Below are 72,089 nucleotides of genomic sequence, written 5' to 3' on the forward strand. Positions count from 1 at the left end.
CTGTGACTTGCCTAGAGTCATATGCAATGACCGATCCTTAATCGACACAGACAGAGAAAAAGTGTAACCGGGCTATGCCCTGTTGGCCACAGGACACAACCCCTCACACCCACCAGTACCAAATCCACATCCCTATCCGATTACCATTTTCCTTTCCATTATTTCATCATGATATCATAGTTTAATCACCTATTTGCGAGTAACGGCAGGTTACTCACGCTACCGACATCCTGAGCATAGCAACTACTCGACCTGAACTAGTAGGACTCATGGGTAGATATACTTATGCATGTAGTTTCCATAAAATGCCTATAACGTAAATGCATATCATATAAATATATTCAGTGATCATTTAAAAATAGGGGTTATGCACCGGGGCTTGCCTTGGGCAGGTGCCGAGTCAGCAAGGTCAGTACCAATGGGCTCCTAGGCTCCCTCCTGTGCGAAGAGCTTCCTCCTTGTACTCCTCGATCACCTCGTCATACTCCGGCTCACAGACGGGTACGAAGTCTACCTGTTCGTGATCTACATGAAATGATGATGCAATGATTAACACTACGGCAACAGCGACTCTAAATTCAAAAGTGCATCTATTAAACTACTAAGTGAGATCTACCCACTAAAGGCTAAGCTACGTATTGTCACCACCAACAAGTATTAAACATGGCATCCATTCTTATAGCAATTACCAATGCTCCTATTCCGAACGCTAATTTACACTATATGCGATAAAGCAAAGGTAATAGCCACTCTATCCTAACAATTCGTTCTAAGGCTACAAAATTTACAGCAAGCACATAATATCCTAGTGAACATACTGTAAAATTTCTAAAGCTAAAACTATTACCGATTTGCCACAAGAATTCCTAAAAACATTCATCTACATAATGCTAAGTTTTCTAATTAGAATTTATGAGCCTATAATCATAACAGCTAACTGTGAACTAACTACACTAACAGCTAGATGGTATTTTTGTGAACCAAACAAAATTAGTTTCACTATTTTTGGACAACCACGCAATTTACTACGATTTATCGAAGTTGGATTCATAACAACAAATAAATAAGCATTTCTATCCTCTGGAAAAATAAGAAAACCGAATTCTCTACTTTGGCCCACATCACGCGGCTCGGCCCAGCGCGCCATCCCGCCCACGTGCGACAGCAGGCCACCGCGCGGCCCACGCGGAGGCGCGGCCCAGACGGCCAACGGCCCACGACGGGGGAGGGCCTGCGCGCATCGGCAATTATGCACGGGCACCCCCGAACTACCTGACATTTACCAAGAGCTCTATGGCACTATTTACCCAGTCTACGATTTTACGGCTACGTCCTCTCCTTCCTCCTTCTTTACCACGGCAGAGTCCCTAGCCCCAGGGCGCGCGCCAGTGCGACAACGTGGGCACAGGACAGCCACACTGGCGCCACCCGACCTCCCACTACTTAACTAAGAGGCTGATGATTACCTCGGAGACAACACATGGCGGTCGGAAGCGCTACGGTGGATAGGGATAGCCTTCCGAACTCCCTCCCTGGCAGTGGCCCTTGACCTGCAAAGGCAGGCGCGTTCCCGTAAGCAACAACGAAGGCAAGGCCAGCACACGAGCTAGCGAGCACCAGGGAGTGCTCGCGGATACCTTTGTGTTGATGGTTGAGTCGGAGGTGGTCTGAGCAGAGCTGGCCACGTGTGATCGTGGCGGTGCGGCGGTGCCCGACGGTGGCACATCCACGGTGGTGGGGGCTGGCCTGCTGCGAAGCTACGACTAAGGTGCGCGGGGTGCTCAGGAGGGTACAACGAAGCTATGGGTGCACTGAATCGTTACGAGGTGCACAGGGTGGCTGGCTTGCCGTCGGGGAGTGCTAGTGCGGTCTTATGGACCTAGTGGCGTGGGATTACAAAATTGTGGCCCTGTGCAACGGCATACACAGCAAGGTGGGGACGAGACACAGCCGGACACCTAATGAAGCCGAGCCTAAGACAAATTGGAGCCTACTGCTACAGTCATGGCGAATTGAGAAGAATCGTCTCGGTGGCCAAGGAGACAGCGGAGACAGGGGACCATGGAGCGGCTTGGCTCGGACCTACTGTGGATGTCAACGCAATTACCAGCGTGTACATCTATGGGGAAGTAGCAGGTCATGGCTCCATGTGCCAGTCAGCACGGCGCGGTAGCAAGCCGATGAGGCAACAGCACGGCGATGAAGCGGGCAGCGTCCGATAAGGAACACAATGCGATTGTGACGTCGAGGCGACGGCGGGGCAGGTGATCTATCCGTGCATGTGCAGCCAAGGAGGGTCAAAGGGAGCAGTAGCGGCATGGTGACGGTGGCGTGTAGCGCGGACTCGGCGTGCTCCCAGCCAAGGCAATGTAGAGCAGGGCATGGCGCGGCGGTGCACGGTCGGGGTACTGGCGCAGCGCGTTAGCCGATGAGGTGACCCGCGCGCTCGTGAGGACAGCAAGCATCCGAGGCCATAGCGCAGGGCCCGCTCGCATCGCGACATGGCGGCATGAGCAGCCACGGAGACCCTGGCCGGCGGTAGGGTAGCAGCGTGGCCGAGGCCGGCAGCAGAGGCAGACGGATCTGGCGCGCAATGCCAGAGCCATGCGCGTGCCCGGTGGGACAGTGGAATGCGGTGCGCACACAAACACGGCCAGCACGGCAGAGCGCTAGCAATGCCAGCAGCGTGCCAGGCCAGCGGTGACTGTGCCTAGTGTCAACTCCAGTGATGCGCACGCTTTTTAAAGCAAGCAGAAAACTTGTACACAATGCTCCAAAAGCCAAACTAACTATTTGATGCGCAAGAGGGTACGTTGGGCTATCTAACAGAGCCAATATATTGTACCACATCCTAAGCCGATCGCTTCACAACCATCACCCAAGGTGGCTTCGTCGACCCAGTTGTAAACCTACGCGAAACGATGTCGCTCCGAACGATTTCACGTGAATCCCCATTTCGGCCTATGAACACACTATCTAACTATCCTTGCCCACGACTAGCTAATCATCGTCGTTCACAAAACGTTCTTCAGCCTTTTGTTTCCAGAACCATTCGATTAGACGGTATTACATGAAACGTAACCACGGACTCATGTTTCGCTTGATTGTTTCAAGTGCCGAACATCGAATTATAATTCATGTCATACACATATGCACATAATTCAGATACTTATGAAATGTTTTAGCAAAACATTACAATGTAACACAGGGGTGTTACAAATCTACCCCCCTAAAACAAAATCTTGACCCGAGATTTCGATGTGCCTAGTGTGAGAAGAGGATAGGGAGTACATTTGGCGCAACAACTAACTATCCGACCCAGAGAGGAGATGGGGGTAATGCTTTAATATGTAGCTCTCTTGCTCCCAGGTGGCTTTGTCTTCTGAATGATTTTGCCATTGCACCTTGTAAAATTTTATCACACTGTTCCTGGTCACTCTCTCCTTCTCATCCAAGATTTTTATAGGATGCTCCACATAAGACAGATCAGGTTGGAGCGGAAGTCCTTCTATTTCCACCGATTCTTCAGGAACTCGTAGGCACTTCTTCAATTGCGAGACGTGAAATACATTGTGAACCGCTAAGAGAATTTCAGGGAGTTGGAGACGATAAGCAACGGGACCACACTGCTGCAACACCTTGTATAGGACCCACATACCGAGGGGCTAACTTGCCATGGACACCAAACTGATGTACCCCTCTCATAGGAGATACCTTGAGATACACATAATCCCCAGCTACAAATTCCAAAGGTCCTTCTTCGCTTGTCTACGTAAGCCTTCTGCCGGCTCTGAGCTGCCTTCAAGTGTTCACGAATTATATTTACTTTCTCTCGAGCCTCCTTTATGAAATTAGGCCTGAAGTACCCACGGTCTCCTACTTCAACCCAGTTTAGTGGCATCCTACACTTCTGCCCATATAAAGCTTCAAATGGTGCCATGCGGATACTCTCTTGGTAGCTGTTATTATATGAAAATTCTGCCAGCTTCAAACACTGATCCCACTTCTCAGGAAAAGAGATGGTGCAAGCCCGCAGCATATCCTCGAGCACCTGGTTCACCCTTTCAGTTTGACCATCAGTTTGTGGGTGGTACGCCGAGCTTCTGAGAAGACTGAGTACCCAGACATTCCTAGAGTTTCTCCTAGAAACGAGAGACAAAAACTGACCCTCTATCAGAGATGATGGTGAGAGGAACTCCATGTAGGGTCACAATCTGATCAAAGTATATCTCCACATACTTCTTGGCAGTGTATCTAGTATCCACCGGAAGGAAGTGGGCAGACTTGGTGAGACAGTCCACAATGACCCTAAATAGAATCAAAGCCCGTGGAGGTGTGGGGTAAACCCACAATGAAATCCAGGGAAATATCCTCCCATTTCCAAACAGGAATGGGCAAAGGCTGTAGATATCCAGGAGCACGCATATGATCTGCCTTGACTCTACCGCAAGTGTCACACTCTGCAACAAACTGGGTGATATCTTGCTTCATGTAGGACCACCAGTATGGTTGGCGTAGATCATGGTACATCTTGTTGCTACCAGGGTGGATAGATAGCTTTGAATGATGGGCTTCATTCAAAATCTTTCTTTTCAGCTCTTCATTGGATGGAACCACTAGTCTATCCTTGTATCTTATGACCCCTGCTCATCAATGCTAAAATGAGGTCCACGCCCTTTAGCTAGCAACTTCCTGATGTGAGGAATCTCTTCGGGGTCTTCTGCTCCCGAATAATTTGCTCCAGCAATTTTGAGGTCAATGCAATCTGAGCTAGCACCTCTGTGTGGTGGAGTGATAGGGGTATTTCCTCAACCTGATGCGACTTACGACTCAAAGCGTCAACTACCACATTGGCTTTTCCTGGATGATAATGGACTTCCAAATTGTAATCCTTGATCAACTCTAACCATCTCCTTTGCCTCATGTTCAACTCAGACTGAGTGAAAATATACTTAAGGCTCTTGTGGTCAGTAAAGATATGCACTTTGTTGCCCAACAGATAATGCCTCCAAATCTTCAGAGAGTGAACTACATCAACTAGCTCTAAATCATGGGTGGGGTAGTTCACCTCGTGTTTCTTCAGTTGGCACGAAGCATAAGCTATCACACGCCCATCCTGCATAAGCACACACCCCAATCCTATCTTCGAGGCATCGCAATAAATATTAAAGGGTCTATCAATATCCAGTTGAGCCAACACAGGAGCAGTGGTCAAAAAAGTTTTCAAAGACTGAAAAGCTTCTTCACAAGCTGGACTCCAATCAAACTTAGCTTCTTTCTAGAGTAGCTTGGTCATGGGTTGGGCTATCTTGGAGAAATCCAGGATGAAACGCCGATAGTATCCAGCTAGACCAAGGAACTAACGGATCTGGTGCACAGACCTGGGAGACTTCTAATCTAATACATCTTGCACCTTGCTAGGATCTACAGAAACGCCTTCAGGTGTCAACACATGCCCCAAAAACTGCACTCGATCTAACCAAAACTCGCACTTGCTGAATTTAGCATACAGCTGGTTCTCCCTTAGTCGAGTCAGTACTATCTGGAGGTGATGAGGCATGCTCTTCATCATTCTTAGAATAGATCAAGATGTCATCAATGAAAACCACCACAAACTTATCCAACTCCGGCATGAAAACTGAAGTTCATCAGGTACATGAAGAAGCCGGGGCATTGGTGAGACCGAAAGACATCACTAGGTACTCATACAACTCATACCTAGTAGAGAAAGCTGTCTTTGGTATATCCTATGGCCTGATCTTGATCTGATGATAGCCCGATCGGAGATCTATCTTCGAGAACACCTTGGCACCAGCTAACTGATCAAACAAAGTATCTATGTGGGGCAAAGGATACTTGTTCTTAACTATTACCAGCATTGAGGGGGCGGTAATCCACACACATCCATAGAGTACCATCCTTCTTCTTCACGAAAATAGCTGGGCAACCCCATGGTGAAGAACTTGGGCGGATGAAACCTTTGTCCATCAACTCTTCCAGTTGCTTCTTCATTTCTGCTAGTTCTCTTAGAGCCATGCGGTATGGACGTCTAGAGATAGGAGCAGTACCCGGCTCAAGTTCAATGGAGAATTCTACCTCACGGTCTGGTGGCAATCCAGGAAGATCTTCAGGGAAAACATTCGGGAACTCACACACTACCAGAATAAGGTAAGATCAGGAACGGCTTCAGCATGGGTAGCAACAGGTAAAACTGGTTCTGAGGGTATGATGAGAGACATCCTATCCTCAAAAGAAGGAAGCCATAACTCCACACTTCTTCTCTTCATATCCAATACTACCCCATACACCCGCAACCAGTTCATTCCAAGAATAGCATCAATACCTTGCCCAGGCATTATCATGAACTATAGACGGTAAGTGTGGGTGGCTAATACCAAACTTATTGTATCCGTGTGGGTATTGATGAACATCTGTGAACCCGCAGTACGGATCTTATAGGCATACGGTATAGCCAATAGTGATAAGTTGTGCTGCTCTACAAACCCCATGCTCATAAAGGAATGCGATGCACCAGAATCAAACAACACCAAAGCTAGATGGGATTCAATGGTAAACATACCAGCCATAACTGTCTCCTGCTGCACAACCTGCTGAGCATTCGTGAAGTGCACCTGACCAAATCTGCTGGGCACCTTCCTCTTGATGATAGTCCTCTTAATAAGCCTAGAATTTGTAGACGGCTGAGACAATTGAGTTGCCTGCTGCTGAGGACACTCCCTGGCATAGTGGCCATCCTTGCCACACTTGAAACAAGTACCAGGCTTGTTCCTGAACCCCTAACAAGGTGGGACCTGCTGTCCCTGAGTCTGCTGAGGCTGCACCTGCTGCGGAGGTGCTTTGTACTGAGTAGAGGAAGTCTGTGACGTCTACTGGGGTGACCGGAATGGAGGCCCGCCGGATGGTTGATAGGGCCCCCGCCTAACAATTTGTACCTTCTGTGTATGAGGGTGGCTGGAGGATCTAGTTGCCACCCGCTTCCTCTTCCAATCTGCCTGCGATGCCCGCTGAAAACCCTCAAGAGCAATAGCAGTGTTTATCAGAGCCCCAAAGTTCTGATAGTTCCCCAGATACAGCTTCTCCTGAAGGAAAGGAGTGAGACCATGAAAGAAGAGGTCCCGCTTCTTGTCATCCATATCCACCTAACTACCAGCATACTGAGCCAAGTGGTTAAACTAGATCACATACTCCATTACTGTCCTGCTCCCCTGGCACAGCTCTAGGAACTCGGTCACCTTCTGGTTGATAACACCAGCAGGGATGAAGAACTCACAGAAGGCGATGGAGAACTCCTACCACGTTGCCAGATGATCTAGCAGCTCTGTGGCCTAGAAAGTTTCCCACCAGGCACCTGCTGACCCCAAAAGCTGCTGGGATGCAAAGTGCACCTTCTGCTCGTTGGCCACTCCAAGCAGCTAAAACTTCTGCTCCAGCGTGCGAAGCCAGTGCTCCACCTCCAAAGGTCATCCGACGGCGTGAACGTGGGTGGGTGGGTCTTGAGGAAGTCCTGGTAAGAGGACTGTCCCTTAGGATGGCGAGCACCACCCCCATTCCCACCGTTGCCCCTGGGGCCTCCACGGGCCAGGCCCGCGATGGCCTATGCCATAATCTCCATGGCACGAGCTGTCTCCTGACGAGCAGCGGTTGACTCTCGACGAGTAGCCAACAACTCCACCATGATCTTCGTGGGGGACATCGGCGGAGGCGGTGGCGGCGGTGGGAAAGGATGAGGAACCAAAGGTGGAACCTCCTGAGCTCCCCCGTTGCCATGCTCAAAGGCCCGAGCACTGTCATCTTGGCCCTCATTGGCCACCCTCGAACTGGTGCTCCCGCGTCCGGACCTCAGATTCATCTGTAAGAGAGACAAACCATCCATTAGGACACCTTCCTGATCAGAATCTAGGGATTAAAGAGATGATAGCACATTTATTAAAGCATTCATTTAGTTAGTCCTACCAATTTACTAATTTCATTATACGTGAAGGGGATTTATAGTTCAAGTAAGATGCTACTATATGATGCATGCTTCGACCTATACGTTCACTCCAGCCGGAATATAGCGGCATTCGTAAAATTTTCGGCACATCGCACACTCACTTTCCGTCTACTAAGCGATTTCTTACGCAACGTAAGTTAGTGTACCTGTAGAAACAAATTAGATAAAACCAGTGCCGCTATCCTAGATATACCATATAGCTAGGGCTTATACTTATATAACTTAACTTAATCGCATCCTACTTTTCACAAAACTTTTGTTGGTCAAATTTTTAGTTTTTGTAAAAGAGTGAGGAAACTCGTGACCATTATTGGCTCTGGTACCAACTATGGCAGAACCACCCGAAATAGCATACTTACGGAGGCGCTCATCTTCCACCAGACACTAAGCACCCCAAAAGCAACTACAGCGAGCGGTGTCCGTCGGGCACACCCTGAGGGAGAACCCGAAAGATCCACATTTTCCCAAGGATCCAATAATGAGAACGAGTTACAACACAAGTCCATTTCATACATTAGAGTTTCTTAAAAAGTACATTATTACAATACCAAATACAGAGTGCGGAATGATAAACAACGGAATATTAAAAGATAACATCTAGCGATAAGATAACGAGGATTCCGTCTGAGCCCACCAGAAGGATCCTCCACACAAGGTACTCCTCAAGCATCACCTGCAACAGGGGTAAATAAACTCTGAGTACACAATGTACTCGCAAGACTTATCCGACTAGTGGGAATACTTTCCGACTCCAAGGGAATATGCTAGGCTTTATGGTTGCTGGTTCTCTTTAGCAGAAAGCAATACTAATAGTGAGTCCTTATTGATGCATTATTATTATCAGCCGTATTAAGTTTTCATCTAGTCAATCTATATAAGCACCTGTTCTACTTTCAAGCAAGAGTTGAGCAATCGATGTTGTTCCTTCTCCTTTTCCACTTCTAGTTCTTACTACGGTGCTAAACCACAGACATGCCGTACCGGATATCCCGGCAATTCGCGAATCAATGTGCCTAGCTGGGTGCCCCGAAGACACACGCCCCGCTTGTACCCCAGGCACAAGCAGGACTAACTCACCACTCTCCTATCCCGGGTGTCTAGGTCCTTATCCAAACTTGGACTCCAAGCCCCCACCCCTGAGTCCCAGACTCAGTGCGGTGCAAGGACCTCCTCCACCTCTTCCCATCAGTCAGTCTGGAAAGAGCCGGATCCATGACAAGAGAGCGGCAAGCCTTCCCTACGCCCATACCCAAGTATGCGCTCGAGACAATAATCTGTGACTTGCCTAGAGTCATATGCAACGACCGGTCCTTAATCGACACAAACAGGGAAAAAGTGTAACCAGGCTATGCCCTGTTGGCCACAGGACACAACACCTCACACCCACCAGTACCAAATCCACATCCCTGCCCGGTCACCATTCTCCTTTCCATTATTTCATCATGATATCATAATTTAATCACCTATTTGCGAGTAACGGCAGGTTACTCATGCTACCGACATCCTAAGCATAGCAACTACTTGACCTAAACTAGTAGGACTCATGGGTAGATATACTTATGCATGTAGTTTCCATAAAATGTCTGTAACGTAAATGCATATCATATAAATATATCTAGTGATCATTTAAAAATAGGGGTTATGCACTGGGGCTTGCCTTGGGCAGGTGCCAGGTCAGCAAGGTCAGTACCAACGGGCTCCTGGGCTCCCTCCTGTGCGAAGAGCTCCTTCTCATACTCCTCGATCACCTCATCGTACTCTAGCTCACAGACGGGTACGAAGTCTACCTGTTCGTGATCTACATGAAAAGATGATGCAATGATTAACACTACGACAACAACGACTCTAAATTCAAAAGTACATCTATTAAACTACTAAGTGAGATCTACCCACTAAAGGCTAAGCTACATATTGTCACCACCAACAAGTATTAAACATGGCATCCATTCTTATAGCAATTACCAATGCTCCTATTCCGAACGCTAATTTACACTATATGCGATAAAGCAAAGGTAATAGCCACTCTACCTAACAATTCGTTCTAAGGCTACAAAATTTACAGCAAGCACATAATATCCTAGTGAACATACTGTAAAATTTCTAAAGCTAAACTATTACCAATTTGCCACAAGAATTCCTACAAACATTAATCTACATAATGCTAAGTTTTCTAATTAGAATTTATGAGCCTATAATCATAACAGCTAACTATGAACTAACTACACTAACAGCTAGATGGTATTTTTGCAAACCTAACAAAATTAGTTTCACTATTTTTAGACAACCGCACAATTTACTACGATTTATCGAAGTTGGATTCATAACAACAAATAAATAAGCATTTCTATCCTCTGGAAAAATAAGAAAACCAAATTCTCTACTTTGGTCCACATCGCGCGGCTTGGCCCAGCGCGCCATCCCGCCCGCGCGCGATAGCAGGCCACCGCGCGGCCCACGCAAAGGCGCGGCCCAGACAGCCAACGGCCCACGACAGGGGAGGGCCTGCGCGCGTCGGCAATTATGCACGGGCACCCCCGAACTACCTGACATTTACCGAGAGTGCTACGACACTATTTACCTAGTGTATGATTTTACGGTTACGTCCTACCCTTCCTCCTTCTTTACCAAGGTGGAGTCCCTGGCCCCAGGGCGCGCACCGGTGCGACGGCGTGGGCACAGGACAGCCACATCGGCACCACCCGACCTCCCACTACTTAACTAAGAGGCCGATGATTACCTCAGAGACAACACACGGTGGCTAGTAGCACTACAGTGGACAAGGACGGCCTTACGAACTCCCTCCTCGGCGGTGGCCCTTGACCTACAAAGGTGGGCGCGTTCCCATAAGCAACAACGAAGGCAAGGCCAACACACGAGCTAGCGAGCACCAGGGAGTGCTCGTGGATACCTTCATGTTGACGGTTGAGTCGGAGGTGGTCTAAGCAGAGCTGGCCACGTGTGCTCACGACACTGTGGCGGTGCCCGACGGTGGCACGTCCATGGCGGTGGGGGTTGGCCTGCTATGAAGCTATGGCTAAGGTGCGCGTGGTGCTCAGGAGGGTACGACGAAGCTGTGGGTGCACTGAATTGCTACAAGGTCCACGGGGTGGCTGGCTTGCCATCGGGGAGTGCTAGTGCAGTCTTATGGACCCGATGGCGCGGGATTACAAAATTGTGGCCCTATGCAATGGCATACACACCTAATGAAGCTGAGCCTAAGCCAAATTGGAGCCTATTGCTACGGTCACGTCGAATTGAGAAGAATCGTCTCGACAGCCAAGGAGACAGCGGAGACAGGGGACCATGGAGCGGCTTGGCTCGGACCTACTATGGATGTCAATGCAATTATTAGCATGTACATCTAAGGGGAAGCAGCAGGTCGTGGCTCCATGCACCAGTCAGCACAATGCGGTGGCAAGCCGACGAGGCAACGGCACGGCGACGAAGCGGGCAGCGTCCGACAAGGAACACATCTCGATTGTGACGCCGAGGCGACGACGGGGCAGGTGATCTATCCGTGTGCATGTAGCCAAGGTGGGTCAAAGGGAGCAGTAGCTGCATGGCGATGGTGGCGTGTAGCACAGACCCAGAGCGCTCCTGGCCAAGGTAATGCAGAGCAGGGCATGGCGCGGCGGTGCACGGTCGGGGTACTGGCGCAGCGCGTTAGCCGATGAGGTGACCCATGCGCTCGCGAGGACAACAAGCATCCGAGGCTGTAGCGCAGGGCCCACTCGCGTCGCAACATGGTGGCATGAGCAGCCATGAGACCTTGGCTGGCGGTGGAGCAGCAGCGTGGCCGAGGCCGGTAGCGGAGGTAGACGGACCTGGCGTGCAATGCCAGAGCCGTGCGCGTGCCCGGTAGGATGGTGGAACGCAGTGCGCGCATGAACGCGGCCGGCACGGTAGAGCGCTAGCAATGCCAGCAGCGTGCCAGGCCAGCGGTGACCGCGCCCAGTGTCAACTCCAATGACGCGCACGCTTTTTAAAGCAAGCAGAAAACTTGTACACGATGCTCCAAAAGCCAAACTAACTATTTGATGCGCAAGAGGGTACGTTGGGCTATCTAACAGAGCCAATATATCGTACTACATCCTAAGCTGATCGCTCTACAACCATCGCCCAAGGTGGCTTCATCGACCCAGTTGTAAATCTTCACGAAACGACGTCGCTCTGAACGATTTCACGTCGAATCCCCATTTCGGCCTATGAATTGAACCCACTATCCAACTGTCCTTGCCCACGACTAGCTAATCATCGTCGTTCTCAAAACGCTCTATAGCACTTGGATTTCGACAAACATTCGATCAGAATACTAAATAGTATTATATGAAATGTAACGACGGACTCATGTTTCGCATGACTGTTTCAAGAACTGAACTTTGATTTATAATTCATGCTATACACACATGCACATACCTATGATGCTCGTGAAATGTTTTAGCAAAGCATTACAATGTAACACCAGGGTGTTACAGGACTCTTCCCTCTATTGTTGTGGCTGCTCTTCACCATGAAGCTAGTGCTTGGATTTTGAAGAATGGCTTGATCTTTTTGTTTTAAGGTTAGTAACAAAAATCGACTCCTTTGATTTTGTTGCTTAATTAGCTTCATTTTGATGGCTACATTGCATGATTCTCATTCTAGTTCTTTCTCTATTCTAGAGAGCACTTTTCTAATTGGACATTTATGCCAGGCTCAAATTGTGGAGAATCAATCATCCAAAAGGTTGGTGTCTATGAACACATTTAAATTCCTAGCTAATTATTCCATGGTGGTCAAGATCATCATTGTTCGTATGTGATGCTATAATTAGTTCTTAGAAGTAGAGAAGAATAGTTGTTCTTCAATATTGTGCAATAATTGTTTTTTACTACGATTTTCAATTTACAGGGCCGGGGCTATCAATTTTAATTTTCCAATAATTAGTGTACAATAATGTTTTCCAAAAATAGTACTTTCGAGCTACAATAGTTGTTCATGAAGCTCGATTTCTTATTAATTCTTTGTAATTACTGTCTCAGTATTTTTTTGTGCAGAGATGGATCGAGAGTGGATGCATCTGTTCTGAATGGACAAGCGGTACATGCATGGTGTCAGCCAGTTTATCACCGATGCCAAAGCCCATGATGGGAATGGGAACCCTATCTTCTGCCTATGCAAAGATTGCAAGAATTATAGGAACTTTTGTCAAATTGAGTCTATACGACCGCACTTGATTACCAGGGGTTCATGCCAAACTATACGATATGGACTATGCTTGACGAGGTTGGTGTGAATTTTCTATAGGAAAACAATGATGATGTGGACATGCCTGACGTAGCCATCCACGATGCTGACGAGGAACCCGGTGTCAACACGGAACCTATGGCCACAGTTAATAATGTGTTTAGGAACACGCTAGCTGACGACACCGAGGATAACGATGGTATTTCTCAGCTGCTACGTAATGTAGAGACCAGATGTCTTAGTGAAAGACAACTGAGAAAGCTAGAGAAAATGAGACAAGATGACAAAACACCATTGTATAGGAATTGTCCAATGAGTAAACTAGAAGCCGACATCATACTGTTAGAGTTCAAATCAACAAACGGATTGAACGATAAAGGTTTTGATCAGTTGTTAGGTATAATAAGGAAAATGCTCCAAAAAATGAGTTGCTAGAAAATACATACTTAGCCAAGCAAATGATCTGCCCCATCGGCCTCGAGGTTGAAAAAAATCCACGCGTGTTCTAATGATTGCATATTGTACCGTGGAGAATAATACAAAGACTTGGACAAGTGCCCCAAGTGTGAAGCTCCACGCTACAAGGAAGGGCCATCAGATGAGGGCACCAAGACCAGAGGAGGTCCTGTAAAGGTCATTTGGTATTTCCCTATAGATCTCCGGGTGCATAGGCTATTTGCATGTGCAAAGTCAGCCAAGCTGTTGTGCTGGCATGGCGAAGAGCGTAAGAAAGATACAATGATGAGGCACCCTGCCGATAGGCATGACTGGAGGACTGTCAATACTATGTTCTATAAGGACATCAGTGGAGAGATAAGGCAACTTTGGTTTGCTTTGAACACAGATGGGATGAATCCTTTCGACTAGGTTAGAAGCAATCATAGCACCTAGCCAGTGACGCTCTGTATATACAACCTTCCACCTTGGGTCTGTATGAAGCGATCGTACATCCAGATGCCACTACTGATCCAAGGACCAAGACAGCCTGTGAATGACATCGATGTGTTTCTGGAACCAGTGATCGATGAACTAGTGGAGATGTTTGAAAAGGGTGTACCAGATGTTTGGGACGAGTACAAAAAGGAACATGTCACGATCAAGGGAGTACTTATCGCTATGATCACCGACCTGCCAGGTCGAGGTTCATTGTCCGGAGAGAAGACAAAAGGCTATACTAGATGTGTCGAGTGCTTGGACTACACCGATGCGGTAAATCTACCAAATAACTCAAAGATAGTTTATATGGGACACCGTAGGTTCTTACCTAAGGATCACCCTTACCGCAGGAACAAAAAAGATTTCAACGGTTCTATTGAGAAACGCTTAGCTCCAAAATATCAAGACGGGCCTGCGATACTTCGAGAACTCAACAAACTGGAGGTTGTCCTTGGGAAGGGGGACAATGCAGTAGCAATGCCTAATGGGAGTATTTGGAAGAAAAAATCAGTTTTCTAGAAACTACCTTACTAGCCATTTCTGAGTGTACGCCACTGTCTTGATCCCATGCACATCACTAAAAATGTGTGCGCTAACACTCTTAACACCTTGATGGACACCGGGGGGACATCGAAGGATTCACTAGCCACACGCCTGGACATGCAACACTTGGGAATCAGGAAGAAGCTGCATCCCGTGGAGCTAGAGAATGGCCAGTTTGAACTTCCGGTTGCGTCATGGACATTGAAGAAGGAAGAAAAGCGTACGCTTATTTCTTTCTTCAATGAACTCAAAGTCCCGACAGGCTACTGTGCGAACCCGAAGAGGCTAGTGAACATGGGAGAACTCAAGTTCAACTATGGCCCTATGAAGGCCCATGACTGTCATGTCATTATGACTCAGCTACTCCCTGTTGCCCTGTGTGGTATCCTCCCCCAAAGGTCCGTGCCCCAATCATAAAGCTTTGCTCATTCTTCAACGCGATCTCAAAAAAGGTCATTGATGTGTCCACGCTAGAGTAGCTATAGCGGGACATAGCCGAAACTCTTGTTAGACTTGAGATGCATTTCCCGCCGACTTACTTTGATATCTCATTGCATCTGCTCATTCATCTTGTTGACCAAATTAGAGCCCTTGGCCCAATATACCTGCATCAGATGTTTCCTTTCAAAAGATTGATGAATGTTTTCAGGAGGTATGTTAGGAATAGATTCAGGCTAGAAGGGGGCATGGTTGAAGGATGGTCAACGGAGGAGGCCATTGAGTTCTGCACATATTATCTGGACATCAAAAGGGTCAGAGTTCTAGAATCTCATCATGAGGGAAGACTACGTGGCAAAGGAACGATCGGGGAGAAATCTGTTATAGTAGACGACCCTGTTTCTTTTAGACAGGCACAGTTCACTGTTCTCCAGCAAGCCAAGGGTGTGATGCCATACATGACGAGCATAGGCAATCGCTGCAAACTCTATATCCGAGCAGGTCATAGGCTTGGCTAGATAAAAAACATAAGGAGGAATTTGTCAGCTGGTTGCGACGTCGCTTGCTTGGAATAAAGTTAGGTAATCAACTGGATGCCTTAGCCAAGGGGCCTTCAAGTATATATCTTAAATACCAAGGGTATGAGATCAATGGATTCACATTTTATAGAAAGAATAAGGAGAATTCGCAGAAAGCGACGAATCCTCATCATCTCGGCTCTCGTGGCTACGCCAAAAAGATGCCAGAATTTGAAGCAGAACTTTAAAAGATGGATCACCTTGCTAAGGAAGGCGTTCAGGTTGAGACCGCCGATTGGGAGCCCAGATCGGTATTATACTATATGGGGAGAAATGTATGGCACGCCGAGGACAGGAGCTTTAGCTCCTCAAATCAACCCATAAGCGAACTCATTCAGAGGATCTCCTAGGTAACTGAGGATGTGAGGCAAGGGACTCGCACTTCTAATAGGGAGAAAGATGTGCTCACCCAAGCACTCAGAACCAAGGAGCACCCTGGTCGCACTAGAGGAACCGGTGTTGTTCCTTGGAAACTAGCATTCCCCTAAGAATCTAACACTTACCGGAGCCGCTTGAGGGGTAGAGCAAAACGTGAGGCAGAGTATTTGAGGAGACTAAAAGAGATGGAAGACAGAATGGAAGCATGGATTGAGGCGACCGTTAAAGGTTGAGTCGAGCAAATTTTGCTGTCCAAGGGGTCAGTAGTACCACAAAACCCTACTCCTAGTGCCTTTAGCCCACAGTTTAGGGGTCGCAGCAGCTGCGGATCGATGCCGCTCGACGAAAGAAGAGGTGAATGTGCCTCATCCGGTGGACGACATCACTAAACCCATCAATGTTAGGTTGTACATCCATCAGGAATGGACAAAGGACAAGGTGGCACTCGGCCAGGCCTGGCCTGTGGAAGACGGGACAATTAATGGCCGCCTAATTCCACTAGGGTACGCTCACGTCACCATTGATAGAATACTGGATAAGAAGTATAACAAGATACCCATTGAGTACCCCATAGTGGAAGACAAGCCGAAACTTGGTCAAAATAAGGGCTCTCAAGTGGCCTAGCGCAAACGCTTCATTAAGCTTGACCATCAATTGTCCTCTGATGATGAGGACGACTACGAGTCTTCGCCCACCCGCGATGATCACTCATCATCTCCCAACAGAGATAACTCCCCTCCTCGTCCAGAGCCATCACCCCTAAGAAGATAGAGGTCTCATTCTATTCCTCCTCGTCCAACTCCATCTTCATCAGCCCCGGGAAAAGAGACTCCTCCTTTTCCTCCATCTTCATCAGCGCCGAGAAAACAGAATTCTCATCGTCATCCTCCTCCACCTCAGTCCAAAATAAGATCAAAGACATTCTCATAGTCGTAGAAAAGGTCCTTGGATTTGGTCGCTAATGCTCCCAAAGTGGACCAACAGAGAAGAAAAAGGCCGTTCAGTGGCAGCGCTACCACCTTGATGAAAGAAAAATTTACAGCACACATCTCGAAGGAAGATTGTGTTAGTTTCTTCAATCTATGTGCCTCACTGCCTTCATTTTTGTTGAAGTCCGAATTCGAAAGGCAAACACAGAATAAATACGCTACAACAAGAGACGAAGAAATACACAATAAAGATTTAAGGAACATTATGAAGTTAGTCGAAGACAACTCTGATTTAACCATGGAAGAGGCCGCGAACATCTATTATGATGTACAAGGGACGAAAACACCGGCAATGAAGTATGAAAGGGGTAATCTTTTGGTTCTCGATCATGAGTATAAAAATCTAACAACATATATGTGCCAGTTATATGAATATTATATGGCTCAAGCAACAGAGACTGGACGACTTTGGTTTTGGGGTTATTATCTATTCGTCCATATGTTTTCCAATATCCTGAAGAAGAGAAGTTCAATGTCGAGTGGGAGTACTTGTTCCAGCTATACCAGAAACGCTATCTCGATGTTCAAATGTTGACAGCTGTGGACTATGTAAGTATCCTACACGCATGATATTACAATTAACTACTCTTTCGAGACATAAATTGTTAACTTTTGAGCACTTCCATGATTTTATGTATGTGTATAGCAAAATTTTGCGTTCTAAAAAGCAAATGGGATTACATAGGCTTCTTGGACTCCATGTGAGTCAATGAGAGGACATGTCTAGGCCTCTATAGGATGTGACGTGGAAGACCTGAAACAGAGATTGATTGCTGTTTTTGACTGAATTCACGATGAAGAAGAAAACCCACATACTTCTAGCCTACAACTGCGAGTATGTGTTCTCGACTTTTAATTTTATGCTTCTTTTTTCGTTAAGATTATTCGATAATTAAGATTCTGTGATTGTAGCAACCATTTCGTCTTTATTTGTGTTAATCTTGCTAAAAATCTGCTCGAGATGTGGGACTCGAAGAAAAAACCATTTCATCATCTCGACGCACTGGTGGCAGTGCTGAATTAGTAAGCGATCCTAATAACTTTTATTTTTTAATCACACATACCGCTTTCTAATGTTTCTCCTTTTAATGTTGCTCGGTGTCCGAAGAAGACATATCGGTGGGACGCCGATCCCATTCAAGGTTGTCGAAATGGAGGGGAAGTACTTATCACAGCCGGCGGAAAACAATGAATGCGGGTTTTATGTAATGTGGACAATGCTTCGCTACATCAGCGGGAAATCGGAAGAAGACGATAAGTTGGTGTGTATAATCCCCATTTCATTTATGTCTGTTAATAATTCAACAAAATGATTTACTGTTCCTCTTTGGATATCATCTTTTTTTGAACGACAGCGCAAGAAATATAAGCACGAAAGGCTGCTAGACATGGAGATCGTCACACTACAATCGGAGCTGGTAAAATTCATCTTAGCCGAGATATTGAAAAAAGATGGGGTATTTTTCATTACACAATCCGTGAAGTACAAGGACTAGTATGACCCAGAGCGGCTCGCCGGATTATTGTAAGAAGTATGAGAAGCATGTGTGAAGTCCAAGAACATTTCTTTTTTATTTTGAGGGACCGAGACGTGGATAAGAACATTTGAATTGTAATCGTAACATTTGTAACGTTTAATATTGATGAACATGTCATCTACGTAGCATATATAAAGCGAAACTCGATTCTACGAACAAATATAAATTAAAATAAATTATAAAACAATAAAATACGAATGGGCCATCACCGCTGGTTAGCAACAAACCGGCAGTGTTATCGTAACCATCACTGCCGGTTAGAAGCAAACCGACAGTGTTGTCTTGCTCAATACTGCCGGCTTGAACCATGAACCGACACTGATAGTTACAAGAACACTACCGGTTTGATCCATGAACCGACACTGATATTTACTACAATACTGTTGGTTTAATACATGAACCGACAGTGTAGGCTTGCTCAATACTGCTGGCTTGAGCCAAGAACCGACACTCTTAAAGCAACCGTCACTGTCGGTTGGCACTATAAACCGACAGTGTTGTTCAACTGGACACTGCCGGGCGGAGCCAGGAATCGATACTATTTCCTGTAGATCAGGGTCGGTTTTTAAGGACCGACAGTGATGTCAACCCCCCATCACTGCCGGTATGTCACTGTCGGTTCAAAATCCACCAGTGAAGTGGGTTTTTGAACCGACAGTGATGTCCAGATCTGAGGTAGTAAGATGTCGCAGATCGAGCGGGAGAACTCCACCGCCGACGTCGTCAACAAGTACCTCATAGGTATGTGTATGTATGCCACTATATCCGAGTATGTGTGTATGTATATATATATATATATATATATATATATATATATATATATATATATATATATATATATATATATATATATATATATATATATGTACGCGTACGTGCATCTTGTCATTCGTAGCTAGTAGCTTGATAGACCTCGAATGCGCGTGACTACTCGATTCAGCTGTTTGGCACTGCTCAAGTCCACCAAAACCAATCATATTCCACCAACTATGTCATGAAGTAGCTCCACAAAAAACCTAGAGGTAGTTGACCTTGAACTCTGCTTTTTTTTAGAGCGATGTTCGTAAAGGTGTCCCTGTTTGGATAGCAAAAGTTGCGAGCGGAGAAGAAAAACATGGATGTGAGAAGTCCCAAACGGGCCATATATAGCTCTGGATGCAGCTAGTAGCTATCAGCAGCACTGACGGACGGGTTAGATACTGCAATAGAGCATTATATTGAACTTTATTTGGCCAGGTTAATAGTAGTCAAACAGTAATTATGGGTGCACGAAAACTCTGTTTAATGACGTGAAAACTATGTACTGGTGAGTATGTATATATATTTTGGCCGTGTAGTCCTTGCTTTTGCTTTTGTCTATAGTTTGGGCCATTGAGCTTGGTAACTCTAAGCAAGTTCGAATAAACGTCAAACGAAGGCCACACTTAGGCCTATAATATCTATATATATATACATGCTTGCAACAGTCACCAGTATTTAGCGTAAATTAAAACTATTCAGATCTGCCAGATTGATGGGAGAGAGATTATTAGCATTTGATGATATATATTATCATAAACCTTTGTGCTTTAGTTAGTCTAGGCCGGCCACTTGATTTTTTTTATGGTATTGATAATACTGCGTGCCAGACGACGTTGGTATGGGTAAATAAAGTTTCCCAGTCAACGTAACGTAACGTGGCTCCTTAAAATAATTAAACTAGAGTTGAATCGTACGTACGTCCTAGTTTAATGCATGTATGGTAAACACGTGCGAGATCCTGAAGCCATGCATGCGTCCGGGCCGTGCAGGCAGCGTGCTCAGCGGCGGCGGCAGCGTGCCGGCGAAGAACGCGCCGCCGGAGGCGTGGGTGAAGATGGTGAACGGGATGCAGAGCGGCGCACTGTCGACGCGGCTCGGGATCCCCATCATCTACGGCATCGACGCCGTCCACGGCCACGGCAACGTCTACAAGGCCACCATCTTCCCACACAACATCGGACTCGGCTGCACCAGGTACGTACGTACGTACGTACGTGTGCTTCAATTTATTCGCCAAAAATAAATTACAAGGAAAAAGGAAAATCAAAATGTTTGCCGAGTTTCTTTGTGAATCTGGACCTAAAACAAATCAAGTGTGTAATAACATATAATTTTCATCATCACATAATTAAACAAATCTGATCGAGTTGCATGTTTATTCGGTTCAGGGACCCAGAGCTAGCACAGATGATTGGAGCTTCTGTAGCTCTGGAGGTCAGGGCCACCGGCATCCCCTACGTCTTCGCTCCTTGCGTCGCGGTGTGCAGAGACCCTCGGTGGGGGCGGTGCTACGAGAGCTTCAGCGAGCACCCGGGGGTGGTCCGGAACATGACCTCCATCAGCTCCGGGTTCCAGGGCGAGATCCCGGCGAGCGGCGGCCGCCCCGGCGCGCCATACGTCGCCGGGCAGCGCAACGTGGCGGCGTGCTCCAAGCACTACGTCGGCGACGGCGGCACCACCAAGGGCGTGAACGAGGGCAACACGGTGGCGTCCTTCCACGAGCTGATGGCCGTGCACATGCCGCCCTACTACAACGCCGTCATCCGGGGCGTCTCCACCGTCATGGTCTCCTTCTCCAGCTGGAACGGCGTCAAGATGCACGCCAACCACTTCCTCGTCACCGACCACCTCAAGAACAGGCTCCGCTTTAGGGTACTCCACGTTGAAGTCAATTGTTGAGGCATAAATAAAATGAATTGAACTGTATGTATTTAATTTAATTGTTTACTTCAGGGCTTCATCATCTCGGATTGGCAAGGGCTTGACAGGATCACGACCAATGTTTTAAATAGCGGGCTAAACCCCTTAGCGGCTGCCTAAATCAAAGGCTAAGAAAAGCTATAGCGGGCTACATAGCGGGCTAAGCCATTTAGCCGCTGAGAAAAAATATGTCAAGTATTAGGTATTAAGATGCCGACCATCATGTCTCAGGTATAAAAAATTGACAAAGCAGGCATCATTAATCAACTCACATAAATCTAATCAAGTATGAATGTTGGCAGTATGAGCAACGGCAACAGAAATCACTGCCATAATAAGATGGGCAACAGAAATCACTGACATAATAAGATGGACTTCTGCATTTTTTTTCCATCATGAATTTTTTTTCATCCTGAACATAAATCAAAAGTTCAGAGATGCAGAGATGCTCATCGGTATAGTTTAATCACGAACTTGAGTACAGAGATGCTCATCGGTATTGCTTTGTTCAGAAAGAACCAAATCAGATCTAATCTAATCGAAGGCTGCTGACAATACCTGGCCAGCGCGCAGATGGCCCAAGGTGGCTGCGTCCGCATCTTCCTCATGGCTTGCAGCTCCTGTTTCGTACCTCAGGCCAAGTCGCAGGCTCGCAGCCGCCCGCCGCCACCGACGTCGTCGTCGCCGCCGCCAACACTTGTGGTCGCTGAGATTTCAAGAAGAATGACAACGCAGCTCAATCCACCAGCTCTATCGAGTTGTTTTGGGCCTGCACGATTTTAGCCCAACAGAATTCAAAGCCCATGTCAATTTTGGTTGGATAGCGGCGCTAAATGAACCTTGATTTAGCGGATTTCGCGCGCTACTGGCCGCTATTAGCGTCAGCGATCTCATAGCGCGAAAAGTGTCGATGCCTAGCGGCTGCCCTGCTCAACCGCTATATCCCGCTATTGCGGACGCTATAGCCCGCTATTTAGAACCATGATCACGACCCCAGATCACGCTGACTACCTTCTGTCCATCAAGCTGGGCATCCTCGCCGTAATTGACATGGTGATGATCCCCTACACGTACACGGAGTTCATCGACGACCTCACGTTGCTGGTGCAGAACGGCACCATCCCGATGAGCCGCATCGACGACGCCGTCCGCCACATCCTCCGGGTCAAATTCACCATGGGTCTCTTCGAGAACCCCTACGCCGACACCAGCCTCGTCGGGGAGCTCGGCAAGCAGGAGCACCGCGACCTGGCGCGCGAGGCCGTGCGCAAGTCCCTCGTCCTCCTCAAGAACAGCAAGCCCGGCGCCAAGCCGCTGCTGCCGCTGCCCAAGAAGCTCTCCTACGGCGGCAGCGTCCTGGTCGCCGGCAGCCACGCTGACGATCTCGGCAGCCAGTGCGGCGGCTGGACCATCACCTGGCAGGGCCTCACGGGGAACAACCTCACCGCCGGGACCACCATCCTCGACAGCATCCTGCGCGCCGTCGCCCCCGGCACCGACGTCGTCTACTCCGAGAACCCCGACGCGGACTTCGTCCAGCAGAACAAGCCCCTGTTCGACTACGCCATCGTCGTCTGTTGTGTAATCCTGGTCACACTGATTGGGAACACCTGGAGCAGCGACGTGGCATGGAGCAGTTGGTCAAGCAAGGCGCCAAGACTCAGTTTGAATCAAGGTGCAGCGGGAGGCTAGCGGTGACCGCGCCCACGACACTGCAGTTATCTGCATAGTGTATTTTTAGTCATGTTCAGAGTGTGTTTAAGCAGTTGTTGCTTTTATAATCGTGTGCATTAGCTACGGTATAAGTAGCTGGGTCATTGAGGTGTCGAGTTATGCATTGTAAAAAAGGCCGGTTAGGTTCAGTGTGTTGAAAACCATTAAAAGCGAAAAGGGGCGCTGTCACCCTGGCGCCATCGTGGCGGTTGCCCATCTGTTCTTCGTGTTCATCGATTTCTTTCATTCGATCCAGCCACATACAGTGCGTGATTGAGATCCGAGACTATCATCTGGTATCAGAGCCTTAATCACGCGCAGAGACACTCCAGATTAGGTCCATGTCGATCGTCGCCAGCGGCAGCGACGGCGGGGATGGGGCGCGAGGCGGCGGGGAAGCGCGCCAGGTTTACCCAACCCTGACGAGCTCGAATTACACCAGTTGGTGCATTCGAGTTCAGGCGATCATGGAGGATCGGGAGGAGTGGGAGGTGGTTGAGCCAGATCCGGAAGCTGCGGCGCCGACCGCGGCGGAGAAGGTGAAGCTGGACGCGAAGGATCGGAAGGTGAAGGCGCACCTTCTTCAGTGCATTCCCGAATGACATCTTGATGCAAGTTGCGAAGAAGAAGTTAGGGAAGGAGGTGTGGGACTCCCTGAAGGCGCGTTTCGTCGGTGCTAGATCGAGTCAGAGATGCTCGGCTGCAGACTTTGAAGAGCGAATTCGATGCAGTCGAGATGAAGGATGATGATCCACTGGATCAAGTTGTGGGGAGACTGACGGCACTGTCAGTCAAGAGTAGCAGCTTGGGGGGAACATCACCGACGCAGATCTGGTGAAGAAACTGTTTGACATCGTGCCCGATCGGTACCTCACCGTCGTGGCAGGAATCGAACAGTTCTTTGATCTGAAGACTCTTGCATTCGATGAAGCAGTAGGGCGCCTGAAGGCCTTCGAAGAGCGGACGCGGCGGGGCAGCAGTGGTGCTCGTCCAGTGAAAGGCCAGGTCCTCCTAACTCAGGCTGAGTGGGAGGCGAGGCAGAAGCAATCTGATGGTGATTCCTCGGGAAGGGGAAGAGAGGAGAAAGCAGTTGGCGTGGGCGAGGCCGTGGGCGCGGTGGAGGCAGCAGTGGCCTGTGGCGGGGGAGCTGATGCCGGGAAGGATGGCAATGGGAAGCGTGACAAGAGTCACATCAAATGCTTCAAATGCCATGCCTATGGGCATTACGCCAATCGATGCCCGGGTGAGAAGAAGAAGGAGGAAGCTCACCTTGTCAAGGTGGAGAGGGAGCCTGCAGTTCTGTTGGCAGAAACTGTATTGCCGGATCGGCTACAGTGTTCTTCAGAGGACAGGATTCAGAAACTGTTTCTGAATGAAGCCAAAGTACAGCCTGGACTTCATCTGACTGGTGGAGGTGATCCATCAAGCAATGTGTGGTACTTGGACAATGGAGCAAGCAACCGACATGACTGGTGATCACAAGAAATTCAGAGATCTGAACAGTGCTATTTCTGGCAAGGTAAGATTTGGGGATGGTTCTACAGTAGAAATCATGGGTAAAGGTACTGTAGTGTTCCAAGGGAAGAAGGGTGATCAATGGGTGTTATCTGATGTTACTACATTCCAAAGTTAAGAAGCAATTTAATCAGTCTAGGTCAGTTAACTAAGCTAGGACACAGAGTTATGCTTGATGAAAATGTGCTAGAAGTTTCAGAGAAACATCCTGACAGATTGATCATGAGTGTACCTAGGACACAGAATAGACTTTACAAGATTGAGCTTGAAACTGTAGAACCTGAAAGCTTACTAGCATGCATTGATGATTTGGCTTGGCTCTAGCATGGGAGGTTAGGCCATGTGAATTTCAGATCTTTGAAACAGCTGGTTAGTAAGAAAATGGCAGTTGGGGTGCCTGAGATCAGTCATCCTGAACAAGTTTGTAGTGATTGCATTTCAGCAAAACAAACTAGGAGTCCATTTCCTAAGGCCTCACAGTGGCAGTCAACTGAGAAGCTTATGCTGGTTCATGTTGACCTGTGTGGGCCTATATCACCAGAGACAGTAGGAGGAAACAAATATTTTATGCTATTGGTTGATGACCATTCTAGGTGGATGCAAGCTTACATGTTGCAGAGCAAGGATCAAGCTTGTGATGTATTTGTCAAGTATAAAGCAAAGGTAGAGAATTTCACTGGGTGCAAGGTGAAAGTTCTTAGATCTGATAGGGGTGGGGAATTTCTGTCAGGTGTCTTGGCAAAGGTTTGTGAACAAGCTAGGATCAAAAGGCAGCTCACAGCACCTTACACTCCTCAACAAAATGGAGTGGTGGAGAGGAGGAACAGGTCTGTGATGGAGATGGCTAGGGCTCTGCTTAAGAGCATGAAAATACCAGGAAGGTATTGGGGAGAAGCTGTCAGGCAAGCAGTTTATCTGCTGAATAGGTTGCCAACCAAGAAGCTGGGTGACATGACTCCATATGAGGATTGGACAGGGAGGAAGCCTAGTTTAGGTCATTTGAGAGTGTTTGGGTGTGTTGGTCACACAAAAATATCAACACCCCATCTAAAGAAACTTGATGATAGAAGTAAGCAGTTGGTTTATTTTGGGGTTGAAGAAGGAAGCAAAGCACACAGAATGTATGATCCTAAAAACAACAAGATTGTTGTCAGTAGGGATGTTGTGTTTGAAGAAAAGAAAGTGTGGACCTAGGAATCAGCTATGGGCCAAAATGTGTCTAGTGAAGTCATAGTTGAAAATGATTTTGAATATGACTATGTTGACTTTGGTGTCAATGATGCAGTAGCACAGGAAGAAGAGGCAGATGATGCATTTGTCAGTGTTGACAGTGGAGCTGAATTACCACAGTCACCTGCACAGCAAGGAGAACAGATTGTTCAGGAGCCTGTTGATTTCAGTGATGGCATGGTGACACCACAACATAATGCTGTTCATGGAGACAATTCCACTCCTACTTCAACTGATGATAGTGGTCCCATCAGATTCAGAAACTTAGAGGAAATATATGATGGTACCTCAGAAATAGAGTTGATGGACTCTGATGTGGAAGCCTTGTTGGTGGAGACAGGAGAACCAACTGGATATGCAGAAGCTGCTGGTCATCAAGAGTGGATTGAAGCAATGGATAGAGAAATAGAATCCATTGAAAAGAACAGGACATGGGAACTGGTCAAGTTACCTGTGGGAAAGAAACCCATTGGCCTCAAGTGGGTTTATAAGTTGAAAAGGAATTCAGATGGTGAGGTGGTGAAGTACAAGGCCAGGCTAGTTGCAAAGGGTTATGTGCAGAAGTATGGCATTGACTTTGAGGAGGTGTTTGCTCCTATTAGCAGACTAGATACAATCAGAACTGTGCTTGCATTTGCAGCTAACAATGGTTGGAAGATTCATCATCTTGATGTGAAATCTGCATTCTTACATGGAGATCTAGAGGAAGAAGTTTATGTGTCACAGCCTGAAGGGTATGAAGTGAAAGGGAAAGAAAATGAGGTATTCAGGTTGAGCAAAGCTCTCTATGGTCTCAAGCAAGCTCCTAGGGCTTGGAATGTCAAACTTGACAAAAGTCTAAGGAAGTTGAATTTCAGAAGATGTCTAAGTGAACAAGCAGTGTATACTAGGGGTACTAGTGTTGATGCAATCATTTTGGGTGTCTATGTAGATGACCTAATCGTGACTGGAGGAAATCCAGATGAGATCAACCTGTTCAAGAGACAAATGATGAATGAATTTGAAATGACTAATTTGGGGCTGCTAAGCTACTACCTTGGGATTGAGGTGGAGCAGAGGGAAGATTTCATCACTATGAAACAGAGTGGATATGCTAGAAAGGTGTTGGATCAATTTGGTATGAGTGACTGTAACTCAACTAAATTCCCTACGGAACCTGGATGCAAGCTTAATGCTGACAAAGGTGGACAACCAGTGGACTCAACAGAGTATAGAAGGATGATTGGGTGCCTAAGATACTTACTACACAGTAGGCCTGATCTGTCTTACTCTGTGGGAGTTGCTAGCAGGTTCATGGAAAAACCCACAGTGATGCATGCCAAAGTTGTCAAACAGATCTTGAGATACTTGAAAGGCACAGTGGACTTTGGGCTGGTGTATGTCCAAGGTGGGAGTGCAGACAAGCTCATTGGCTACTCTGATAGTGATCATGGGGGGTGATACAGTGGAGAGAAGAAGCACTGGATGAATGACATTCTATTTGAATGAGAACTTGATCACTTGGTGCTCTCAGAAACAAAAAACAGTGTCACTTTCTTCTTGTGAATCAGAGTTTATGGCAGCCACTGCAGCAGCCAAGCAAGCACTATAGCTTAGAAACCTGATCAGTGAGATTACAAAGCAAGATCCTAAGCCTGTTACTTTATTTGTGGACAACAATTCAGCAATAGCCCTCATGAAAAATCCAGTGTTTCATGGGAGGAGTAAGCACATTGATTTGAAGTATCACTTCATTAGAGAATGTGTTGAAAGAGGGCAGATTGTGGTGAAGAGGGTGGGAACTGAGGAGCAGAAAGCAGACATTCTGACCAAGGCCATGCCTGCTGTGAAGCTGTCAGTCATGAGCCATCTGATTGGGATCAGAAACCTCAGTGTGCCCCAGGCTTAGGGGGGAACTTGTTGGTGTAATCCTGGTCACACTGATTGGGAACACCTAGAGCAGCGACGTGTCATGGAGCAGTTGGTCAAGCAAGGCGCCAAGACTCAGTTTGAATCAAGGTGCAGCGGGAGGCTAGCGGTGACCGCGCCCACGACACTGCAGTTATCTGCATAGTGTATTTTTAGTCATGTTCAGAGTGTGTTTAAGCAGTTGTTGCTTTTATAATCGTGTGCATTAGCTACGGTATAAGTAGCTGGGTCATTGAGGTGTCGAGTTATGCATTGTAAAAAAGGCCGGTTAGGTTCAGTGTGTTGAAAACCATTAAAAGCGAAAATGGGCGCTGTCACCCTGGCGCCATCGTGGCGGTTGCCCATCTTTTCTTCGTGTTCATCGATTTCTTTCATTCGATCCAGCCACATACAGTGCGTGATTGAGATCCGAGACTATCATCGTCGTCGGCGAGCCTCCCTACGCCGAGACGTTCGGCGACAACCTGAACCTGACCATCCCTGCCCCCGGGACGGACATCATCCAGAATGTTTGCGGCAGCATCAGGTGCGTCGTGGTGCTCGTCTCCGGCCGGCCGCTGGTGGTTGAGCCATTCATCGATATCATCGACGCGCTGGTGGCGGCGTGGCTGCCGGGGACGGAGGGGCAGGGCGTCAGCGACGTGCTGTTCGGCGACTACGGGTTCACGGGGAAGCTGTCGAGGACGTGGTTCCGCTCGGTGGATCAGCTGCCAATGAACGTCGGTGACGCGCACTACGATCCATTGTTCCCGTTTGGCTTCGGCCTCCAGACACAGCCGTCCACATATTAGCGGTCCAAATTTGAGCTAAATTCTTAGTCTTCGACGAGAAATATCCAAAGAGAGACTCAGGTTCTGGAATGTCATTTGCATTTATAGTTCGAGCTTACTTGATCCATGTGAGTAGTTTTGTAGTAGACAATAATAATAAGCTCCGGAATAATGTAATATGGTTTCTCTTTACCAAAATGATTGTGTTCTTGTACGTGATCGATTCTTGCTCATTTGAAACTAAAACTACGGGATACAGGAGGTTTGCCGAGTGTCAGGGGCACTCGGCAAAGCCCCCAAAACACTCGGCAAACCGTTTACCCAGTGTTACACTCGGTAAACGACATTCGGCAAACGTTTTATCGGCAAACACTGTTTTGCCGAGTGTTTTTTGTCGGGCACTCGGCGTGCCCCAAAATCACTCGGCAAACATTTTTTGAAAAAAATAAAAAAACAACCACCAGTCACCGAACGCCACCACCACCTCCTGCTCCGCCGCCGCCACCACCACTCCATCCATGCCACCACCTCCACCACCACCCATGTCACCTCCCCGCAGCCACGCCGTCCTCCCCGCGACGCCCGATGCAGCCGCGCCACCTCCCCACGGTCTCATTGGCCTCCCTGCGCCATCCTCCCTGCGCTGGATCGGAGTTGGGAGAGAGAGGAGAAAAGCTCGCCAGAACCCTAGATCAAGGAGGAGGAGGAGGGCCTACCTCGTCGGGATGACCGCACCACTAGATCCGCGCCGCCACCACGCCGGGGTTGCCGCACCAGGGCCCGTCTATGCCAGCGCTGTCGGCGGGAAGGGCTGCAGCTCTGGCGTCCTGGCTGTCCTAGAGGTCCAGGACGTCGTCGAGGTCGGAGATCCGACGTCTTGGAGCCTTGATGGAGATCAGGCGCCGGGAAATCTCGACAGGAATGGTTGGGGTGGGAGCCGACGGTGGGGGAGGCCGCCGGCAGGAGGCCAGATACGGCATGGACCTGCCCGCCGGCAGTGGATCTGGCCCACGGGATGGAGCAGTCGGGCCGGAGGGGGCGCTGAGGTGGAGGGAGGCGGCGGAGGGGAGGGGAGCGGTGGGGGAGGCCGCCGGCGGGAGGCCAAATACGGCAGGGGCCTGCCCGCCGGCGGTGGATCTGGCCCACGGGATGGAGCAGCCGGGCCAGAGGGGGGCGCTGAGGTGGAAGGAGGCGGCGGAGGGGATGGATGGGCGCTGCTATGGGAGGGAGAACAGGAGGCTTGAGGGGCAGGCAGGGAACACGGACGGGATATAGGATATTTTTTTGTTTGCCGAGTGTCATGATCGGGGCACTCGGCAAAGTTTTTTTTATTTTTTTTCTTCTTTGCCGAGTGTTCTAGATATGAGGACTTGGCAAAGTTTTTTTTTCATTTTTTCTTCTTCTTCTTTTCCAGAAAAAATATTTTATTTATTTGTTGAGTGTTTTTTTACACTCAGCAAACCCTCTCTTTGCCGAGTGTTTTTTTACACTCGGCAAACCGAATCTTTGCCGAGTGTTTTTTTTGCCGAGTTTTTTTATCTCATCACTCGGCAAAGATCTTGTTCGCCAAGTGCCCGAGGGAATACACTCGGCAAACATAAAAACACTCGGCAAATTTGAGGATTCCGGTAGTGTAGAGTGATTGCCTGCCCCCTTCTGCTTTGTTTAAAGCATATCTTATTTTTATTTGGAAAAAGTAAACCATGCTTCTACCACTTCCATTTTGGAGCTGTGGCTAAATTCTTTTCTTCCAGAAGGTGCTAACACTATTAAAAAAATCAGCAATGGAGGCTTTTTTTAGAGATCGGTCAAGATACAGCCGCCTCCAGAGTAACCTCTAAACCGACAAATACCACTATTAGACATGGCTCTATTCCCAATCGCCTCTACAAATGGATCTCTAGAAATTGATTTGAGCCGCCTCTTAAAATAGGAGCTGCATACTAAAATTTGAATTTTTCAAACGACTTTAGATGGAGAAATGACCAAAAAAAAGTTGTAGGTCTATGCAATTTTATAGTAGACCACTTTTTTCTTTTGAATTCATCTATGCATGGAAAACTACGTTTGGATTTTTTACATTTGAAATTCAAATTTTTAAAATGACCTCGGATATGATGTTGAAACAACCAAAACAAAAGTAGTAGATCTCGAGAAGTTATATAAATTTGTATTTGACAAATTTTTCATCTGAAATAATCTATCTAAGGAAAATTATATGTGAATTTATCACATTTCAAATTTGATTTTTTTTTAAACAACCTTGGGTGGAGAAATGACCAAGATAAAAGTTGTACGTAGATCTCAAAAAGTTATGCAACTTGTAGTTGACAATTGTTTCCAGTTGAATTCATCTATGCATGAAAAATTACGTTTGAATTTCTTACATTTGAAATTCAACTTTTTCAAACGATCTCTGATAGAGAAACGACCAAAACCAAAGTTATAGATCTCGAAAAGTTATAAAACTTTGTAGTTGACAATTTTTCATTTAAATTTATTTAGGGTTCCAAATACTTATTTCAAAACCGGATGAATATAAAATGAGGAGAACCAACATTCAAACAAGTGTTGTATGGGTGAAGTGGTTAATTAGGGTACGAACGTGCGAGACCTAAGGTCATAGGTTTGAGCCCCCACGGCCGCGCAACGTGCACTACTGGAAACTTGAATACTTCTGTAGGTGATGAATTTTTCTGTGCGTGTTTCTCTATACACACAGAAAAATTCGTAATTTTTCTGTGCGTTTCAAAAATCCCGACAGAAATATTTGAAAACCCATAGAAAAATTGCGTGATTTTTCTGTGCGTGTCAATACACAGAAAAATTGACATTATTCCGTCGGTCTTTTCAAAACTCACAGAAAAACTAGATACACGCACAGAAAAACTATATACACAGAAAAAAACCCTAAACCTATCTCCAGACGCGGCCGCTCATCTCTATCCCAAACGCGCCGCCCGCACCCGTCCGAGACCACGCCCGCACTCCCGTCGCTCCTAGGTCTCGCAGCGGCCACCCCCTCCTCTCTTCCACCGTCACGGTGGCCACCCCCTCCTCCACCGGTGAGGCCACCACCCCCTCCTCCACTACAACTCCTCCCCTACCTTCCCTCAGAAGACGGCGGTGGCTGCCTGTGCAAGGCCGGATGGCGGCGCCTCCTCCCCCAGATCTGCCTCCTGCCGCACCAAGGAGCTTCGCCGCCCGCCACCCCTAGATCTGTCTCCCCCTCCTCTCTTCCACCGTCGCGGCGACCACCCCCTCCTCCACCGGTGAGGCCATCACCCCCTCCTCCACCAGATCTGCCTCCCGGCTCGCACCATATGCCTGCTCCTCTCCATACCTTTCCCCTCCACCATCCCGCACGCATATCTTCTCGATTTCTCCTTCCCTCTCGGTCTTGTATGCCGCGATGCTTGGCGGGAACGATTTCATCTTGCGTGGGAGATCTTGTCGTCCTGGGGCCTGGGCTAGGGTTACCGCCCCCATTTCGCACCTCTCCTTCCTCCTCTGGTTTGGTGCGCTCTCTCCTCTTCCTCCCCATCGAGCTTGCTTGACCTATACAGTCAACCTCCACCAGCGGATTCGTGTTGGTCCTCCAGTGCTCCAACAGTATATCTCACCTGCCCCCATCTCCTACCCCTCTCTGTGCGGTGATTTCTGTTGAATCGTTTGTGGATTTTGTTTGTCGTCCACTGATATTAGGGTTCATGTTCTTACATACTTAGATCTGGGTGACATTTTTGTTGATCTACATGTTTACATTTGCTTTTGTCTTGTTCCGCCCTCAGATCTGTGTGATGTGCACCTCTTATTTGTTGTACACATGTGTTGTCGCCTAGATTTTGCACATGATGATGCCAAGTCCGATTTACAAACTGAGCAAAGTGCCTTGGTCGACGATGTTTACTTAACCCTAGGCACTGGAGGAGCACCCTATGGTGTGGCAGCCGCGTCTTGCTTAAGTCCATAGCTCTGATTCTAGTGAGGGTTCTTTTTGTTGAAGCATCTAGAATTTATGACACTGATGTTCAATCTCTTGATATGACTATGATGTTCAAACTCTTGATATCTATTTGGCCAATGATGCAACATGAAAAATAAACTCTGAGGTGGCTGCAATTTGTTTTTTGTGCATTCTGTATGATTCTCATGACTATTATCAAACCATGGGACATTACCTTAGTTTTCTTCTATCTGTTTTTTGCCTTGGCAGCCACCTATGATTGAGTATCTGGAAATTATACCAACATATCGTTAAGCTAAGGCCTCACTTACTTTGCCAATGATGATATCATATTAAGCATGCCAAGAACTGATGACCTTGAGCTTGTGTTGAGGTATTGGAGCTTTGTTTCTTACTCTGTTTCTTATGCTCCAAGCTCAAGGTCAATCAAGGAGCAACTGATATCTGAGGCCAATGTGTTGAATACTACATCATTTGATCACCATCTTTATTACATGAATCGAGGAAAGCATGCTCCTAGTGTTTATAATTGTCCAATTAATAAACTGAAGTCAACTGATATAGAAAGTTTGTGGTATACATACCATGATCTGTATCTTGCTTTATATGTTATTACTTATTAGTTCTTGCTTTATATTAGTCATTGATGAGCCACTAAGATCAGACTGTACACTTCTACTAGTGCATACCTTACTGATTTTGAATTGGACTGACATTGTTCTAACCTTTTCAGAGTCTGAGATTGGCACTTGATTTCTCAACTTTTGATGACCCCAACTGTAGAATCAGTAGTAAGAACCGACTGCTTGCACTTGATAAATATGAGCTTATTTTTGTGAAATCGCTAATTGGCGTAGCACCTCAAAGTGTGATTCTCTCAACATTTGACTTCAATAGGATGCTCTCTGATTTGTATCATAGCTGTCTTTAGTGTTTTTCTTAGTGTATGGTAGATGTGCTGATACAAGCTCTGTTTTTGTGCTGCAATTGATGCTAAGAGTTATGACTTGAATGTTTGTTCAGATTGGATCAGGTTTGGCTCTTATTGAACTGTGCAGTTTATTTTTAGAATTTGTTGCAATACAGTAGGGTATCGGGGACTTGGGTCTGTCAGTTAACCTTGTCCATGGGATAAGTATGTATGCAACTTGAGCCCTGGCTACTGTCAGTTAACCTTGTCCTACACTATATCATATAAGATCTTTAGTTTCTGAGCCCCGGCTACTGTGTCTTTGAGAAAAATTAGATATGCTAATTTGGGCTGCAACTAAGTGCTCTTATTATGATGCAACTTGCTTAAGCATGTCACTGCTGTTCTGTGGTTGTGTGAAATAATTTCTGTAACTTAGGAAATGATGAACTCCCCAATCAGTGGAATTGTCCTGCACCGTAGCATGCACTTCCCATGAATTATCTTGATCTGCTGGCTTTATAGCCGCTCCACCTCCACTACTCCAGCCTCCCCAATCAGTGGAATTGTCCAGCACCTTAGCATGCACTTTCCATGAATTATTTTGATCTGCTGGCTTTGCAGCAGCTCCAACTCCACTACCCCAGCCTCCCCAGTCACCAGAATCATTCGTAGCACTAGCATTTTGTTCCCAACTTGAGTTCATTGTTGTGCCATTTTCCCATGAGCCGCCTTTCTGAATATTTTGCTCTCCAACTTAAGTATTATACAACACTTGCTTGAAGCTTCCTTTTTTCAATTACCTTTTGCCATAAGCTTGCCACCAGGGAAGAATTGCAGGGAGTCCGTAGTGATGTGGCGGCCAATGCTCAAAACATTGGGCAGATCAGGTAGTCATAGGTCAGCCTTGCTGCACACCTCTACCAGATCTTCTAGCCGGCGACTCTAGGTATTCCTTTGTTATTTATTGCTCAAGTTGTGTCCCTTGCACGTTTCACTCCTTAAATTTCCTTATTACGCTTTTCTGACTCAAACCTCGCCTTTCTTGCAGGTGTAGCTCCGGCGTCCTATCCAGCATCATACTCTCAGGGATACACTACATTAGGCTCAGCTTCAATCGGTATTGACTTAGGTTTTTCTTCACCTTCCTGGATTTTATGAGTTACCTAGTCCTAACCTAGAGAACTTAGTCCTAACACTTGCTTCTTTGTCACTGTAGGAGTGTCGCCGACCATGCCTACCATTGCCACCTTTCCGTCGCTGCACTCCTCGCAGCAGCAACAGGAGCAGCTACCGCCGCCACAGTAGTGAAGCTCATCATGGTGTCCTTGTCGTCCTCTCGTGATGGTTTAGAACTTTGATGTCGGTCATTTGAAGTTTGCTTGTCGCCCAGCCACATCGGGCGTGATACTTGTTTTGGTACTCTTGATACTTGATCGGTTGTGTGGTCATCCATCAAGGTCCCTTCGAGTACTATATTTGTGTATTATTTGAATGAAACCTTGTTGTCATGCACAAAAATTACTGTATGGAAAATATGTATTTTAATATGCTGTTGCTACTGTTTTAAAATATTTTTTTTGTGCGTTTAACTCTTTTTTCTGTGAGGCTGGCTACACAGAAATATTTTTTTAATCTAGGCGAAATGAATTTTTCTGCGAGTTCACCTAGACCAACAGAAAAAAAATATGTTTTTCTGTGCGTTTATTTCTTTTTTTCTGTGTGGATTAATACACAGAAAAATTAGTTTTAATCTGGACGAAAACAATTTTTCTGTGCGTGTGAGACCCACAGAAAAATTGTTTCTGATGGTGAACTCACAGAAAAATTTTATTTTTCTATCATTATATTTCTGTGGATATTTTTCTGATGGTACACCGTCAGAAAAATATTTTTCTGACAATATTCGTATTTTTCTGTGTGTTTTCGCACACACAGAAAAAAGCGAGATTCCAGTAGTGCTGCAAACCGCCTCTACAAATCCATTTCATGATGTGAGAGTATATAACACGTGACACTAATTATTTGCAATCTTCCAGGCCAGATTGTCATGGACACAATAAGCTAATTAACGGCTAAATGATTTGGAGATCCCACAGCTAAAAAAAATATGTTTTCTTAGCATCAAGTTTTTCTTTAAGAAAAATTATCATTATTTTTTCGTAATGCAATGCAGATGCAGCCACTCATGCACCCTTATGAAGTTATGAACGTAAGCTACTCCAACGAACAACTATGGAAACTAGCTATCTAGACCACCGGTACATCTTGAGTTTACAAATGTCACAGTCACAGCTGGCGTCTCATTGTTGGCAAGCATGTTCGCCTAATTACTATTGAAAGAAATGACCTGGAGTTTAACCCATAAATATGGAGGGTGGATAGGGATTACAAATTATGTCCTTCAGCTGACAAGGTCTGATCCTGTGGTAGTTTACCAATGAACTTATAAACTTCTTCATACTTCCATGCCTAAAACAACACAAATTATTTGATCTTCTTACACTATGTGAAAATAGGTCAATAGTGATGGGAGATAACACTCAATATTGGCCGTCACACGAGATGCATCACTAATAAATAGTCACTACCGGACAGAGCATCTTTGCCGAGGGAAAATGCTCGGGCACTCGGCAAAGAGTGTTTGTCGAGGGCCTGACCCTCGGCAAAGAACAGCCCTCGGCAAAGACTCTTTGCCGAGTGCCAGACCCTCGGCACAGACAAGCACACGGCAACAATAATTATTTGCCGAGGGCTAAGCCCTCGGCAAAGGGCCGGCCCTCGGCAACACCGCCTGCCACGACGTCCATCACCTGCCGTCAATCTTTGCCGAGGGCATCACCGTTAGGCCCTCGGCAAAGACTTTTTAACCGTTTTTGAAAATTTTCTTTTAAAAAATTCTTTGTCGAGTGCCCCTGGACCAGCACTCGGGAAAGACAGTCTTTGCCGAGTGCCAAGCTGACACTCGGCAAATTTTCAAAAAAAAAATTTGACCCCAAATTTTTTGTTGGGCCCGCCTACATTGTTTACAACTTCATGTTCAAATTTGGTGCTTTTTCTAGTTTTTTTTTGTTATATTTGGTTGATTAATTTGATTATGTTGAATTTTTATATATAATTCAAATTTGAACTGCAAGTGCATGGAATATTGTAATCTAGTGCTTCGAAAAATATTATTCATGGTATTTGGTGTATGTTGAGTCTCTATCCACGAACTCGCATCAAATTTCGCGCATCTTCATGTAACAAGACGAGCCACTTGCCAGAAAAGTGTTTTAAAATTATATAAAGTCCATACGAAGTCCGAAAATCACAAAACTTAGGTGTCATGTTATCGCATGTGTAGGTTGTGGTAAAAAATTGAGAATGTTTCAAGCAAGTTGCGACGTCAGATGCATAAAACCCAGACATCTCTAGACATGCGATAACATGACACCTCGACAAGTTTCGTGATTTTTGGACTTCATATGGACTTTATATAATTTTAAAACACTTTTCCGGCAAGTGGCTCGTCATGTTACGTGAAGAAGATGCGTGAAATTTGATGCGAGTTCGTGGATAGAGACTCAACATACACCAAATACCATGAATACCATTTTTTGAATGACCAAATTCTATTATTTCATGTACATGCAGTTCAAATTTGAAATAGTCAAAAAATTTCAACGAAACAAAACTAATTAAGGAAATAAAGTAAAAAAACTAAAAATTGTCCCAAATTTCGAAATTGAGGTTTAATTACTGTAGCAAGGCCCCAGAAAAAAAATGGGGCGAAAAAAACAAAAAAAAAATTAATTTGCCGAGTGCCAATCGTGGCACTCGGCAAAGAAGCCTTTGCCGAGCGCCAGGTCACAAGGCGCTCAGCAAAGATTTTTTTTTTAAATAAAAAAACCTTTGTCGAGTGCCGCTGGGCCTGGCACTCGGCAAATCTTTTAACCTACAGGCCCAGAATGGGCCGGCCCAACCCCACCCCCTCCTCACTCGTCTCCCACCCGCCCCCGCATCGCCGTGCCGCCGCCGTCCTCGCGCCCCCGTCCCGCGCCCCGGCGGCCTCGCGCCCCCGTCCCGCGCTCCGGTGGACCCGCGCCCCCGCCCCGGCGGCCCTGCGCTCGCGCCCCCAACGGCCACGCGCCCGCGCCCCGGCAGACCCACGCCCCCGCCCTGGCGGACCCACGCTTGCGCCCCGGCGGCCCCGCGCACGCGCTTCAGCAGCCCCGCGCCCCGGTGGCCCCGCACCCACGCCCCGGTGGACCCACGCACGTGCCCCGGGTCCCCAGCCACCGCCCCGAGCTCGTCGGCGCCTCGAGCTCCGAGCTCCCCGGGGACAGCGACCCGACCGGCCCCGAGCTCCACCGGCCCCGCTATGCCCTGCGACCGGCCAGCAGAGGGAGAAGGAGAGGAGCAAGAGGAAGAAAGAGAAGGGGGAGGAGGAAGAAGAGGAAGGTGCCGACCCGACCACCCGTCGATCCTCACACCGTTCCGACCGCCTATTGATCCTCGCGCTGCTACGGTCATCCCTGCCGTCGTCGCCGGCCCTCGCTCTTGCCGTTCTTGCCGCCAAGGTAAGCCCTACCCTTGTGTTAGTAGTAGTAGTAGTTAGTAGTGTTAGTAGTAGTTAGTTGTAGTGTTAGTTGTAGTAGTTAGTAGTGTTAGTTGTAGGGTTAGTAGTGTTAGTTGTAGGGTTAGTAGTAGTAGTTGTTAGTAAATAGTAGTAGTTAGTAAGTAGTAGTGGTTGTTAGTAGTGTTAGTTGTAGGCTTAGTAGTAGTAGTTAGTAAATAGTAGTAGTTAGTAAGTAGTAGTGGTTAGTAGTAGTAGTTGTTAATAGTTAAGTAGTTCTTAGTATTAGTACTGTTAGTAGTTAAGTAGTTGTTAGTAGTAGTGTTAGTAGTAGTTGTAGGGTTAGTAGTAATTGTTGTTGTACTACTTCAATACTTTCATCTGCATGGAAAGAGAACTAAAGTACATGGCTCCTCTTGATATATTGGTGGTTGTTGGCCTTCGTGCCCATGTTTGGTATATATGTAGTTGTTGGCCTTTGTGCCATGTTTTTTGCAGGTTTTGGGAACCTCCCTGTGCAAGGGAGGTGCTGCCAAAATTTTGAGTTGACACTAACCATTTTTGCCCTTTTTGTAGGAGGACCTGTGGGAGGGACTCGGTGACCCTAATCGTCTTCATCGGCGCTGTGGGTCTTCCTGCACCGTGTCGACTCGCCACTGCACCGACTCTCCACCACCCCGCTACCCTGACCTCACCGGCACCCTAGGTATAACCCTCTATCTGTATGTGGTCTTTGGTTGCGTAACATAGTTAGGTGTCTCCCGTCCGAAAGAGATACGGTTGGAGGTATACAGATCTTTGTATATCTACGACCGTATCTATTTCGGATTGTCCATGTTTTTTGGACAGCCCGCGGATGCGTAGATGGGTTAGTTTCCATGGTCCGCTTTGGTCCGAGATGGTGTTTCAGCATCACCCCCTGTTGTTCTCCGGATACACACTCTACCTTGCAGGACATGCATCGGGAGAACAGCGGGGAGGTGCTGCCGAAATTCTATCTCAGATAGGGAGCGGAGCATGGAAACTAACCTCATCTACGCATCCGTGGGTGGGATTAGGACCTATCCTCATCTATTAGAGAGTAGGAACACCACGTAGATGCAATTGATGGTTACATTACTATGTGCTGTATATGTGGAAGGATGGAAGACTGTTAGTGGATGTACACAGGCCGGAGAAGCAGGCGTGACTTTGACATTGAGTGGGTGAATGGGACAGATGCTTTCTTGGAACATGCATGGAGCTCGGGTGTAGCTAAAGGACATTCTAAACTTTGGTGTCCCTGTAGCAAATGTGACAACAACAGAAGGGTAGACAAGGTGACCACGGGTAAACATCTTGTGTACAATGGTTATATGGCTGGCTACCACCGGTGGATCCACCATGGTTAAGCAGATTGCATAAGAGCGGAGGTGGTGAGACCATGCCTCAAGGCTTTTGATGATGATGCCAGAGTAGCAAACATGCTAGATGACACTCACCAAGCTCACTTCGCAGAAGGATGTGAGAAGGAGGAGATGGAGGAAGCCGCTAAGGCCTTCTATGAAATGTTGGACTCGGCACAGAAACCCCTTCATAAGAGTACAATGGTTTCTCAGCTGGATGCCATTGGACGTGTTATGGGGTTGAAGGCTGAGTTAAATCTGAGTTGTGAAGGCTTTGATAAGATGTTGACTGTGTTTGGCAGCATGCTACCGGAGAAGCACATTCTGCCAAAGAACTTGCACGAGTAACAGAAACTACTTCGTATGCTTAAGATGCCATATGACAAGATACATGTTTGTTCGAAGGGGTGCGTCCTATTTAGGAAAGATCACAAGGATGCAAAGTACTATCCGAAGTGTAAATCCTCAAGGTACCTAGAGGTAGACTCTGGAGATGGCCAAAAGAGGTAGCTTACGATCCCCGCAAAAGTCCTACGGCACCTTTCGTTTGTGCCGAGGATCCAACGGCTTTTCATGACTGAGGAATCCGCAAAACAGATAACATGGCATAAAGAAGGTGTACGGTACAAGCCATGGACGATGGTGCATTCATCCGATGCGGAAGCATGGACGTACTTTAATGACAAACATCCTGACAAAGCAGCTGAGGCTCGTAATGTACATGTCGCACTGGCAACAGATGGGTTCAATCCTTATGGATAGTTGTCTGCCCCATACACATGTTGGCCCGTGTTTGTTATCCCCCTGAATCTCCTCCCCCCGGCATCTCCTTTCAATGGCATAATGTCTTCTTGTTGTTGATAATTCCTGGACACCCGGGGAGTAATATGGGTGTGTACATGGAGCCTATGATTGATGAATTGATCGACGCTTGGGAGAAGGGGGTATGGACATACGACCGAGCTACAAAATCATCCTTCAAGATGCATGTTTGGTACCACTACTCCCTGCATGACTTCCTAGCGTATGGATTATTCATCGCCTGGTGTGTCCACGGGAACTTCCCATGCCCAATATGCAAGGAAGCTATGAGGTTCATTTGGTTGAAGAAGGGTGGCAAGTATTCGTCGTTCGACAGGCATCGTCAATTCCTCCCTTCTAACCATCCATTCAGACAAGACATCAAGAACTTTACAAAAGGTGTTGCAGTGATAGACCCTAAACCGCGCATGAAGAGTGGTGCTAAGGTGCGTGCTCAGATAGATGCTATCGTGCCCAATGAAGGAGGTTGTTTTGTGGGATATGGTGAGGAACATATGTGGACTCATAAGTCTGGCTTGACGAGGCTCCCCTATTTCAATGACCTTCTTCTACCACATAACATTGATGTAATGCACACCGAAAAGAATATTGCCGAGGCACTTTGGGGAACTCTCATGAACACTGACAAGTCTAAGGACAACGTTAAGGCTACAGTGGACCTAGCGACGTTGTATGATAGACTGAAGCAAGAGATGCTGCCTCCTAGTGGCCGAAACAAACAATGGAAAAGACCTAAGGTCGATTTCGTCTTGGAACCCGATCAAAGGAGGGAAGTACTAAAATGGATCAAGATGTTAATGTTCCTAGATAGATATGCAGCGAATCTGAGCAGGGGAGTGAACTTAGGCACTTTACGAGTCAATGGGATGAAGAGTCATGACTACCACATATGGATTGAGCGGCTTCTTCCGGCAATGGTCCGAGGCTATGTCCCTGACCATGTCTGGCAAGTGCTGGCAGAGTTGAGCTTTTTCTTCCATCAGCTTTGTGCCAAGGAGATATCTCGGACCGTCGCTCAGGACTTGGAAAAAGCGGCACCTGTGTTGCTTTGTAAGCTGGAGAACATCTTTCCACCCGGCTTCTTCTTGCCCATGTAGCATCTGATTGTGCACGTCCCGTCCGAGGCACGTTTGGGGGGGCCCGTGCAAGCCCGGTGGTGCTATCCAATCAAGAGATGTCTAAAGACTCTTCGCAAGAAATGTACAAATAAAGCCAGAATTGAGGCTTCCATTGCAGAGGCAAGTCTAAGGGAGGAGGTGGCAAACTTCACAACACTATACTACAAGCCGAAACTTCCTAGCAATCATAATCCACTCCCTCGTTACAATGTTGGCAAAAATGAATGGACCCACAGCCTGTTCCAAGGCCAACTCGGCAGCGCAAGTGGATCAACCAATAAGATATTGGGAAATGAAGAGTGGCGAAGTGTCATGCTATATGTGTTGACCAACCTTCCCGAGGTGCAGCCGTTCGTCGAGTAAGTTCTCAACGAACTTGTTTCAATACGCCCTGAATATTCTTCATGCAACCCCACTGATTCTCGTTCGGACAGGGAATTTGTTCGTGAGTCCTAGCATTAATCAAGGGATCCTACCTCGCAGGAACATGACACCCTTCTTTCTCGGGGTGCGGGTGCGGGGAGGCCTGATTTCATTTCTTGGTTCAAACAAAAGGTAATGTCCAATTTAGCTCCCACGTTCCATATTCCAAGTTTCTCGTTCGTTCGATTAATATAACGACCTATCATGCTTGAACTTGCAGGCCCAGACTGACTCATCCATTAGTGAGGAGTAGAGACAGGTTGCAGGCGGCTATGACGTCAGGGTGCAGTCATTTACCAGTTATGACGTGAATGGATATCGCTTCCACACAATAAGATATGAGCAGACTCGGCCCAAACGGAAAACCACAAATAGCGGAGTTTGCACGCCCGGCACTGATGGCCTCGACTATCATGGTAGAATTGAGGAAATCTATGAACTCTCATTTCATGGTCACAAACATAAACCTGTCATGTTCAAATGCCACTGGTTTAATCCTCGAGAAACGAGACGGACCCCTCATCTTGGGCTAGTCGAGATTTGAGAAGATTCCGTCTATCCAGGAAAAGATGTCTACATTGTGGCTCAACAGGCCGTGCAGGTGTACTATACGTGATATGCCAACCAAGACAAAGCGGATCTTAAGGGTTGGGCTATTGTGCACCAGGTGTCTCCACACGGTAAACTACCTACCCCAAACGATGATGATTACAACTTCAACGCAAACACATATGATGGACAGTTCTATCAAGAAGATGGGCTACCAGGCACGTTTGAGATAGTCTTACCCGAAGCGATCGAAATAGAAGTAGACAACGAAACGGAGGATGACGAGGTTGATGGAGATGTGGTGCAAAATGCCAAGGACATAGAAATGTTTGACCAATTAAGGCTAGGCAATGACGACGAAGACAACATAGAACGTTCAGATAGTGTTGCCCATTTGGACAATTTTGACAGTGATGACGACACCTATGATCCTAATCATGAAGATTATTCCTAATACATGTAATACTACGTTTGTTTTAGTTTGTGTTTTCTTTATTTATTTTGAATCTATTTCTAATATATATACTAATAAGTCTTGTTCATTCTTTGTGATTGTAGGTGATGGCGAGCAGCCGTCCACGACGTGAGACAGCCTCCCTTTATGGGAGACCACGCCCTCCCATTTCAGACGAGGGGTCGGGGTTAGGGGTAGCGTCCACAGGAGGTCAGAGGAGGAGGACCAGGGTCAGCAGGAGGCAGCGGACTCCTTCCCCGCCACCTTCAGACGAGGTGATGGAGGAGGAGCACGTGACGGCCACGCCCGAGGATGAGGTCGAGGACAAGGACGTCCGATAGACCGAGGATGAGGCCACCGAGGGCGACAGTTCCGCTAGCCCGACTGTCTACCAGCGAGGTCCCGCGAGCCTCCCTCAGCCTCTGCTTCCTCACAACTGGACACTAATTCGCCCTATGGCAAAGAGGTAAGTAACTATAGATGTTATCACAACTACTTCATATGATAATGTTGGAAATCAAAAGAGGAACTGATAAATTTTCTTAATCACTTGTGTAGGGCCTGGTTGGTTTTGTCGGGTACTCCTGCACGCTCCCCCACGAGCATCCTTGGTGTTTTGTGTAGGAAATGGTACCCCAGCCTTATGAACGTGTCCGAGGACGTGCGGGAGCCGGCCTACACGTGGGACAGGTACCAGTTGGCCCCTGACAACAGGTACCACAACAAGCAGGAGCGGGTACTGGTGGAGTTTTGGGTAAGTCTCTCTCGCACAACATTTTGATTAGGCAAGTCTTTTATTGAAATAATGAATGGATACATTAGTTTTGTATGCAGAGGTATTTCAAGCCAGAAGAAGGACTTGAGGCCCGAGCGGATTAGGCGGTTGCCGCCGCCTATAGGAAGTACGTCACCGACATGCACCACGAGGCGCGCGTGCAGGTCCACAGAGACTACTACGCCGTGGTGTTGAAGCAGTCCATTAGCAAGCCTGATGCAAGACAGGTGGAGCTGTCCTGGGCCCAGTACCTTGAGGTAGACGAAAATCATTAATAATGATTCGTTTTGAGATTAAGTCGGTTTAATTTTATCTTTTTCTATGTCAAATAATCGATGACTTGTAGGTGATTCCCTGGTGGTGCTGATCCCACTCCGTGTGCTGGGAGATGATCGTGGACAGGTGGTTGTCCAACGACTTCGCTAAGAACCATGCGAGGCAGCGGGACCAGCGTCTGCTGAGGCGAGGTGCTACTCACCATCAAGGCAGCCGCAGCCTCTCTGCCTACAAACAAGCATATGTAAGTGATTTCTTTTATCTTATTTGACGCTGAGTTCTGCCTTATTTCTCACCCTCTTGCCGTCTTACTCGCAGGAGGCTACACACCTGGGCATGGAGGTCTCGGAGTTCTCTGCGTGGGCTATGTCCCACATGGGCAGGGCATCTTCCTCTATCTCCTTCGACCCGTCTGCCCCGCATGAGGTGTACTCTGACCTGATCGTGCACACTAAGGTCCAAGAGTATGCCTCAAAGGTGAGGGAGGTCCATGGGGAAGATTACGATGTGCGCACTGAGCCCATTGATGCAGAGACCATCATGAGGCTAGGAGGAGGAGGCAAGAAGCATGGGCGGCTGTGGATTGCAGATGGCGCCATCGACTCCACCACTGTTCCCTCTCTCGACGTGCTCCGAGCACGGAGCACGAGCTCTAGCTAGCCCATATGCCCACGGCCTACTCCGTCTCTGCAGCAGGTCGACGCTCTCGAGGTACGTCCTGTTTTACTCGTCGTACGTTCATCTTTGCACACCTAAGTTACATTTGCATTACTGAAACATTGAAGTTTGTATTGCAGGCCGAGCTGCAGGCCTAGAAGCTCGTGGTCGAGGCTCAGAGCGCGCAGCTGCAGGCCTAGAGGGAAGTGTTCACGGCCCAGGAGAGGAGGATGCAAGAAATGGAGGCCTTCATGCGGAGTGTCCAGCAAGGGGGTGTACCTTTGCCGTTGGTAGCTCCTCCACCGCCTACTCCTACAGCCACTCCTGTAAATATGAAAGTTCACTCTTACTAGATGCTTCCTTGACATACAACCATGGTTGACATACAAACTTACTAGATGCTTGACATAGAAACTTACTAGATGCTTGACATAGAAACTTACTACATGCTTGCACTAGCTATGACATACAACCATGCTTGACATTCTCAATTTACTAGATGCTTGACATAGAAACTTACTAGATGCTTGCACTAGCTATGACATACACCAATGCTTCACATAGAAACTTACTAGATGAATCTCACACATGCAACCTCTTATCATTTTTGCAGCTTCCGTCAGTGGGTTCAAATAACCCCACTCATGCGTCACCGAATGATGGAGCCTTTGCTTCACCATCGTGTCATAGGCCGCTTTTTTGAGGAGTTGTGCTTCGTCATGTGCTTGGACTTGAGCTTCACTTGTGGTTGTGACTTGTGCTTGGACTTGATGGACTGTGGTTGTAAAATTGTGACTTATGGTTGTGATATTTGACTTGTGGTTGCGATATGTTGTTATTTGAGTTGTGGTTGTGATATAATGTGTGAAAATGGTTTTGTTGTGATATATATATGATTATTGTGATGTTTGTGATATATATATGTGACATGTGATATATATTTGAACTGTTTGTGTCAGTGGAATGCAAAAAACAAAAAAAAATTGCAATTTCGGTTGATTTGCCGAGTGCAATGGTCATGGCACTCGGCAAAGCTGGGAAACTTTACCGAGTGCCAGGACATTGCACTCGGCAAAGATTTTTTTTTTTTTAAAAAAAAGCAAAAAATCTTTGCCGAGTGCCAAGCTGGGGAGGCACTCGGCAAAGAGCTTTTTTAAAAAATTAAAAAATGTCTTTGCCGAGTGCCTTGCCGCCGCGGCACTCGGCAAAGAGTTTTTGAAAAAAAATAAAAAATGTCTTTGTCGAGTGCCCTAACTGTCGGCACTCGGCAAATGCGCCGTCAACGGAGCAGCGCCGTTGACGGCTGCTTTTCTTTGCCGAGTGTCACCGTTGGTCCTCGGAAAAGGCTTTGTCGAGTGCCCGACAAATGGCCCTCGGCAAAGAGCCTCTTTGCCGTTAAATTTTTTTCCGAGGGCTCTTTGCCGAGGGCGGCGCTCGGCAAAGCCTTTGCTGAGTGCCCTGGGCCCTCGGCAAAGAGGCCGTCTCCAGTAGTGAGTAGAAAGAAATGATGGGATAGCTTTTGCATATATTGTTGGCCGTGTGATGGGTTTTTTTGGGACAGTGGCTTCCATCCAAAGTGGGTCTGCATGAATGCTCGGTGCAGGGGGTCTGCACCCCTTTTTTTTTTGTCTTGACACCCCGTGACCCCATCGCTGAGACAATGGACCGCCGATCAATACACCCGCCCTCGCTGTTAGTGGCCCATGTAGCCCTGGGGCCACTTGCTAAAACTAGTGTTGAGACGAGTGCATATGCATGCCTACCATTGCAATCACATGCATCTTTATGAGTTTGTGGTAGCCCAGGTGAAACGGAAAACCAAGAAGGAGCTAGGATATTGCATGCACATATAGATACATGCATGCAATCAGAACCGAGAGGTAGGGAGGGAAGCTCTCATGGCCACACACTTACATGTCCTTTTTGCGATATGATGTCCTATACATATGACCAAGATTAGTTCTAAAGCAAATAAAGCTGCCATCCCAATACCAACCACGTCCATTACCAAGAAAATGAAGACCGTGGTGGTCCTCTTCGTGTTGGTCCTCACACTCATCGGTGGCGAGGCAAAGAAGGCACAAGAAGACACTTGCAAAACTCTCTGTCTAGACAAGAAGCTTAAGGAGCCGGCCTGCAAGGAATCCTGCGCTCTCAACAAGCGCTTCAAAACGGTGTGGATCGAGGCTGTTCAATGCTCGTTGAAATGCAGCAAGAAGCACGGCCTTGGCTCTCCAGCCGCCAAGTCTTGCGACGAAGGATGCAAAAAAAAGTATGAGGATAAAGTGGCGGATGTCACTGCTAGCTGCGACGCGGTTTGCAGTAAGGTGGAGAAGGACCCGCTTGGTATTGAAAAATGCAAGAAGATATGCACTCCGGCCCTCATCTACAAGGAAATTCGGGAGGCGTTGCATTGAGCTATCTATACACGTCACCGGGCACCGGCTGGCCACAAGTCTGGAAGGCGGTTTTTTTTGCCCTTAAGGGAATGTGCTCCCAGCACACCCACCATGTATGGTTAATCTTTTGATGGATATGGACCAAACTACCTATTGATTTGGTATTTTCTTATCTAATTTGGTTTTGTTCAAATCGCAATCAATCAAAGGATCCATTGATATATATGGTTTCATCGGCTGCTCGGCAGGGCAGTCCAATGTAATGTCACACGGTTTTGTAATTTTTTTGTTTGATTAAATAAATAAAAGGGCATGTTGGCATTTACCACTAATTAAATATTCTTTGGCTCTATTTTCCACGCATTGAGTGAACGTCCGTGATCATGCACAGATTTTCTTCTCTTAGGTAAACAATTTACGGATGTATGTGGCTAAGAAAGTTTACTACAATCATAAAACAAAGAAACTAGTGCGAATAGGTTGGTAAAGGGGTAAAGATGATGAAAATGCAAAAGAATCTAAAGTAATGATTTTCCATTATAAAATATACATGCATTATTAAGAACAGACATCAGGCGTCCTACCATATCAGTGACAGAACCATCAAGATGTTTCAAAGTGGTGGAATGCAATCGCCACAACACCAACCGTGAAGATGTTTCAAAGTGGTGGAACGCAATCGCCACAACACACTACGGGAGACGCGCTCTTTGCCGAGTGCTCGGAGCTTTGCCGAGTGTCGAAACACGGGCACTCGGCAAAGAGGCAGTTTGCCGAGTGCCGCACTCGGCAAAGCCGGCACTCGGCAAAGGACATTTTTGCCGAGTGTTAAACACTCGGCAAAGAGGGACACTCGGCAAACGTCCTCTTTGCCGAGTGTCAGGTACTCGACAAAGAATAACCCTCGGCAAAATACCTCAGGCGACGCCGGTGGCCCCTCCGTCATCCTTTGCCGAGTGCTGGCCGTTAGCACTCGGCAAACGTGCTGTCTTTGCCGAGTGCTGCAAGCCTGGCACTCGGCAAAGACCAGCACTCGGCAAAGAGGTTCCTTTGCCGAGTGCCAATTGTGACACTCGGCAAAGTATTTTTATTTTTTTTATTTTTGTTTTCAAATTTTTTTGTGGCATTTATACAGTACCTTGAAGCACATGTTCCAATTTGAAACTTTTCTATGACTTTTTGGTATATTTTTTTAATTTTTTATGTTTACTTGAATTTTTCTCGAAAAAGTAAATTTGAACTGCAGGTGCATGAAATATTAGAATTTAGAGATTCAAAAAAAGGTATTCATGTTTTTGAGTGTATTTTGAGGCCGTGTGCAGGGACATTCGTGAAATTTCGAACATCTGTTTCATGAAACATGACCACCAACTTGTTAAAAAAAGTGTTTTTTAATTATATAAAATGCAAACGAAGTCCGAAAATCACGAAACTTGTCGAGGTGTCGTGTCATTGCATGTAGAGGCTGTGGTAAAAAATTTAGAAGTTTCCGAGCAAGTTGTAACGTACGATGTCTAAAACCCAGACATCTCCACATGTGATCACGAGCTCCGAGCATCGCGCACGAGCTCAAGCGTGCCCATACGCCAACGACCGACCGCGGTGTCGGCACTCCAGGTAAGCATTCCTGTTTCATTCATTGTTCTTTGACTTTTACATACCTTACCTATGCATTATTGAAACATTGGGGTCAAATGCTGCAGGCCTAGGTGTAGGAACTACAGGCCGAGCGGGAGGTCGAGCGGCAAAGGCTACAGGCTTTGGAGGCCCAGCGTGTGGGGGATATACCCTTGGGTACCATAAGATGGTACATGGGCCGCACCATCCGAGGTGGCCCGGCCCATAAGGAGACGTGCACCGCAAGATTACAAATTGTATTAGATATTGTAATAGTACCAAATAGGATACTTTACTTGTAACCTTGTCCCTTCAGACTATATAAGGAGAGGCAGGGGTCCCCCTTAGGGAGGACAATCGATCTACACCTCAATACAATACACCAAAGACACAGGACGTAGGGTATTACGTCGATCAGACGGCCCGAACCTGTCTAAATCGCTGTCTCTGCGCCTTGTGTCACCATCTGGTTCCTGATTACACACACCATCTACCGATAATTTACCACCACGGGCACCCCCCTCGATGGACTGCCGACCATATTTCGTTGACAGTGGCGCGCCAGGTAAGGGCCCCTTAAGGGGTCGTGCGCGCTGATCCTCCGGTGAACCAGATGGGATCTTTCTTCAACAACGACATCCGTGGCAACTTCAGCTGCCGCGGAGGATGCTTACTCGTCGCGAGGGCCTGGACCGGCGATCGGCGTGCGATCAAGGCTCCAGGCAATCAACAAAGAAAGGCGTATCGATGTATCGAGCTACAGCTAGCTCCATGCAAAAGATGACGTACAAGTCATCCTCAACCAACAAAAAGGACATGCAAGCTAATTGAATACAGAGGTTTGCGTGCGTGTATACAACTACACGTGCATGATGCGGTACATCCACGGAGTAACAAAGCAACGATCATCTACATTTCACAACACGAGATCAACTTTGATCCAGCCACGTCAAGCTGACCGAGAAGATAACAGAAAAATCCAATCGAGCAAACCAGGGAGGCCTACGATCCGATCTACAAGACCATGCAGTTTGTTATGGATGGTCATGATCTTTCAGTCTGCATGCTAACATGCACATGCATGGGTCGCGTCGCCTAAATAGACAAGCTAAGTTATATTTTTATTATTACAATATACAGAGTATATATGTATTTCCAGATCTATTTCTCCATGTATCTATTCGTTGGCAGGAATTCATCTCCATCAGCACGGCGTCGTCCTGCTTTGTCGATGCACCGCCGCCACCATGAGAGAATTCAACTCTGCCTCTGCCTGATAGTGTCGACTCTGACTCCGACTCCAATGTGCATGCTGTGCGTCATCAAGTACAAAAGAAGCTAGCTATTGGGAACCTGCACTACGTCAATACGAGATATACATCTAGGCGACTTCTTCGGCGACTCGGACATCAAGTGAGCCGAAAGCGAGCTGATTGGCGAGTGATAGTCACACACCAAGCGAGCCGTCCGTCGAGTTGTCGGCAAGCCACGTCGACCACGTCCCGAGCAGCTCTGCCGAGCTTCAACCACGTCGACCACGTCCCGAGCGGCTCCGCCGACCACCAGACCACGTCGACCACGTCCCGAGCGGCTCCGCCGAGCTCCGACCACCAGACCACGTCGCAATGATGATCGCCACGAAGAACGGCGCTATGACAATCGCGACCACCGTCACAACTGGCCGAAAAGCTCGAGCACCGGGCAACTTCATCGCCACCGACCAGATTTCTATCCAAAGATAAGTACACTTCTAATATTTATATTTAATATAATTTTCATTACGATGTTTCTCCACAACGTCCTTGTCATGGTTATTCTTCAAATAATGTTTGTCCATGTATACCATCTTAAATTTAACATACAACTATACTTAATGCAAATCCTCGACCAGTCATGTTGACGCTCGATGCCTCCGGAGACGGTCCTGTCTCCGGCTCCTCCCTACACGTGCACGAGCATCTGCCCTCTGCGTTATGGGTGGTCGGCAGCGGCTCCTTAGCGACGCTTTGTTCTTCCTACACGTGCACGGGCTCCGCGCCCTGCGTTATGGTTAACGGGCTAGCTAGGGCTGGAGACTCAGCTATATACTAACTGGTCGGGCAGTTTATATTAAGTATAAACACAAACTTCACATTAACACTGATGTTTACAAAGCACTAACTGCTTTATCACATCATGCTCATTTGTAAATGACTGCTGAACGTCATACGCTATTTCTTCACCGCTGATTTTTTCTCCATAATTTATTATTTTATACATCACGTACTACCATTCTACATATTTATATTGCAGGAATTTCGAGCTATGCTCAGGGACTTCGTCGCTCGCTTCTCGACCTACGCTCGGGGGCTGCCTCGATCACTCTCTGACCACGGCTCGGGGACTTTGTCGCTCGCTCCTCGACCTACGCTCGAGGACTGCCTCGATCACTCTCTGACCACGGCTCGGGGACTTCGTCGCTCGCTCCTCGACCTACGCTCGGGGACTGCCTCGATCACTCTCCGACCACAGCTCGGGGACTCCATCACTCGCTCCTCGACCTGCGCTCGGGGACTGCCTCGATCACTCTCCGACCACGGCTTGGGGACTTTGCGTCTCGACTACATGCGATTGGCAACTCGCATTCAATTGGGATATTCTTTCTCGTTTAGACCTTGCTACAAGGCTCATACCTCGCCTTCCAGCAAGCTCGGGGACTACATCGGTACGATGCACCTATCGGTGCATCTCGTATCGCCTGTACGACGATTGGATTCTCAACTTAACTAGGAATTCTTTTTAGACCCTGGCACCACGTGCCTACGTCACCTACTACCAGGCTCGGGGACTAAGTGGGCACACTTCACCTTGCGGTGAATGTGTTTGTTTTTCGACCCCTACGTCTCTGATAATCAAAGACGCTACGCTTCAAGACGCACTTACATTTCTTTTCAGAAATACAAGTGGGCACACTTCCTAGGATGAAAATCTTTTTCTTTCTTCTTAAGAGCACCATACATTCTTCGGACAACCTATTTCTCCGGCGACAACAGTGGTCGGAGATGTCAAGAACTCAAGCCTCACTGTTCGGAGAAGGTTAAAACGGCGTGTCGCATCAGAATACATGGCGCTCGGGGACTAGCTGTGGGGGATATACCCTCGGGTACCACAAGATGGTATATGGGCCGCACCATCCGAGGTGGCCCGGCCCGTAAGATCAAGACGTGCACAGCAAGATTACAAATTGTATTAGATATTGTAATAGTACCAAATAGGACACTTTACTTGTAACCTTGTCCCTTCGGAGTATATAAGGAGGGGCAAGGATCCCCCTAGAGGACAGATCATCTAGATCATACAGAGAACAACAGATCTCCCCCCCAGATCAATACAAATAACAGAGCACATGACGTAGGGTTTTACGCCACACTAGCGTCCTGAACCTGTATAAATCTTGTGTCTTGTGTCTCTGTAACCATCCAGTTCGTGTCTTGCGCACCGTCTACCGACAATCTACCATCATGGACATACCCCTAGATGGACTACCGACCATATTTCATCGACATAGCGGGAGCAAAATCAGTGGCAGATGGCCGACATGATCAAGTTCATGTAGCAAATTGGCTAGCAACAAGGTTGGGTGATCCCACAGACGCTGCTTGCTCCAGATCCACCTCCACAACGTCCTGATTCTACCCCGGTGAGTATAAGTACGAAGTTTTACTTTCTATGCTAAAACTTAGAGAAACCTAGAGAAACCTAGTAGTGGTGGTCATGGTGGTGTGGTGGTGGTGGTGTGGTGTTGGTGGTGGTGGTCACGGTGTTGTGGTGCTCATGGTGGTGGTGGTGGTGTGGTGGTGGTGGTCATGATGGTGATGTGGTGATGGTGGTGTGGTGGTGGTGGTGAAGTGTTGGTGGTGAAGTGTTGGTGATGGCGGTGATGTGGTGGTGGTGGTGGTAGTGGCGGATATTTATCTTGCATATTTATCTCTTCTCTTGTCGCTCACGTGCAATCTCTTCTATTTTGTGCAGCATCAATCGAGGGCGGCGTCGAACCACCTCGAAGGGTCACCGGGATAGCACTTTGGGCCATCCCAACCCGGACCGTCGCCGTGAGCTTCAAATGGCAGCCGTTGTGATATAATGCACTTGTGAACTTTGTGAACTATGCTTGTGTGTTTGGACTTTGGACTTGGGAGTCGAGATTATGATACTTGTATGCTATGTTTTTTGTTTGTGGTGGATTGTGATATACATTTGTATATATTTGTGTGATATATAGCTGTGTTATATATATATATATATATATATATATATATATATATATATATCTTGTTTGCAACGATGGAAGACTAAAAACCAAAAAAAAATGAATTTTTTCACTTCTTTGCCGAGTGTCATGACCATGACACTCGGCAAAGCTGGGAATCTGGGACACTAAGCTTCCCAGCTTTGCCGAGTGCCATTGTCAAGGCACTCGACAAAGAAAATTCAAAAAAACAAACAAACTGCTTTACCGAGTGCCTACCTACAGAACTCGGCAAAGAAAATCCAAAAAAAAGAAAACAAGCTTTACCGAGTGCCAGATTCAGGCACTCGGCAAAACATTTTTTTTGAAAAAAAATAAAAAATACATTTCTTTGCCAAGTGCCAACACGTGGCACTCGGCAAAGGGGCCATCACTGTGACCTGGCCATCACAGCGGCTTTTCTTTGCCGAGTGCCGTCGTGGCACTCGGGAAATCCTTTGCCGAGTGCCCGACATGCGGCACTCGGCAAAGAAGCCTTTGCCGTGAGGGGATATGCCGACAGCTCTTTGCCGAGTGCAGCACTCGACAAAGACTTTGCCGAGTGCAAAGCCTTCTTTGTCGAGTGCAATTGTACTCGACAAAACACGCGTCTGCTGTAGTGACACCTAGATGACCGGTAAAAGCAATTTGGTCCTTGATGCTTCTTGTGACTTGGGAGAATTATTGTTCGCCTACATAAGAGTGGGCCTGTTAGAGTGCACAGTTAGCGACGGCGACAACGCACGTGGTGAGCACGGCTCTTGTGGTTGAGCGAGAAGAGGAAGGACATGCCCTGAAGGTCCAACGGCTAGTATACTTCATCAGCGAGGTACTCTCCAACTCTAAAATTCACTACCCGCGGGTTCAGATGCTGCTATACGCCATTCTCATGCTAAGTGCAAGCTACGCCACTACCTCAATTTCTAGATGTCACATATTACGAAGAGATCATACGTGCACATATATGATGTGACAGACATTTTGTTAATCAATCTCTAGATTAAATTATCCCTGAATTTGCCTAGAAATCTAACAAGTAGTAGGTGCAGAACTTGCTGTTTACTATGTCCATCCACTCCCTTCTAGCCTCCACAGGGGTGAGCTCCATGTTCTCCGATGAGGATGTGGCTCGCTGCCACGCGTGCAGCTCCCTCACGGCCACCTCTTCCTCCTCAGGGGTCATGTCTTTCTTGATGTTGAACGTCGCGCGGATCTCCTCAGGCGTCTTGCCCTCAATTACGTCGGCGACAGACCGACAAGCGAGGTCCTCTAGCCCCAGGATTTCCAGATAGCATGCAGCCTGAAAGTTACGGATCCAAGATGACAAGGCCAGGGTGTCAGAAAGAAGGACCAGTGAATATGCATTCAAGCCGTTCATATATATGTATAAAGTTTAACTAACAGCGCACTGATGCTGAGAATTGTAAATACAGCTAGTACTAGCTCGCCCATATGCATGCAAAAGGCACGATCCATACCATACATAATATAGCAGAGTATGTATCAAATATGAAGTGATCATTATGCGTTCGCACCGTTACAGGCAGAGCTATTTGCATTGTGCATATGTACACATTTGAACACAAGGGTACGATACATATAGTGACAAACTAAACATCGCCTCGATACATTACCAAACTTAGGGCTTATTTGATTGCACTCCGATATACCCCAGTTCACATCATCAGTTGAGAGGGACCCCAAATCCCTCTCATAAATTGGAGTGCAGCCAAACAATGCAAGTACTTATTAGGTCTTGTTTGGCTGCACTCTAATCCATCCAATCCACATGTATTAGGGTGAAAATTTATATTGGAATCAACTACCAGCGCAAACTGTAGCTACCGAAACAACTGCCAAGAGCAACTTTATATAGATTTCTTAGGTTATCCACTAATAGAATTTCTGGTCTCTTCGGTTGGATAGGAGGAGAAAGCTATTTCATTGAGCGTGTATCATGTTGTATATATATATAGGTACGTGAATCAAATGAAGTTGTGAAGTAAGCTAAGAGTGGGAGAAGACGGGCAGGATTGGAGTGCTGTAGCCTACGTACCATGGTGAGGTGGTAAAGTGTGTTCAGGTCAACCTTGACGAAATCTGCATCCCAGCTCTTCAGTTCCTCGGCTGAAGCCTCGGTGTTGGCTGCGGCGGCGGCACGGGGAACGTGCTTGTAGCAGTAATCCAAGACTTTCTCGAGGATCTTGGACTTGACCTCGACGATCGGGATGCTGCCGGTACGGCTGGACTTGACCAGGAACATGATCGTCGGCGACTTCCTCGCCGCCACCCGATCCATCTCGAACTCCGCGCCGTCGGAGCTCTTGAATTTGATCTTACCACCCTCCGGCGCCGGAGGAGCCGGTATGTCGACCGTCTGAACGACCTCAAATACCTGACCGTCGAGGAGCTTGACCATCTTGTAGCCGCCGTCCATCCATGACGCCACGACCGCCGTCTCGTCCACTTGAACGAACGGGCCCCCTGCTGGATCCCTGGAGCCTCAAGACTCTCTTCCAGCCCTCCATCATCGCCTTCGGCGTTGCAGAATCCTAGAGCTTCGTTCTCGAAAGGAAAAGGATGGAATCTATACGGAGACCACACGATCTATATCTATATCTATACCGCAACGTTTCCTCTAAACCATTTTTTATTATCCCAAAATATTTTTTGTATAAGTCAAAGAAGTTTCCGGTTTTTGGTCGGTTCCTAATTTTTTTGGGCGGATGTTTCTTTCTTTTTCCTTTTTCTGATTTGGTTTTCCTATACGCCCGTCCAACAGTTTTTCTTTTCGTTTCTTGTTTTCCTGATTTTATTGTTTTCGTTTCCGTCCGTCCGAAATATTTTTCTGTTTCTGTTTTTTTATTTTTTTTCTCGTCTATCCATCTGGCATCTGGATCTTCTGTTCTTACTTTTATACTAGCAAATATATACCGGTTTATGACGGAATCCAATATATTTTAGAATTAGAATAGGATTGGACTTCGTACTATATTGTTAGACGTGAGTGGTTGTAATGTAATACAGGTGGTATGAGTTTGTTTCCATAAACTTCAAAAACAAAGAACAAAAGCAATAATAGAACCATGATCCTAATATATCTCTGTCTCTACTACGCTCTATGCCTCTACTCTACCACTACCTAAAATAATAATAACGGACTTGCTAGTGCCCGGACGTCAGATCCAGAGCACTAGTGTCAGACGCTGCCGCACACGCAAGAGAAATACATAGAGCTCACGTCGGTCGCGCGTCAGGTGGGTCGTCCCATTGCAACATGTGCAAAACTAGATCTGCTTTTGCAACATCCAGATTGAACACTTGCAACATACGTCCGAAACAGTTCAAACACTTGCAACATACTTCTGAAACACTTGCAAAACACCTAAAAAACACTTGAAAGCCATTACAAACGTATGCAATATCCAGATGAAACACTTGCAACATACATATGAAACACTTGAAATATAGGCTTGCAACATGCATGTATATGCAACATCCAGATCTACTTTTGCAGTATCTAGATGAAACACTTGCAACATACGTCTAATACAGACGAAACATTTGGAATATACGCTTGAAACATATGCGTTGCAGCATGTGCACCATCCCGATCTACTTTTGCAACAATAATATAAAACACTTGCAATATACCTCTATAACACTTGAAACATATATTTGCAACATGCACTTTCAGCGCGAACATCTCCTTGCTGCTTCAGCAAATGGAGGCTCGTAGACGCGTGGAGGTCACCAATGCGCTCACCGGCAACGCGGAGCTAGGCGGCGGCGCACAGAGGGCAAGGTGGGGGCGACACAGGCGGCGGTGGCGCAAAGGACGGCGGGACGACGTGTGGAGCTGACCTGTGTGCTCGTCGGCGGCGTAGAGCTCGCCGGCAACGCGGAGCTGGGCGGCGGCGCACAAAGGGCGGGGTGGGGCGGCACAGGCGGCGGCGGCGGCGCAGAGGGCAGGTGGGCGCAGCAGCAGTGGCGCAGAGGGTGGGTGGAGCATCTGAACAATTGGACGCCCTGACCCTAGCATTTTTGTAATAATATGAAAGAGCAAACAATTTCTTCCACTTGCTTTTTTTCTTTTTTCAAAACGCTCTTGCGTCTTCGGTCCCTCTTTTTTATTCTCAAACTTTCATTGCGCGCTCTCTGTATCCCATACGTGACCCAGATTCATGATACGTGCTTATATGCATCCAGCAATGATATGAAGTCTGATTTCAAGATTTTTGTAAGCATGCCGCTAGTGTAAATCGATTTACACTAGCGACATCATTAAGCAAACCACCAGTGTAAATGGATTTACACTAGTAGTTCTCAAGTTGATGCCGGTAGAACATCACCGCCGCTTCCACTGGCCTTTCAAACTAGCGCTTTATGGACAAACCCGACAGGGTGCGTACAAGCGTGTGTTTGAGTCGATTCAAATCGTCGTACTTATGTCTCAGACATGAAAAACATTGCTCTTATCACCACTGTTGTAGTAACAACAACAAAAACATATATTTTGATTACTTATCATATGCTTGAAAGTAGTACAGGATACTTACCTGGATTGGTTAGCTAATGAACTTAACATGACCACTAAAACTTGAAGCTTAAGGATGCATATTAGTAAAGAGAAACAACAAAACAGATAGCTAAATAGTACTTGCAGATGCTTGAGAGTTGAGAAATTACAAAGATGTCTCGGTCTACGTGACATATGCTAAGCATATTCTAGGGTAATGGTCCTTTTCTATAAAATTCAACCAACTACAATCCACGTCCACATGCTACTTGCGACTTCGATGGAGCGGGTGGGTGGCTGACTGGTGGGGGGCCTCCCTGAACTAAAAAAATTCCTATTGTTTTTGGCCTGGATTCATAATTTTCTAGAAAATTGATTTGTACGGGCGGCTCTATATCCAGCCACCCCTACAAATCTTGAGCCATATCTACAAATCCGATTTGTAGGGACGGCTGGCGAACCGCCTCTACAAATCAGCGATTTGTTATAACAGTTTGGTAGGGACGGCTGGCGAAACCGCCCCTACAAATGCCCATGAACCACCCCCTACAAATAAAAACTGTAGTTGTGGCAGGATCATCCTTTGAATTGTATGTGATATGCCAAGACTGCGGTCCACCTTCAGGTGATTATGTCTTTGCTTTTTTAGACTTAATCCATAAAATAACAAATTCATGGAGTTGGATCGTGTTAGTTATCTTGTTGCGGAGGGCATTATTCCAAGCATCGAACCTCATCTCTTGCTCAACGCTTTTGTTTTTCTTTTGATGACAAGCTGGGTACATGCCATTTACTGTTTTAGGGTAGTGCCAAGAAGGAGCGAGCATTATGTTTTTTATATCACTGTGCATCTACCATGGCAAACTCACAAAAAGCGTTGAGCACATCTTTGTAACAGTGAAAAAAATAATATGCAGTGCCAAGAAGGAGACCATATCCATCCACGTCTTTGTAACAGTGATCTGTGCAGAAAATCCATGTAATGAGCACTGTAACGAGCACTGCATATTATATTTTTCTTTTACTGTGCACCATGCATGGCAACCACATCTTTATGAGTTTGTGGTAGCCCAGGTGAAACGGAAAACCAAGAAGGAGGGGGTATTGCATGCACATATAGATACATGCATGCATGCAATCAGAACCGAGAGGTAGAGAGGGAAGCTCTCATGGCCACACACTTAATTACATGTCCTTTTGGCGATATAATGTCCTATATACATTAGCGGAGCCAAGATGAGCACCTCGGGGGGGGGGGGGGGGGGGGGGGGGGGGGGGCTAATCAGTAGAGATTTAGAACAAATGTCGAAGATCAACGGTGAAATCACGTTTTGCTACAGTAAATATAAAGGAAAATCACCCTCACAGGGGGGGGCTGCTGCCCCCCTAGCCCCCCCCCCCCCCCCCCCCCCCCCCCCCCCCTTGGATCCGCCACTGCCTATATATATGACCAACAAATATGTCATTAGTTCTATAAGCAAAGCTGTCATCCCCTTCCATCATCACCAATCCCAATAGCAAACACGTCCATCACCAAGAAAATGAAGACCGTGGTGGTCCTCTTTGTGTTGGTCCTCACACTCATCGGTGGAGCTGTTGCCGGTAAGAAGACGGCCGAGGCAAAGAAGGTACAAGAAGACACTTGCAAAAAATTCTGTCTAGACAAGAAGCTTAAGGAGCCGGCCTGCAAGGAGTCCTGCGCCCTCAACCAGCGTTTCAAAACGGTGTCGATCGAGAATTCTCAATGCTCGTTGAAATGCAGTGAGCAGCACGGCCTTGGCTCTCCAGCCACCAAGTCTTGTGAAGAAGGATGCATAAAAAGGTACGAGGCTGAAGCGGCGGAGGTCACTGCTAGCTGCGACGCGGTTTGCAGTAAGGTGAAGGACCCGCATGGTATTGAAAAATGCAAGGAGATATGCACCCCGGCCCTCATCCTGAAGGCCTTGGAGGAGGCGTTCCAACGCGCTTTGCAGTAAGGCGGACGTCACCAGCTGGCCACATGTCTGCCCATATATGGTGGTTAATCATTTGATGGATATGGACCAAACTACCTATTAATTTGATATTTTCTTAGCTAATAATTATTTGCTTTTGTTCAAATCGCAATCAATCAAAGGATCCATTGATATATGGTTTCATCGACTGCTAGCTCGATAGGCAGTCCAATGTAATGTCACACGGTTGTAATTTTTCGTTTGACCAAATAAATAAAAGGGCATGTTAGCAATTACCGCTAAGTAGTAATCTTTGACTCTATTTTCAACATTGGGTGAACGTCCATGATCATGCACAGATTTTCTTCTCTTAAGTAAACAATTTACAGATGTATGTGGCTAAGAAATTTTACTACAATCATAAAACAAAGAAACTAGTGCAAATAAGTTGGTGGATTTAATAAACTAGAAGGATACCCCGCACGTTGCTGCGAGAATCCCTTTAAAACAGAATCGTTGCATGTATGAATTAGATCTATAAGTCTTTGCATCAAAATCGAAATTGGGCATGGCCACTACTGGATTCAGGTTCTTTGCCGAGTGCCTGAGGCACTCGGCAAAGGCCAAATTGCACTCGGCAAAACCTTTGCCGAGTGCGGCACTCGGCAAAGAACACACGACAAAAAATTGATCGGCAAAGCCCTCTTTGCCAAGTGCCTTTTATTGGGCACTAGGCAAAGGCTTTGCCGAGAGCCCCGGGGGCACTCGGCAAAGAAAAGCGACCATCACGGCGCCGGCCCCGTTGACGGTCGCTTTGCCGAGTGCCAACCCTACAGGCACTTGGCAAAGATTTTTTATTTTTTTAAAAAAAAATTATTTGCTGAGTGCCCTCTATCCGGCCCTCGGCAAAGATGTTTTATTTTTTTTTCTAAAAATTCTTTGCCGAGTGCTCCCATGCCGACGCTCGGCAATGTTTGATTTTTTTTAAAAAAAAATCTTTGCCGAGTGCCCTCTGGCCGGCACTCGGCAAAGTTTGAATTTTTTAAAAAAAAAATCTTTGCTGAGTGCCCTATGGCCGGCACTCGGCAAAGTTTGAATTTTTTTTTTTAAAAAAAATCTTTGTCGAGTGCCATGGTCATGGCACTCGGCAAAGCTAGAAAAATGATTTTTCTGAGCGCCCATTTTTCCAGCTTTGCCGAGTGTTGTGGCCATGGCACTCAGCAACGGGGTCCTTTGCCGAGTGCAACACTCGGTAAAGTGACCCAAAATGGCAATTTTTAATTTTTTTTATATTCCATCATGACAAATAAATTCATACAAACATACATATATATCTCATCCATCACATATATATATATATATATCTCATTCATCACATATATATCTCATCCATCACATATATATCTCATCCATCCACACATCCATCCGCACATATCACATCCATCACAATATATATCACATATATAATAATAAGTGCTCAAATCCATCTAAATAAGTCCACAAGTCCAACAAAGTCCACAAGTGCATCACAAGTATATCACAAGTCCATCATCAAGTGAACAACAAATGAAAAAAATACAACGTGCACTCATCTCGGCCACTGCGACTGTGGTGAAGGCCCAGCTCCATCATTCGGAGGTGCATGAGGTGGATTATTCGAACCACCGTCAGATGGAGACTGCACAAAGGAGAAAAGATTGCATGTGAGATAAGATTATTTGGATAGCTAATCTAGAAAGGTAGAGGCCATACAAGCAAAGCACAAGCGAAAGTAAAAAACTTTTATACTCACAGGAGTAGCTGGAGCAGCAGGACGCGGAGGCGGAGGTGGAACCAATAGCCTAGCTGGTAGAGAGAAGCTCACACGTTGCCCAAGCCCTTGTAGGAACTCCGTAATGTCCGTCAGCCTCTACGTCTGGGCCTGCCGCTCGGCCCGCTCGGCCTCCAGTTGAGCCACCATCCTCTGGTGCCCGGCCTCCAGCTCCTGACATTGTCTCATTTCTTGTTCCAGCCGGGCCTGCAATATTTTACTCCAATGTTTCAGTAATGCAAAGCTGATTAAGGTGTGTAAAGATCAATGTATGACGAGTAAAACAGGAATAACCTCGAGTGCGTCAACCCGGTGCTGTGTAGCGGTCGGCCGTGTGCGAATGGCTGGGCTCTCGCTCGTGCTCCGTGCTCGGATCTAGGAGAGAGAGGGAGTAGAGGTCGTGTCGATGACGCCATCGCCAAGCCAGAACCGCCCATGCTTCTTGCCTTGCCCCGCCCTCATGACGGCCTCTCCATCAAAATCCTGGGTGCTCGGATCATGGTCTGGCCCATGGAGCGACCTCGCCACCTTAGTGTACTCACTGATGCGGGAGTGGACGCTTGGGTTCGTGTATGCCTCGGGCGGGTCCTCCAGGTTGAAGGAGACGTCGGACGTCGCCTTGCCCTTGTGGGCCATACACCATGCCTGGAAGTCCGAGCAAGCCTAGCCACTATGTGACACCGACTGCGAGAAAGACAGCACGATGATTACAAATCAGGCAGAACTGAGCGTCACAATAGATAAATGAATTCGCATACCCATGCTTGTTTGTATCCGGCGAGGCTGTGGCTGTCTTGATGGTGTGCTGGACCTTGCATCTACAAACGACGGTCCCGAACATCCCTGTGCATCTTGAGGTACTCCTCCATGAACCACCTCTCCACCATCATCGCCCAGCATTCGGGATACGCTTGGCACCACCAGGGAATCATCTACATGTCATCAAGTATTGGACATATAAGAAGATCAAATTAAACCAACTTAATCTCAAAATAAATCAATATTGATGTTCTTCATTTACCTCAAGGTACTGCTCCCGGGTCAGCTGCATCTCTCTTGTGTCTTTCTTGGTTTTCCTGTCTCCAAGCTTCGACCCGTAGTAGGTTACGATGGCCTAGATGCGCACCTCGTGATGCATGTCGGTGATGAGTTTTTTACAGGCTTTGGTAGTCACCTGCTCCGCCCTGGCCTCAAATCCCTCCTTGCATCTGTAATAAGTCTGCATACAAAAGCGATGTATCCATTCATTATTTCAAGAAAAGTCCAATGAATGCGACGTATTGAGCAATGTTGTGCGAGTGAGACTTACCCAAAACTCTGCCTTCATCCGCGCCGCCTTGTTGGGGTACTCCGCATCGGGGGTGATGGTGCAGTGGTCAAACGAGTAGGCCGGCTTCGTCTTCGATGTGTACGTGACAATGTCGGGCAAGTGTTGCCTACACAGAAGACCTAGGATGCCGTTGACTAGCCGTGCGGTACCACCCAACACAACCACCCAGTTCCTGCATAAGTGATTAAGAAAAATTATTAGTTTTTTTCATCATATCATATGAAATAGTGGTGATAACATATAAAGTTACTTACTTTTGCTTTTCGGGGTGAATCATTGGGCGTTGGTGAGGAAGCGAAACCTGTGGGAGGCTCGTAGGACCTCGCAAGTAGACACTCGAAGAGGAGTCAGAGGAAGCAAAACCCATGCCTGCCGCCTCGCACTCATCGTCCTTGTGCGGCCCCTCCTCCTCGTCCGTCTACCGAACCAGCTCCTCATCCGACTCATCCATGGGAGCCACCTCCTCCTCATGCGGTGTGGGAGGAGACGGCCCCCTCCTGCGGCTGGCGGTCCTCCTCCTCCTGTCCAATCCCTCTGCTGCCCCCTCGGCCTCCTCCTGTAGCTGGCGTGGTCTTTGGTAAATCGAGTTCACGGACCTATGACGGTCGCCCGCCATCTTTGTTCAATCACCTGCAATAAAAAAGAAAAACAAGACGTAATTAGAAATAGGTGCAAAAATGAACAAAACATAATTACAAAAAACATAGTAATACATGTATTAGAAATATATGCAAAAAATGAACAAAATATAATTACAAAAAACATAGTATTACATGTATTAGAAATAATCTTCATGATTGAGATTAGCTGGATCATAGGTCTCGTCATCACTATCAATATTATCCAACTCATCAACACTATCCGAAGGAGGAATATTGTCTTCATTGTCATTGCCTAAACATAATCGCTCAAGCATTTGTATGTCCTTCAGATTTCGCACCTCGTCTCTAGCGTCCTCGTCATCATCCCTTTTATTGTCTACTTCCATTCCTATCTCTTCGGTTAAGTCTATGTCAAACCTCCCTTGTAGCCCCTCTTCTTGATAGAACTCTCCATCATATGTGTTTGGGTTGAAGTTGTAATCTTCATCATTTGGGATAGGTAGTTTACCGTGTGGCGATACCTTGTGCACAATAGACCAACCCTTAAGATGCTCGGCGTCTTTGCACGCGTATGACGTATAATAAACATGGACGGCCTGTTGAGCCACAATGTAGACATCTTTTCCTGGATAGACAGATTCCTGTCGAATCTCGACTAGCCCAAGCTTAGGGGTTAGTCTCGTTACTCCAGGATGAAACTAGTGGCATTTGAATATGACAGGAGTAAGTGGTTTGGAACCATAGAATGATAGTTCATAGATTTCTTCGATTCTTTCATAATAGTCGAGTCCATCAATGCCGGGCGTAACAACTCCGCTGTTTGTGGTTTTTCGATTGGGCTGACTCTGCTCATAGCTTGCTATGTGAAAACGATATCCATTCACGTCATAACCGGTAAATGACTTGACCCCAATGGCACAGCCATTTGCAACCTATCTCAGCTCGTCACTTATAGGAGCATCAGTTTGGGCTTTCTGTTTGAACGGACAAATAAAATCGGGGCTCTCTGGTCCCACACCCTGTGAAAGAAGGGTATCATTTTCTTGCGGGGTAGGTTGCCTTGATCCATGCTAAGATTGACAAAGAAATTCCCTGTACCAACGAGAAACAAGGGGGTTGGACGAAGAAACAAGGACATACGGTGAAATGAAACAAGTTTGTTTAGAACTTACCCAATGAACGGCTGCACCTCGACAAGGTTGGTCAACACATATAGCATGATACTGCGCCACTCTTCATTTTTCAATTGCTTAGTGGTCGATGCACTTGCGCTTCCGAGTTGCCCTTGGAAAAGGCTGAGGTTCGATTCATTTTCGCCAGCATTATAACGAGGGGGTGGATTATAAACGCTAGGAAGGTTCTCAGTGTAGTATTTCTCGGTGAAGTTCGACACCTCCTCTAGAACGTATGCCTCTGTAATGGAAGCCTCAATTTTGGCTTTATTTCTACATTTTTTGCGAAGAGTCTTCGGACATCTCTCGATTGGATAGCACCAACGGTCCTACACGGGCCCCCCATCCATGCCTCATACAGGAGGTGCATAATCAAATGTTGCATCAGCAAGAAGCAGTCGGGTGGAAAGATCTTCTCCAACTTACAAAGCAACACGGGTGCCGTGTTTTCTAAGTCATCAATGACGGTCCGAGAGAGCTCCTTGGCACAAAGCTGGTGGAATAAATAGCTCAACTCTGCCAGCACTTGCCAGACATGCTCTAGGACATAGCCTCGAACCATCGCCGGAAGAAGCCGCTCAATCCATATGTGGTAGTCATGACTCTTCATCCCGTTGACTCGCAGAGTGCCTAAGTTCACTCCCCTCTTTAGATTCGCTGCATACCCATCAGGGAACATTAGCGTCTGGATCCATTCAAGTACTTTCCTCCTTTGGTCCTTTTTCAAGACAAAATCGGCCTTAGGCCTTCTCCAGGTCTTGCCACGACTAGGAGGTTGCATCTCTTGATTTGGTCTATCGCACAACATTGCTAGGTCCACTCTAGCCTTAGGGTTGTCCTTAGACTTTTTAGTGTTCATGAGTGTTGCCCAAAGTGCCTCGGCGATATTCTTTTCAATGTGTATTACATCAATGTTATGTGGTAGAAGAAGGTCATCGAAATAGGGGAGCCTCATCATGCTCGAGATATGAGTCCACATATGTTGCTCACCATATCCCACAAAACCACCTTCTTCATTGGGCACGAGAGCATCTATCTGAGCATGAACCTTGGCACCAGTCATCATCCGTGGTGCAGGGTTTGTCACTTTGACACCTTTCGTAAAGTTCTTGATGTCTTGTCTGAATGGATGGTCAAGAGGTAGGAATTGATTATGTTTGTCAAACGATGAATACTTGCCACCCTTCTGCAACCAAATGAACCTCACACCTTCCTTGCATATTGGGCATGGGAACTTCCCGTGAACACACTAGGCGCAAAATATCCCATATGCCAGGAAGTCATGCAGGGAGTAGTGGTACCAAACGTGTATTTTGAAGGTTGTCTTTGTAGCTTGATCGTATGTCCATACCCCTTCGTCCCAAGCATGGACCAATTCATCAAACACGGGCTCCATGAACACACCCATATTACTCCCTGGGTGTCCAGGAATTATCAATGACAAGAATACGTTATGTCATTGAAAGGAGACACCAGGGGGGAGATTAAGGGGAATAACGAAGACGGGCCAACATGTGTATGGGGCAGCCATCATTCCATAAGGATTGAACCCATATGTTGCCAGCGCGACACGTACATTACGAGCCTCATCTGCTTTGTTATGATGTTTGTCATTAAAGCGGATCCAAGCTTCACCATCGAATGGATGTACCATCTTGTCAGGATTGTACCGTTTTCCATTTTTGTGCCATGTCATCTATTTCATGGATTCCTCGATCATGTATAGCCGTTGGATCCTTGGTAGGAACAGAAGGTACCATAGGATTTTCACGGGGATCATAAGTTGCCTCTTCTGGCCATCATCAGAGTCTACCTCTAGGTACCTGGAGGATTTACACTTTGGACAGAACTTTGCATGCTCATGTTCTTTCCTAAATAGGACGCACCCCTTCAGACAAGCATGTATCTGCTCATACGGCATCTTAAATGCACGAAGGAGTTTCTGTGACTCGTACATGCTCTTTGGCAGAATGTGGCCCTTTAGAAGCAGGGTGCCAATCACAGCCAACATCTTATCGAAGCCTTCTCGACTCAAGTTTAACTTGGACTTCAACCCCATTAAGCGTCCAATGGCATCCAGTTGAGACACCGTTGACCGATCGTGAAGGGGTTTCTGTGCCGAGTCCATCATGTCGTAGAACAACTGTGTGGCTGCCTCCATCTCCTCCTTCTCACGTCCCACATCGAACAGTCCTTGGTGAAAGTCATCTAACATGTCTGCTACCCCGGCATCAGTATCAAAAGCCTCCACCCATGGTCTCACCACCTCCTCTCTCATACGATGGGCTTCACCATGGTGGACCCACCAGGTGTAGTTCAGCGTAAATCCATTCTTCACAAGATGTTTACCTATTTCCACCTTGTTTACCCTTCTCCTGTTTCCACATTTGCTGTAGGGACACAAAACTAGGCAATGTCCTTTAGCAGCCTTGCCAAATGCACTGTTCAAGAAAGCATCGGTCTTGTTCATCCATTCTGTGGTGTAATCACTCTGACTTCTCCGGCTCGTGTACATCCACTAACGGTCATCCATCCTCTAACATATGTATCAGCGAGTAATGTAACAATCAATTGCATCTACATGGTGTTCCTACTGTCTAATAGGTGAGGATAGGTCATAATCCCACCCGTGGATGCGTAGATGAGGTTAGTTTCCATGCTCTACTCATATCCGAGATAGAATTTTGGCAGCACCTCCCCGCTGTTCTCCAGATACATGTCCTGCCAAAGAAGAGTGTGTATCTAGAGAACAAGAGGGAGGTGATGCCGAAACTCTGTCTCAGACTGGAGCAGACCATGGAAACTAACCCATCTACGCATCCGCGGGCTGTCCAAAAAATATGGACAATCCGAAATAGATACGGTCATAGATATGCAAAGATCCGCATACCTCCAACCGTATCTCTTTCGAACGGGGGACGCCTAACTGGATTACGCGATCTACGACCATGATACGGAAAGAGGGGTTATACCTAGGATGCCGGTGGAGTTAGGCTAGCGGGGCCATGGCGGGTCGGTGCAGTGGCGAGGCGACGCGGTGCAGGCAGACCGGCATGGCGATAGGAACTCCGACTCGGCTCCGACGAGCTCATCTCTACAAAAATGGAACAAAATACTGTCATTTAAAAAAAATCGACAAAACCTCCCCTGCACGGTGAGGTTTCCAAAACCTACAAAAACAACGGCACGATGGCCGACAAGCACATATGTCTCAACAGAAGCCATGTAGTTTGGATATCAATCCATACAGAAGAATATATCCAAGTAGTACCACTACTTCTACTACTACTACTACTTCCACTATTGCTACTACTACTACTACCACTAGTTCTACTACTACTACCACTACTTCTACTACAACTACTACCACCACTAGCACTACTACTACAACTAATACTACTACAACTATCACTACCACGACAACAACAAGAGAGAGGCCATACCTGACGGGCGCCGGGGGTCAGGGTCGGGTGGCGTTGGGGTTGGGGTTGGGGTCGCCGGAGTCGGGAACGGGGTCGGGCACGGGCGGCGTCAGGGCAGGCGGTCCACGGGGCACGACCGGGGGTAGGGCCGGCTCCTACTCCTCCTCCACCCGCCAACATTGGCGGGCCAGTGTGGGCGAGCTGGCCACGCTCGGCCACACGCGGGCGCGGGGGTGGGGGCTGGCGGGGGCGGGGGCAGGCGCCGGCGCGTGGCGCGGGGAGGGGCTGCGGCGTGCGGCGCGCGGTGTGGGGAAGGGCGGCGACGCGCGGCGTTGGCGGCGGCCCAGTTGCTGGCGGGCGCGCGGGTGGCCTGGCGTCATGGGCAGCGCGGGCGCGCGGGCGGTGGCGGCACGGCCGTGCGGGTGGCCGGGCGGCGCGGGCGCGGGCGGTGGGGATATCTTGGTTTGTAAGCATCGTACATGACAACGTGCATGAAATCTTCTAAAATTTTTATCATAGCCTCCACATACGATATCATGACATCTCAACAAGTTTCATAATTTTCGGACTTCGTTTGCTTTTTATAGAATTTAAAAACACTTCGCACGCAAGTTCGCGGTCATGTTTCGTGAATATTGATGATAGAGGATGCTGTTCTACACTTTATCTTTAACAGCAGCCCTTCTATCTTGTGAAAAGCGCAACTACGAACCTGCCGCAAGGCCACTCCGTGGGACACACCACCCTTTGTCTTCACCGGCGGGCTGCTGCGGATCTTCCTCGTGCGCCAACCAAACCCTCTGCCCTAGAGATGTGGATGCCTTGTAATTCTAGGTACATAGCTTTTGTTAGTATCTGAACATGCGTATATCTAAACACACATAGCAAAAGGACAGTACTTAAAATCTAAAAACAACTTATAATTTGGAATGAAAGGAGTAGTATGTATATCACTATTTCTATACACAACATTGCTTAAAGAAGTCTTGACATGGACGCCCCAAATGTCAAGATTGGTGGCGACCAAGCCTCGTCATCATATCGTCACTGATATGTGTTACTGCAAGCAAGCAACAACGTTACCTAGTACACATATGTGCGCTGAGTCCACACATGTCCATGCACGTAGCTAGGTTAGCTAAGTAGAAAATGCTAAGGGCTCATGTCCTTGTATTAGAAAATGGATAGCAGAAAGATAAGTACATACTCCTGAATAAATCAATTTCCCGAGTTGTCTGAAATCAAATTTTTCATATGTTTGACCTAATTATAGAAAGAAGCATAAATATTTATGAAACCAAATTATAAAATATATTTTATGGTGTATGTAATGATACTAATTTGATGTTATAATTTTTTTTCATCTTTTCTATAAATTTAGTTAAATTTAAAAAAGTTTGACTTAAAATAACTATAAAAATTGATTTATTCTGTGACGGCGGTAGTATATATACACGTACGATCATCGTTCTTAATTAGACTACTACCACAGGCACATAGGTATAGGTGGGGAAAATCTCCAGAAGCATGACTTGAGAGCCTGGAGCCGAGAGGACACTACTAACAATTGTTAACATGGCCCGTCTCTAAAATTATTTTCTAGAAAATAAAAATTTAGATGTACAAAATAGCAAACAAATATTCAAAGAAACGCGCGACCACTATGGCATAATTTGTAATTGGTAACGTGGCCCGTTTCTAAAATTATTTTCTAGGAAATAAAAAAATAGGTGTATAAAATAGCAAAAGAATCTTCAGAGAAGCACAATAGGAAAGAGTCTATGGCATAAGTTGTATGGTTTTCACATGAAATGCGCGCGCATGCGGTTCACCTAGGATTTGAATTCACGACCTCTAGCCTCAAACAATCGTCCCCTACCACGCACTCTACCAAAGAGCCACTAGTAACAAAATAAATGATCATGTCCTTTTGTATTAACTTCAGTGGTTCTTGCATTGAATATATGAACTAAACTGCTTTATATCTCATCGAGCATTACAACTTTTGTATAGAGCTTATGTTAATCTGAGACAGTTTGAAAATTTAAAAAGAAATGAATGTGAGCATGTGAAAAATTAAAACATAATTCTGGGACTATAAATGGTATGTACACGTACAGCAGTGTTTAAAAAAGTCTTACATTGCATGGTCCCAAAGGTCAAGATTCGTGGCGGCCAAGTACTGCTGGAATCTCGTTTTTTTTTTCTGTGGGTGTGAAAACACACAAAAAAATATGAATACCGTCTACCCTCAGAAAAATACCCACAGAAATATAATGACAGAAAAATCGAATTTTTCTATGGGTTCACCGTCAGAAACAATTTTTCTGTGGGTCTCACACGCACAGAAAAATTATGTTCGCCCAGATTAAAACTAATTTTTCTGTGTGTTAATCCACACAGAAATAAACGCATAAACGCACAGAAAAACACGTTTTTTCTGTCGGTCTAGGTGAACTCACAGAAAAATTCATTTCGCCTAGATTAAAAAAATATTTCTGTGTAGCCAGCCTCACAGAAAAAAAAGAGTTGAACACATAAAAAATTTATTTTAAATCAGTAGCAACAACATATTGAAATATATATTTTCCATACAGTACTTTCTGTGCATGACCAACAAGGTTTCATTCAAATAATACACAAATCAATAGTTCATCATGAATGGAGTCAACACTTATGTCAAAAATAGACGACGACAGAATGCCTTCGCCTGCCCGCTGTGATGAGGACATGACCTCCATACATATGACCATGCTTAGAGAACCATATGGAGACCAAAGAGATCAGTAAGGGTGTCCAAGTCAAGAAGGAGGTCCAAGGCTAATTCGGTTCGAGTCCCCGAGGTGGAGGCCCAAAGCAACTTAAGTTCGAGTCTGCCTCGGCCTCTAGGACCAATCTGCATTAAACTGGTCACCCCGGACGCATTCGGACTCCGTTTTCGACAATCCACATATGGTTGGAAAGCTAATTTGATAAGGAAGCCAATCCAAGTGGTTTCACGTCAAAAGACCTTCGAAATCAACGGGAATCGTTGAAATAAGTCAGCGTCTAGAATCTGCCATGGTGCTACGACACCATCTTTTGGTCCGTTGGACCGTGTATCGTGTTTGGGCCCATTAGGGGGCGCGTCCAGGGGGGTGACGCCCAAGACTCTATAAATAGCAGACATCGCTCTCCTTAGGGTTTGGGTTTTGTTTAGTTCTTGATTTCCTCGTGAAACAGACGTCGTTTTGCTGCAACTGTCGCTGCTAAGGCCGCTTGCTGTGAACCAGGGCCCCAGTTCTTGATCTTGTTCGCCTGTGGCGATTAGTCCTTTTGAATAAAGACTTGAACTCTTTCTCATTATCATAAGCCTCATATTTATTTGCAATTTCAGATAGTATTTATCTCGTTCTTGCTTGTGTTCTCGATTCGCTTGTAGAAAAGCCTTCTCGGCGAGGTCAATCACGTTCGCGTGGTTGATAACCAACGGAGCAGTGGTGTAACGGTTGTGGGGGTCCAAATCAGTCTTGGTTCAAAGCCTAGATCATGAATGTCGAGTCTCCACCAATCGACGCTATCATACCTTTCGGAAGATCGGGCCTAGTCCACATCACGCTGCCTGCCTGAGCCTAAGCCTGACCTCGGGATAGGAGAAGGCCACCGGAGCTTTGCATTGCCAGTCACTGTAGCTTACTTGAGCTGCATCTGCATATCCTCTGATCCTTGCAAGGACTTGTAGGCCAAGCTCTTGAGCCTTCTGTCCACTCACCAAAACTAATGCAGCAGCCCCATCACTGATCCATATAAAAGCAAATTAGATATGATCGATTGTAGCTACACAAGCGGATAGTAGGCAGTACACAATGGACACTACCAGTCAATGGAAAAAATAGCAAGTGCAAAGTGAGATCAAAGAATTTTGAAGACAACCAAGAAGAAATTATACACAGAGACTGATTTTCCTTTGAATGGGCATAAGACATTACAAACACTTCTTTACTTTCTTATGTGATAATAAATCATTTACAAGAAGAAAAGTTACAATCTATTTAACAAATTAGAGCATACCAAGCCCCTAAAACATAATAGGAGTGCCAATTCATACGAACAAACACAAGTCAAATATGGTATGCACAGGACAGCAACAAATATAACAAAATGCAAGCATAATTTAAAGAAAGAAGTTAACTATCATCATAGCTAATCACAAGAATTATAATACAACTGAAGATAAACTTAAAAGGACTAAGTAAACCAAGAGTAGCATAGTGTGCTTATATTCAACACTTACTTGGGTTGTTGGTTAAGACCCTTTTGTTGCTCCGTAAAAGAGGTCGCTTTGATGGAGAAAGCAAACCAGGAAATAATTTCAACCGATCATACAAGCATTTGCCTATAGCACACTAAAAATGCATTCCACTGGTAAGAAACTTAGCTTGGTATTAGTTGCTGAACCAAAATACAGTAAACATTATATTGACTGAGGACTCTAAACTGACCAGCAAGGCACCATAAACACGCCAAGCTTCCTTCCTTTTCATCTCATTTTTCTGCTTCTCAAGCTGCAGTTCCGGCTCCAGAAGTTGCATATATGTCACAAGGTTGGGCAAAAGAAGAAGTCTAATCTGGTAAGCAGAAAAAACA

General features: G+C 46.7%; 2 protein-coding genes across 2 annotated transcripts; both read left to right on the forward strand.

The window, feature by feature from the left end:
• The first annotated feature begins 19,323 nt into the window (after positions 1-19,323).
• LOC136462489 (uncharacterized) lies at positions 19,324-28,519 on the forward strand. Its single transcript, XM_066461583.1, has 6 exons — positions 19,324-19,381; positions 20,431-20,635; positions 20,830-21,313; positions 21,395-21,429; positions 22,345-22,930; positions 28,141-28,519. Exons 1-6 carry the CDS (start codon positions 19,324-19,326, stop codon positions 28,516-28,518), a joined length of 1,746 nt encoding a protein of 581 aa, XP_066317680.1. The 3' UTR covers position 28,519.
• A 30,215-nt stretch (positions 28,520-58,734) lies between these two features.
• Positions 58,735-59,169, forward strand: LOC136465016 (uncharacterized). Its single transcript, XM_066463922.1, has one exon. It carries the CDS (start codon positions 58,735-58,737, stop codon positions 59,167-59,169), a length of 435 nt encoding a protein of 144 aa, XP_066320019.1.
• The last annotated feature ends 12,920 nt before the right edge of the window (positions 59,170-72,089 follow it).

The sequence above is a fragment of the Miscanthus floridulus genome, chromosome 7 (genome assembly GCF_019320115.1).
Source record: "Miscanthus floridulus cultivar M001 chromosome 7, ASM1932011v1, whole genome shotgun sequence".
Lineage (NCBI taxonomy): Eukaryota > Viridiplantae > Streptophyta > Magnoliopsida > Poales > Poaceae > Miscanthus > Miscanthus floridulus.

What these genes read in the sequence shown, in the direction of transcription:
- LOC136462489 (XM_066461583.1), top strand. Translation starts at nt 19,324, where the DNA reads ATGTCGCAGATCGAGCGGGAGAACTCCACCGCCGACGTCGTCAACAAG. An exon ending in CGTCAACAAGTACCTCATAG is followed by an intron (nt 19,382 to 20,430) that starts GTATGTGTATGT and finishes CGGGCCGTGCAG; the next exon opens with GCAGCGTGCTCAGCGGCGGC. An exon ending in AGAACAGGCTCCGCTTTAGG is followed by an intron (nt 21,314 to 21,394) that starts GTACTCCACGTT and finishes TGTTTACTTCAG; the next exon opens with GGCTTCATCATCTCGGATTG.
- LOC136465016 (XM_066463922.1), top strand. Translation starts at nt 58,735, where the DNA reads ATGAAGACCGTGGTGGTCCTCTTTGTGTTGGTCCTCACACTCATCGGT.